General features: G+C 43.0%; 2 protein-coding genes across 3 annotated transcripts in view; one reads left to right on the forward strand and one right to left on the reverse strand.

Annotated features, from left to right (window-relative positions):
* Nucleotides 1-19,394: 19,394 nt before the first annotated feature.
* On the reverse strand, nt 19,395-41,986 carry REEP5 (receptor accessory protein 5). The gene is made up of 5 exons (XM_075272027.1): nt 41,760-41,986; nt 32,850-32,943; nt 21,639-21,777; nt 20,892-21,060; nt 19,395-19,830 (listed from the first exon to the last, which is right to left on the reverse strand). The coding sequence occupies exons 1-5, from the start codon at nt 41,875-41,877 to the stop codon at nt 19,781-19,783; spliced, it is 570 nt and encodes a 189-aa protein (XP_075128128.1). The 5' UTR covers nt 41,878-41,986; the 3' UTR covers nt 19,395-19,780.
* A 28,132-nt stretch (nt 41,987-70,118) lies between these two features.
* Nucleotides 70,119-72,089, forward strand: part of DCP2 (decapping mRNA 2) — a 16,616-nt gene continuing 14,645 nt past the window's right edge. For both annotated transcript variants that reach the window (XR_012715485.1, XM_075272036.1), the window contains exon 1: nt 70,119-70,404. Coding sequence is in view for 1 of the 2 variants with exons in the window: in XM_075272036.1 (XP_075128137.1) it covers nt 70,352-70,404 (53 nt within the window). In the remaining variant the exon portion in view is untranslated. The remainder of the gene's footprint in view (nt 70,405-72,089) is intronic.

Here is a 72,089-nt window from a genome sequence, read left to right on the forward strand (position 1 = left end):
AATGCCTCCGTAGTGACTGTCTGAGACAGCCTTCCCAAATGCCTCCGCAGTGACTGTCTGAGACAGCCTTCCCGAACACCTCCACAATTGACTGTCCACGACAGCCTTACCTAACGCCTCCAAAAATGACTGTTCAAGACAGCCTTCCCAAATGCCTCCGTAGTGACTGTCTGAGACAGCCTTCCCAAATGCCTCCGCAGTGACTGTCTGAGACAGCCTTCCCGAACAACTCCACAATTGACTTTCTGAGACAGCCTTCACAAACGCCTCCACAAATGACTGTCCAAGACAGCCTTCCCAAATGCCTCCACAGTGACTGTCTGAGACAGCCTTCCCAAATGCCTCTGCAGTGACTGTCTGAGACAGCTTCCCCAAACACCTCCACTGTGACTACTAGACACAGTTTTGTCAAACATCCATGCAAGTGACTGTCTGAGACAGCCTTCCCAAATGCCTCCGCAGTGACTGTCTGAGACAGCCTTCCCAAACAACTCCACAATGACTGTCCGAGACAGCCTTCCCAAATGCCTCTGCAGTGACTGTCTGAGACAGCCTTCCCGAACAACTCCACAATTGACTTTCTGAGACAGCCTTCACAAACGCCTCCACAAATGACTGTCCAAGACAGCCTTCCCAAATGCCTCCACAGTGACTGTCTGAGACAGCCTTCCCAAATGCCTCTGCAGTGACTGTCTGAGACAGCTTCCCCAAACACCTCCACTGTGACTACTAGACACAGTTTTGTCAAACATCCATGCAAGTGACTGTCTGAGACAGCCTTCCCAAATGCCTCCACATTGACTGTCTGAGACAGCCTTCTCGAACACCTCCACAATTGACTGTCCACGACAGCCTTACCTAACGCCTCCAAAAATGACTGTTCAAGACAGCCTTCCCAAATGCCTCCGTAGTGACTGTCTGAGACAGCCTTCCCAAATGCCTCCGTAGTGACTGTCTGAGACAGCCTTCCCAAATGCCTCCGCAGTGACTGTCTGAGACAGCCTTCCCAAATGCCTCCGCAGTGACTGTCTGAGACAGCCTTCCCGAACAACTCCACAATGACTGTCCGAGACAGCCTTCCCAAATACCTCCACAATTGACTGTCCAAGACAGCCTTCACAAACGCCTCCACAAATGACTGTCCAAGACAGCCTTCCCAAATGCCTCCGCAGTGACTGTCTGAGACAGCCTACCCAAATGCCTCTGCAGTGACTGTCTGAGACAGCTTCCCCAAACACCTCCACTGTGACTACTAGACACAGTTTTGTCAAACATCCATGCAAGTGACTGTCCAAGACAGCCTTCCCAAATGCCTCCGCAGTGACTGTCTGAGACAGCCTTCCCAAACACCTCCACAATTGACTGTCCAAGACAGCCTTCCCAAATGCCTCCGCAGTGACTGTCTGAGACAATCTTTCTAAATACCTCCATTGTGACTGTCTGACACAGTTTTCCCAAACGTCCACATAAGTAAATGTCCGAGACAGCCTGCCCAAATGCCTCTGCAGTAACTGTCCAAGATTGCCTTCCCAAAGGTCAATGCATTTGACTGTCCAAGACTGTCCTTCCCAAACACCACCACAACAACTATCCAAGAATGCCTCCCCAAATGCCTCTGCATCGAATGTCGAGACAGCCTTCCCATACGCCTCTGCAGTGACTGACCTATACTTAGGTCACTTTCTGTAGTGAATTTTCTGTATTCTTGTCTACTCTTGCATGTCTCCTGCGTCTTGCTAGTGACCTTATAGTCATCCAATCCTTGTAATTATCTGAAATATATCATTAGAGGTTATAATATTATATACAGTGACTGTACTGGTTATATTCTATAAATATATTATATACAGCCACTATACTGGTTATATTCTATAAATATATTATATACAGCTACTATGCTGGTTATATTCTATAAATATATTATATACAGCTACTATACTGGTTATATTCTGTAAATATATTATATACAGCTACTGTACTGATTATATTCTATAAATATATTATATACAGCTACTATGCTGGTTATATTCTATCAATATATTATATACAGCTACTATGCTGGTTATATTCTATAAATTTATATACAGCTACTATACTGGTTATATTCTATAAATATATTATATACAGCTACTATACTGGTTATATTCTATAAATATATTATATACAGCTACTATGCTGGTTATATTCTATAAATATATTATATACAGCTACTATACTGGTTATATTCTATAAATATATTATATACAGCTACTATGCTGGTTATATTCTATAAATATATTATATACAGCTACTATACTGATTTTGTTTGGAACCGCATCAGTCTATTATGTCACACTGTTGCATCAAAGAGTTCCGCGGTTCTCACAGAAACCCGTCCAACCACTGCTTTCATCTGAAAACCTGCCTTGAAAAAGTAAGGCTCAGTTCACATCTGTGCCCATACAAGGACTCCATTCCACTCTCCACATGAAAAATGCAGAGAGAAAATCGCTACAAGCAGCGATTTTTCTCGACATTTTACACCATTTTGGGGCAAAAACCGAACAGAAACCACGCAGACCCTATTATATTCTTTGGGGTCGGCGGGTTTCCTAAGCTAAATGCTTTTTTTATGCGGATTAGTTTTCCATTTGGGGGTCTGCTTGAAACCCAAGCGCAGATGTGAACCGAACCTAACCTAAAGATTCTGGATTCTGACTGGTTGCTATAATACAGGCACATATTTTACACCAGAATTTACACTTTTGATATTCTGTAGGAAAAGTTGAACATATATATATATATATATATATAGCCAGTAATGGAGACAAGACTCGGGGACCAGTCCTAAGATTTTTTTATAGACTTTAGAAGAAATGGCTCATCAGGACAACCACTATCCATATGCCTCATGTGAGTGACCAGTAGTCACATCTGTAGGGTTCGACTGATGGCTGTTGGGAGGAAGCAGTTGGCAAGCTGTATGTAATGTCATTCTAAGTATACTGACCAGTGGACTGTTGCTTTCTGCCCCCACTGACAGCCACTAGCCTGGGCACATGAACAGCCGGCCCCACTTTGCTACATCCCTTGACCTCTTTCATATTCTTTAGTTTACTTACCTTGCTTTCCTAAGTATATCTTAGGGTATATCAGCTACCCTCGTATGTAAATTTGGATGGATCACAGGAGCTGCAGCTAAAGGATGCACATCTCTGTGCCAACAGGACAAAACTGAAGCTAGTGCACTGTGTGTGTGGAATACAAGTTGTGGCATTATGACATCACACCATGAGCTCACAGGTGATGTTTCTTAGTAGCTGAGTTCTGATTGGTCACTATGGGCAACATTTTTCTTAGCTAAGCTCTGATTGGTCCCTGTGCAGCAAAGGATTGTCCAGACGTATAACCTGCAGATTTTCTGCTAGGCACGAATTTTTCTTCATGATGCCACCATTATTTATTCTGTATAATGTACTGGGAAGCAGGGAAAAAATTCTGAATGGGGTGGATTTGAAGAAAAAATGCATTTCTGCGACTTTCTTACAGGCTTTGGTTTTATGGCGTTCACTGTGCAACCAAAATGACATGTCCCCTGTATTCTGTGTTTCGTTACGATTCCGGGGATACCAAATTTATATGGTTTTATTTACATTTTGACCCCTTAAAAAAATCCGAAACTGTGTTAAAAATATTTCTTTGAAAAGTCGTCATATTCCGAAAGCAGTAACTTTTTTATACGTCTGTGTACGGGGATGCATAGGGCGTCTTTTTTTGCGGGACCGGGTGTACTTTTTAGTTCTACCATTTTTGTGAAATGTTATTGCTTTGATCACTTTTTATTCAAATTTTTATCAGAATCAAAACAGTGAAAAAATGGCGGTTTGGCACTTTTGACCATTTTTCCCACTACGGCGTTGACCGAACAGGAAAAATATTTGTATAGCTTTGTAGAGCGGGCGATTTCGGACGCGGGGATACCTAACATGTATGTGTTTCACAGTTTTTAACTACTTTTATATGTGTTCTAGGGAAAGGGGGGTGATTTGAATCTTTAATCCTTTTTATTTGTTTTTATATTTTTTTTACTTTTTTTTAAAACTTTTTTTTTGCATTTATTAGACCTCCTAGGGGTATTGACATGGGTGGGCGGTGTCGCGGATTGTCAGAGCGGTGGGGGTCGGCAAACATGGCTGCTCCGGAGCGTTATAGAGCGCCTCCTGGAGTATCGTTAAGGTGAGGGGCAAAGTGGTAAAGTATATGTATATGAGATTGTGTGGGGTTAGGGGCGAAGCTGTAGAGGGCAATAGGAATGTTGTGGCTTGCTATGGTCCAAAGTGTGTGAGATTGCAGAGATGGTGATGTGAGTTTGGGGTTTGTGGGGGTCCTGGGAAAAACGTATGTGCGCTATTGTGACGAAAAGTAGCCTATTGCGCAATCCAGTGTAGTGACTATGTTTGTGGAAAATTTCAGCCAAATCGGTCGAGCGGGTTTTGCGTGATTGACTAACAAACATCCGAACACACAAACATCCAAACTCACAAACTTTCACATTTATAATATTAATAGGATTCAGTAACAAATTATGTGTCAATAGAAAGCCCAAATATTACATCTATATGACTACCAAATAAACCCATGGTCTATAATTTTTGCACCATTTACACCATGTCTACATACGTGTGCAGATTATTTCTTACTACAATAGTGTTATTTTCTTTTGGTTACGGCTTCGTGGTTGACTTTTCTTATTCAGAAGCCATTTACATGTGCGGCCACCTATCCATTCTCCTCCCAGATGTGGCTGATAAATGGGGGTCCCACCTCATTTGGAAGTAGAGGGCTAGAATATACTGTATCTGATCCACATGATGCCTCTATAGGTTTTTGGATGTTAGGTATTTTAGAGGTGCATAAGACTAATACACTGGTAATAATAAAACAGACAGACATTTTATTAATATAAATAAGTGAATAATTTATTCGGAATACTTTTAATTGTCAGGCCAATTGTTTGATTAGTAACGACCAGTAATAGCACAACCCCTGGCTCACGAAGAGTCATCGGCCAGCACTCAGGAGAGGAAAAACCCCCTGTGGAGGAAACCTCTGGGGAACCATGGCTGACGGACTGCCCTTCCCTCTGGGCATTAAGGGGCTGTAGAAAGCAGACAGGAACTGTTGTACAGCAGGCAATGTCGCCTTAGCTAGAGATGACTGAGCATGAACTTGATAAGCTCAATGCATAAGATTCGTCTTTATGAGACAGCCTTCGCAAACGCCTCTGCAAGTGACTGTCCGAGACAGCCTTCCCAAATGCCTCCACAGTGACTGTCTGAGACAGCCTTCCCAAACACCTCCACAATTGACTGTCTGAGACAGCCTTCACAAACACCTCCACAATTGACTGTCTGAGACAGCCTTCCCAAACACCTCTGCAATGACTGTCTGAGACAGCCTTCACAAACACCTCTGCAATGACTGTCCAAGACAGCCTGCCCAAATGCCTCCACAGTGACTGTCCAAGACAGCCTTCCCAAACACCTCCACAATTGACTGTCCAAGACAGCCTTCCTAAATGCCTCCGCAGTGACTGTCTGAGACAGCCTTCCCGAACAACTCCACAACGACTGTCCAAGACAGCCTTCCTAAACACCTCTGCAATTGACTGTCCAAGACAGCCTGCCCAAATGCCTCCACAGTGACTGTCTGAGACAGCCTTCCCAAACACCTCCACAATTGACTGTCTGAGACAGCCTTCACAAACGCCTCCACAAATGACTGTCCGAGACAGCCTGCCCAAATGCCTCCACAGTGACTGTCCAAGACAGCCTTCCCAAACGTCAATGCATTTGACTGTCCGAGACAGTCTTTCCAAACACCTCCACTGCTAGACACAGTTTCCCCAAACATCCACGCAAGTGACTGTCCAGACAGCCTGTCAAAATTCTTCCACAATGACTGTCCGAGACAGCCTTCCCAAACACCTCTCCAATGACTGTCCAAGACAGCCTTCCCAAATGCCTCCGCAGTGACTGTCTGAGACAGCCTTCCCGAACAACTCCACAACGACTGTCCAAGACAGCCTTCCTAAACACCTCTGCAATGACTGTCCAAGACAGCCTTCCCAAATGCCTCCGCAGTGACTGTCTGAGACAGCCTTCCCAAACACCTCCACAATTGACTGTCCAAGACAGCCTTCCTAAATGCCTCCGCAGTGACTGTCTGAGACAGCCGTCCCAAACACCTCCGCAGTGACTGTCTGAGACAGCCTTCCCAAATGCCTCCACGGTGACTGTCTGAGACAGCCTTCCCAAACACCTCCACAATTGACTGTCCACGACAGCCTTCCCTATTGCCTCCAAAAATGACTGTTCAAGACAGCCTTCCCAAATGCCTCCATAGTGACTGTCTGAGACAGCCATCCCAAATGCCTCCACAGTGACTGACAGCCTTCCCAAACACCTCCACAATTGACTGTCTGAGATAGCCTTCACAAATGCCTCCACAAATGACTGTTCAAGACAGCCTTCCCAAATGCCTCCGTAGTGACTGAGACAGCCTTCCCAAATGCCTCCGCAGAGACTGTCTGAGACAGCCTTCCCAAACTCCTCTGTAATGACTGTCCAAGACAGCCTTCCCAAATGCCTCCACAGTGACTGTCTGAGACAGCCTTCCCAAACACCTCCACAATTGACTGTCTGAGACAGCCTTCACAAACGCCTCCACAATTGAATGTCCAAGACAGCCTTCCCAAATGCCTCCGCAGTGACTGTCTGAGACAGCCTTCCCAAACACCTCCACAATTGACTGTCCACGACAGCCTTACCTAACGCCTCCAAAAATGACTGTTCAAGACAGCCTTCCCAAATGCCTCCGTAGTGACTGTCTGAGACAGCCTTCCCAAATGCCTCCGTAGTGACTGTCTGAGACAGCCTTCCCAAATGCCTCCGCAGTGACTGTCTGAGACAGCCTTCCCGAACAACTCCACAATGACTGTCCGAGACAGCCTTCCCAAATACCTCTGCAATGACTGTCCGAGACAGCCTTCCCAAATGCCTCCGCATTGACTGTCTGAGACAGCCTTCCCAAACACCTCCACAATTGACTGTCTGAGACAGCCTTCACAAACGCCTCCACAAATGACTGTCCAAGACAGCCTTCCCAAATGCCTCCGCAGTGACTGTCTGAGACAGCCTTCCCAAATGCCTCCGCAGTGACTGTCTGAGATAGCCTTCTCGAACACCTCCACAATTGACTGTCCACGACAGCCTTACCTAACGCCTCCAAAAATGACTGTTCAAGACAGCCTTCCCAAATGCCTCCGCAGTGACTGTCTGAGACAGCCTTCCCAAACTCCTCTGTAATGACTGTCCAAGACAGCCTTCCCAAATGCCTCCACAGTGACTGTCTGAGACAGCCTTCCCAAATGCCTCCACAGTGACTGTCTGAGACAGCCTTCCCAAACACCTCCACAATTGACTGTCTGAGACAGCCTTCACAAACGCCTCCACAATTGACTGTCCAAGACAGCCTTCCCAAATGCCTCCGCAGTGACTGTCTGAGACAGCCTTCCCAAACACCTCCACAATTGACTGTCCACGACAGCCTTACCTAACGCCTCCAAAAATGACTGTTCAAGACAGCCTTCCCAAATGCCTCCGTAGTGACTGTCTGAGACAGCCTTCCCAAATGCCTCCGCAGTGACTGTCTGAGACAGCCTTCCCAAATGCCTCCACAGTGACTGTCTGAGACAGCCTTCCCGAACAACTCCACAATGACTGTCCGAGACAGCCTTCCCAAATACCTCCGCAATGACTGTCTGAGACAGCCTTCCCAAATGCCTCCGCAGTGACTGTCTGAGACAGCCTTCCCGAACAACTCCATAATGACTGTCCGAGACAGCCTTCCCAAATACCTCTGCATGACTGTCCAAGACAGCCTTCCCAAACACCTCCACAATTGACTGTCTGAGACAGCCTTCACAAACGCCTCCACAAATGACTGTCCAAGACAGCCTTCCCAAATGCCTCCGCAGTGACTGTCTGAGACAGCCTTCCCAAATGCCTCTGCAGTGACTGTTTGAGACAGCTTCCCCAAACACCTCCACTGTGACTACTAGACACAGTTTTGTCAAACATCCATGCAAGTGACTGTCCAAGACAGCCTTCCCAAATGCCTCCGTAGTGACTGTCTGAGACAGCCTTCCCAAATGCCTCCGTAGTGACTGTCTGAGACAGCCTTCCCAAACACCTCCACAATTGACTGTCCACGACAGCCTTCCCTAACGCCTCCAAAAATGACTGTTCAAGACAGCCTTCCCAAATGTCTCCGTAGTGACTGTCTGAGACAGCCATCCCAAATGCCTCCACAGTGACTGTCTGAGACAGCCTTCCCAAACACCTCCACAATTGACTGTCTGAGACAGCCTTCACAAACGCCTCCACAGTGACTGTCTGAGACAGCTTTCCCAAATGCCTCCGCAGTGACTGTCTGAGACAGCCTTCCCAAATGCTTCCGCAGTGACTGTCTGAGACAGCCTTCTCGAACACCTCCACAATTGACTGTCCACGACAGCCTTACCTAACGCCTCCAAAAATGACTGTTCAAGACAGCCTTCCCAAATTCCTCCGTAGTAACTGTCTGAGACAGCCTTCCCAAATGCCTCCGCAGTGACTGTCTGAGACAGCCTTCCCGAACAACTCCACAATGACTGTCCGAGACAGCCTTCCCAAATACCTCTGCAATGACTGTCCGAGACAGCCTTCCCAAATGCCTCCGCTTTGACTGTCTGAGACAGCCTTCCCAAACACCTCCACAATTGACTGTCTGAGACAGCCTTCACAAACGCTTCCACAAATGACTGTCCAAGACAGCCTTCCCAAATGCCTCCATAGTGACTGTCTGAGACAGCCTTCCCAAATGCCTCCGCAGTGACTGTCTGAGACAGCCTTCTCGAACACCTCCACAAGTGTCTGTCCACGACAGCCTTACCTAACGCCTCCAAAAATGACTGTTCAAGACAGCCTTCCCAAATGCCTCCGTAGTGACTGTCTGAGACAGCCTTCCCAAATGCCTCCGCAGTGACTGTCTGAGACAGCCTTCCCGAACAATCCACAATGACTGTCCGAGACAGCCTTCCCAAATACCTCCACAATTGACTGTCCAAGACAGCCTTCACAAACGCCTCCACAAATGACTGTCCAATACAGCCTTCCCAAATGCCTCTGCAGTGACTGTCTGAGACAGCTTCCCCAAACAACTCCACTGTGACTACTAGACACAGTTTTGTCAAACATCCATGCAAGTGAGTGTCTGAGACAGCCTTCCCGAACAACTCCACAATGACTGTCCGAGACAGCCTTCCCAAATACCTCCACAATTGACTGTCCAAGACAGCCTTCACAAACGCCTCCACAAATGACTGTCCAATACAGCCTTCCCAAATGCCTCTGCAGTGACTGTCTGAGACAGCTTCCCCAAACAACTCCACTGTGACTACTAGACACAGTTTTGTCAAACATCCATGCAAGTGACTGTCTGAGACAGCCTTCCCAAATGCCTCCGCAGTGACTGTCTGAGACAGCCTTCCCGAACAACTCCACAATGACTGTCCGAGACAGCCTTCCCAAATACCTCCGCAATGACTGTCTGAGACAGCCTTCCCAAATGCCTCCGCAGTGACTGTTTGAGACAGCTTTCCCAAATGCCTCCGCAGTGACTGTCTGAGACAGCCTTCCCGAACAACTCCACAATGACTGTCCGAGACAGCCTTCCCAAATACCTCTGCAATGACTGTCCAAGACAGCCTTCCTAAACACCTCCACAATTGACTGTCTGAGACAGCCTTCACAAACGCCTCCACAAATGACTGTCCAAGACAGCCTTCCCAAATGCCTCCGCAGTGACTGTCTGAGACAGCCTACCCAAATGCCTCTGCAGTGACTGTCTGAGACAGCTTCCCCAAACACCTCCACTGTGACTACTAGACACAGTTTTGTCAAATATCCATGCAAGTGACTGTCCAAGACAGCCTTCCCAAATGCCTCCGCAGTGACTGTCTGAGACAGCCTTCCCAAATGCCTCTGCAGTGACTGTCTGAGACAGCTTCCCCAAACACCTCCACTGTGACTACTAGACACAGTTTTGTCAAACATCCATGCAAGTGACTGTCTGAGACAGCCTTCCCAAATGCCTCCGCAGTGACTGTCTGAGACAGCCTTCCCGAACAACTCCACAATGACTGTCCGAGACAGCCTTCCCAAATACCTCCGCAATGACTGTCTGAGACAGCCTTCCCAAATGCCTCCGCAGTGACTGTCTGAGACAGCCTTCCCAAATGCCTCCACAGTGACTGTCTGAGACAGCCTTCCCAAACACCTCCGCAGTATCTGTCTGAGACAGCCTTCCCAAACACCTCCACAATTGACTGTCCAAGACAGCCTTCCCAAATGCCTCCACAGTGACTGTCTGAGACAATCTTTCTAAATACCTCCATTGTGACTGTCTGACACAGTTTTCCCAAACGTCCACACAAGTAAATGTCCGAGACAGCCTGCCCAAATGCCTTTGCAGTAACTGTCCAAGATTGCCTTCCCAAAGGTCAATGCATTTGACTGTCCAAGACTGTCCTTCCCAAACACCACCACAACAACTATCCAAGAATGCCTCCCCAAATGCCTCTGCATCGAATGTCGAGACAGCCTTCCCATACGCCTCTGCAGTGACTGACCTATACTTAGGTCACTTTCTGTAGTGAATTTTCTGTATTCTTGTCTACTCTTGCATGTCTCCTGCGTCTTGCTAGTGACCTTATAGTCATCCAATCCTTGTAATTATCTGAAATATATCATTAGAGGTTATAATATTATATACAGCTACTATACTGGTTATATTCTATAAATATATTATATACAGCCACTATACTGGTTATATTCTATAAATATATTATATACAGCTACTATACTGGTTATATTCTATAAATATATTATATACAGCTACTATACTGGTTATATTCTGTAAATATATTATATACAGCTACTGTACTGGGTATATTCTATCAATATATTATATACAGCTACTATGCTGGTTATATTCTATCAATATATTATATACAGCTACTATACTGGTTATATTATATAAATATATTATATACAGCTACTATACGGGTTATATTCTATTTTCTGCCATATTATATTCAGCTACTATACTGTTTATAATATATACAGCCACTATACTGGTTATATTCCATAAATACAGGTATATTATATACAGCTACTATACTGGTTATATTCTATAAATATATTATATACAGCTACTATACTGGTTATATGCTATAAATATATTATATACAGCTACTATACTGGTTATATTCTATAAATATATTATATACAGCTACTATACTGGTTATATTCTATAAATATATTATATACAGCTACTATGCTGGTTATATTCTATAAATATATTATATACAGCTACTATACTGGTTATATTATATAAATATATTATATACAGCTACTATGCTGGTTATATTCTATAAATATATTATATACAGCTACTAAACTGGTTATATTCTATAAATATATTATATACAGCTACTATACTGATTTTGTTTGGAACCGCATCAGTCTATTATGTCACACTGTTGCATCAAAGAGTTCCGCGGTTCTCACAGAAACCCGTCCAACCACTGCTTTCATCTGAAAACCTGCCTTGAAAAAGTAAGGCTCAGTTCACATCTGTGCCCATACAAGGACTCCATTCCACTCTCCACATGAAAAATGCAGAGAGAAAATCGCTACAAGCAGCGATTTTTCTCGACATTTTACACCATTTTGGGGCAAAAACCGAACAGAAACCACGCAGACCCTATTATATTCTTTGGGGTCGGCGGGTTTCCTAAGCTAAATGCTTTTTTTATGCGGATTAGTTTTCCATTTGGGGGTCTGCTTGAAACCCAAGCGCAGATGTGAACCGAACCTAACCTAAAGATTCTGGATTCTGACTGGTTGCTATAATACAGGCACATATTTTACACCAGAATTTACACTTTTGATATTCTGTAGGAACATTATATATATATATATATATATATATATATATATATATATAAATATACATATATCTAAAGAGCCAGTAATGGAGACAAGACTTGGGGTCCAGTTCTAAGATTTTTTTATAGACTTTAGAAGAAATGACTCATCAGGACAACCACTATCCATATGCCTCATGTGGGTGACCAGTAGTCACATCTGTAGGGTTCGACTGATGGCTGTTGGGAGGAAGCAGTTGGCAAGCTGTATGTAAGCGTTCCTGCACCTAGATTAAAGGGGACTTCCACCTCCCTAAATGTCAGTCTAATATTCTGACCAGTGGACTGTTGCTTTCTGCCCCCACTGACAGCCACTAGCCTGGGCACATGAACAGCCGGCCCCACTTTGCTACATCCCTTGACCTCTTTCATATTCTTTAGTTTACTTACCTTGCTTTCCTAAGTATATCTTAGGGTATATCAGCTACCCTCGTATGTAAATTTGGATGGATCACAGGAGCTGCAGCTAAAGGATGCACATCTCTGTGCCAACAGGACAAAACTGAAGCTAGTGCACTGTGTGTGTGGAATACAAGTTGTGGCATTATGACATCACACCATGAGCTCACAGGTGATGTTTCTTAGTAGCTGAGTTCTGATTGGTCACTGTGGGCAACATATTTTTCTTAGCTGAGCTCTGATTGGTCCCTGTGCAGCAAAGGATTGTCCAGACGTATAACCTGCAGATTTTTTGCTAGGCACATACACATTCAGATTTTTGTAGCTCTTCCCAAGTGAGGAGGAGACTGATGACCAGACGTATTTTGGGACCTGAAAGTGGTCCTGAATTTTCTTTTTTTTTTAAAAATGGCCCCATTTTATAGGTGGCTCAGTGCATGGAGGCACAGTTTATACAAGTAGGCAGGGTCAGTCTAATAGCTCCTCTATGTAAAGCAGTCCTGTGTATAGTAATTTTGCACAGTTCTGCTTATATATGGAGGGAGTGGCAGCAGTCCTATGTAAGCTAGCATGTCAGACTGAAATTGTAACTTCCACAGGACTGCTGCCTGTCACTTCATGTAAAGCAGACATTTATGTTACACAGGGCTGCCTGCTTCATATGTAAAGGCAGCATTCCTATAGAAGTAAAGTTAAAAGTAATGGGGTCAGGGTGGCCACTAAACTGTAGGTGCAGCAGCCGCCATCACACTCACAGTCCAATAATAACTCCTCAATCTAGAGACTCTCAGGATTTGGACAAACTCCAGAGGGTCCTGGGGAAGGTGTAACATTAAAAAAAAAAAAAAAAAAATGACACGCATACTCCCGCATTACAGTTACATCGATTTAATCGGAAGAATAGTGTTGTACACTGCGCTGTTTTTTTCTGTGAAATGTGACAAAGACTGACAGTAATGCCAAGTGGAGTCTTATTTTCTAAACATTTATAGCTTATCACTTCCTTGGGCGTACTCAGCGCCGCACCTCCCATGAGGCGACCTGAAGCGATTGCTTCAGGCGGCGCTATGCCAGGGCCCCAGGGAGGGCAGCATTTTTGCTTACCTAAGCCAGTCCAGGACAAGCTGTCTTGGACTGGCTTAGTACCGAGCGGTGGATTGGGGAGGCCACTGGAGCAGCGCTGCTCCAGCAGCCTCCCCTCATGCTCAGGCAGAGAGCAGGCCCTCTCTGTGCCTGCTCTCTGCCTGCGAACGGCTTTCTGTCGTTCGCCTCGGGCGGCGAAAGGGGTAGGTTCACCCCTGGGCGTACTCAATACACTTGTTTTGCTTGGGGGTAATTGGTTTATAAGGTTAGAAACCCTGGTGTATATAGGGCCAGAAACAGAAGGCTCGGTCCCCTGTATAGCATGCAGATGTTGTCACTGCCGTTCTCCTTTCATTGAAGTTAGTGGGAGCTGAACTGCAGTGATGGCACCCAGATGCTATACAAAGGACACAGCCTTCTGGCTTCCGGCCCTGTATAGTGTATAGAATGGGTGCAGCTCCATACAAATGATCAGTTCAGGGGGTGGCTGTTGGCCCCTACCAGTCAGGTATTTAGGGCTTATCCTAAATACATGTGTACAATATCAAATCTGCATCAGTATGGAATTGGTGTAGATTTCTGGTATGAGTTATAATACATCAGCTGGACCAGGTAACTCCAGGCCCAGCTAAATTCGCCCCCGCTCTGCCCACTGACTGTGCACATACTTCTGGTGGAGCTGGGAGGTGTTTCTTGTCATGCAGGGTATGCCTGCTTAGCCCATGACTAGCTGCAGCGGAGACCTGTCATCTCTTCGTCACATTTCTTGTGTCAGGAAGTAGAGAGAAGCCTGGAACGTGCAAAGCAACAGAACAACATCAATAGGGTATTGGAAAATAATGTTCATTTCATTCATTCATTCTATTCTGCCCCTTTTCTTTAAAATAATAATAATAAAAAAAAAATAGTGATAATAATAGCACACTGGACAAGGCCTTTAAGCTAAATAAATCCAGCCTATTGAATATTGGTATATGCCTTACTCTAACAATATTTTGCTCAGTCTCGGCACATGAAGTCGAGTCTATTCATATCAGTCATTAATTCTTCTCATAGCGGCTCCGGCTCTATATTATTTATAAATGCTATTAAATATTTACAAGTATCTGAAATGTTCTGAAGGTGTTTCAGGTTTGGATTTCCTGTTTACCAGCAGCAAAATTCAACTCTGTCTATTGCGAAACATTTCCAATAGTATCTCTTTGACAATACAGCTATATAAAAGGTGGTAAATGTTTTGCTTCTCGCCTATCACCCTTCCAGAAACAGAACTACAGAAGATCCTGTCAAAGCAGTGAAAACCTTACCTGAAAATATGTGGAAGAAAGACCAGACAAAAATAGCCGTGTCCTGGGAGCAGGCTGATAATGGCGTGTTCACACATGGCAGATTCATTATGGAAACTTCTGGGACTGAAAATCTATTCCTGCTATTTCAGCAACTTGTCACAAAGCCAATCCAAAGACATGCAGCAAATCTGCCACCTAACATATGCTAAGTAACCAAAAACAAACTGGGACGGGCACCGCTTGTACAGTGTAACCATAGCCCAAATACCCCATAAAATCCAAATTTTATTTAAAAAAAAAAAAAAAAAACTACGTTTATGATCAGCTTAAACAGACAAAGAAATTCACAAATAGAAAAATGCAAACAATTTTGTTGAGGGAAAAAAAAATAAAAAAAACCCAAACATTGTTAAAACCAAACTTAAAACACACCAAAGTTCATACAATAAGAAACTCATATGGTTAGTCTGTCCTCCACCCAACAAAAGCATAACAGATATAAAGGTACCTCAAGGATGACAATAGTACATAAGGCTAAGGGGAAGTTCACATGGAGGGTCCAAAAAACAGGTAGCCGAGACTGAATGCTGGTGAACTGCATCAGCATCCAGCCGCGCACTCCACTCCGGATTAGGCCCAATTAATGGGCCTAGTCAGGAGGAGGGAATGTCTTCAGGCCGAATCGCAAGGCTAAACGGCCTGAAGAATGCGCACCTCGTTTCTTTTTCTGGGAACCGGAACAAACCGGCTCCCGGAAAAATACACCTGACAGGCTCCCATTGATTTCAATGGGAGCCATCTTTTTGGTCAGGATTTTGAGGCGGATACAGCCTCAAAATCCTGACCAAAAAACCCCCGTGTGAACTTACCCTAAAAGCCACCATAACATTCATCACGTGCATCAAAGTAACAAAATGTCTTCAAAGAAGATGTCAAATTTCCCAACATCATGAGAGGACGGAGGGAAATGACCCCATGCGTTTCACCAAAGGCTTGCTCAGGGGTATGTAGTAGGGGGAAAGTCTTTGGAGATATGGGGTTCTTTCCCTCCCCATTGGGACATGTAACATTTTGTTACTTTGTGATGCACGGTGATGGATATTATGGTGGCTTTTATTTACATGTACTATTTTGTCATCATCGAGGTACCATATGGCTGTTGTCTTGAGGTGGGGTGAGGAACATACTAACCATGTATTATAGTGGCATTCAGTTTCAGTATTGCAATCGTGTCTTTTTCCCCTATAAATTTGTTCACATTTTTCTATTTATGTGAATAGATTTGTCCATTTAGGCCATGTTATCTAACCCTCCACCCCCCCCCCCCCCCACCCCCTTTTTTTATTTTTTTTAATCCATATACCAAACATTAAGTCCAAACAGGAAGTCTGTAGTGGACATTTTGCATCAAACCCAAAAAAATTTATATACAATTTAAATTATTATTAATTATTATTATACAGCCAAAATGGTCTGGTTTTCAATTCAAGGTTTAATGACATGCTGCTGATTCAAAAGCTACAGGGCAAGGCATTTTGCACTGCAAGTTTTAGTTTCCTGGATTTAATAAAATAGTCACTGGAATTCCCACCATGGCTAACATACTACACTCCCACACTGAGTCCCTGTCCTAAAGGTGGCCATGTACATTAATTGTAAAGTTAATTGAAATCTACTATTTTAACCAAAATGAACGTTTGAGTGAAATTTAAAGAGGACCTTTCATCATCTCCAAGTCCATATCTCTGCATCATTTAATACAGTGGTTCTCAACCTTTCTAATGCCGTGACCCCGCAATACAGTTCCTCATGTTGCAGTGATCCAATTCAGTTAGAAATGTACGTCCATAACGGCAAGCGTTCCAGCTGAATAGTGTTGCTGCAGACAGTAGCGCGGCTTCTGAGTGGCTAAAGCCATTAGAAATATGTATTTTCTGATGGCTTTAGGCATACCTCCCAACATTTTAAGATTAGAATGAGGGACAAAATATGCCGCATGCGCATAATTTAGCCCCACCCACTTTTATGTTGACTCCGCCCATTCTCATTCATTTTTCATGTGCTCCCACACAGTATAATCCTCCTAGTCACCCGTACATTATATGTCCGCTCGCCATCTCTCCCCCAGTTTCATATAACCTCTTCATCTGCCCCCAGTTTCATGTCCCCCCCTCCATCTCTACCCCCAGTTTCATTCCCCCATCTCTGCCCCCAGTGTCATGCCGTACCCCCCCCCTTCATCTGACCAGTTTCATGTCCCCCCATCTCTTCCCCCAGTTTCATGTCCCCATCTGTTCCCCAGTTTCATGTTCCCCCATCTCTGCCCAGAGCTTCATGTCCCTCCATCTCTGCCCCCAGTGTCATGCCGTCCCCCCTTCATCTGCCCACAGTTTCATGTCCCTCCATCTCTGCCCCTAGTGTCATGCCGTCCCCCCTTCATTATAATCCACCTTAATGTTTAAAACAAATAAAAACTCTTATACTCACCTTCCAACGCTCCCCTGTCGCTCTCTACGCAGTCTGGCTCACTCGTATTGTTGTAGACGCGATGTGACGTCAACACATCGCGGCTACACATGCAGAAGCCGCAGCACAGCGTTAAAGCAGGAGCTGGCTGTGACAGCTCCTGCTTTAATTGCCTGTGTGTTCAACTCATCGACGTCCTCCGGGCGCTGATAAGTTGAAACCGGGACATACCTCCCACCGACTGGGACGGTTGGGAGGTATGCTTTAGGCGACCCCTGTGTGTTGGTCGTTCGACCCCTGCCGGGGTCGCGACCCACAGGTTGAGAACCGCTGATTTAATAGCTGCTGCTCCACCGATTCCAGCACAGGTAGAATTTTTCCTCTACCGCCCCTCCATTCCCAAGCAGTCAGTGCATGATATACTAGTGTCTGTACTGTCAGGAGGGCGGTGTCAGGCAAGAGCAGACAAGGGGGTGTGATTCTGAGCTCTGACACTGGCTGCCTCTGATTGTAGCTCTGAATCACACTTCCTGCCTGACACCACCCGTCTGACACTACAGAACCTAAATAGCACATCAGTTAGCAAAACTACCTGCTCTTGTTGCTCAGTAATGGTGGGAGCTAGAGAGAAAATTCCAACTGTACTGAAATCAGTGGAGCAGAACCTATTAAAATATGATAAAAACCTTGAATTGGTGGCGAAATGTCCTTTTTAACAATGAATGGATATTTTGGTCATTGTCTGTTCACCAACACAAAATTTCCAATTTCTTTCCAAACAATATTTCCATGAAAGAACGTTCCCAGAAAGCAAGTGGCAGGTGTCATTGACTCCTCTATAAAGTGTATGGCCACCTTATGGTTTGTTCATACATTGCACTCCTATCTTGTGTTATTTAATTCTGAAAGTGGGCAAAATTAGTGTTAAAAAAATCAAAAACAAAAAAAAGCCACTGCAATAATGTTGTGCCATGAAGGATGAAATCATATGCTCCAGATTTACAATATGGAAAAACACCTAGCAGGGAAAAATAAAGCATGCTGTGAATTTTTAAATCTGCCACATCTCAATTATGTTGTGAATTTTTTTTAATACATATCAATGAAATCCACAGTTTATCCACCCCATAATCTCCTTATTGCACAGACAGCACTAGCACGAGTGGACTCACGTTGCAGAAAATGTTGCTTTTTTTGTAGTAGATTTCAATTTGGTTTTTGTGTGCCAAAGCCTGGAGAAGTACAAGTGGTTCTTTTTTATTCCCCATTCTTTTTGGAGACACTCTTCACTGTACTGCCCCCAGCCCCTCAAGAGAATTGTAATGTACGTAGTGCATGGTGTCTGACAAAATTCCCACTCCCGGTAGCATCTTTGCAGACCCCTAATAGAACCATGGAAGGAACTTACATGTAACAATACAAAAAAGCAGATGATATTAGGATATTTTGTAAGTTGGCTGTAAACACTGGGAAGATTTACTAAGAAATATGCACCAGAATTTGGCCATAATTTGCATCTAATTATAAGGATAAGAACCAGGCAGCTGCATTTCAACATGCCCAATCCTAATGTTATTGGGACAATAATGCCCTGTTCACATCTGCTTTTGTATTCGTTGCGGGGAGAGTCTGCATGGAGACCCCCGGAATGGAATACAAATGCAATTGCAAGCGCTGTGCTGTAAAAGCACACAAACTTCATAGACTCTAATGGGCTCCGTGTGCTTTTACACCACATCGCTAGCAATTACGTTTGTATTCCGTTCGGGGGGTCTCCATGCGGACTCTCCCTGGACAGAGTACAAAAGCAGACGTGAACAGGGCATAAGATGCGGTTAGAGATACCTGGGAGCAGCTTTCTTCCCGTCCCTATTAAGAACACATGCATGCTCAGCAGAGCTGGATTGGGAAAGACCGTTGCCAGCTTGTATACGGCTATCCTAAGTGACATCTTCCTAATAGATTCCTTAGCATGGCTCAGAGGATGGATAACTGAATAAGACTAGTACAGGTAACTTATTTGCTCAGGAAAACCTATAAATGATAAGGACTCCTCCCGTCCCTGAATGAATAAATACAACCACTAGGAGAGGGGGTTCAGTATGGCGACTGTTTATTCAGGTCCAGTAAATGCAGGACAATACAATACATGTAAAAGCCTTTCCCACACTGACTTTATAGAAGCTTTGGACACTTGATGGCTTTAAATAAAAACGCTGACCTCCTCTACAGACAACAGCAAAATAGTACAGCTACTTCAACACATTCTTGTCTTCATATCAAAAAAACAGGTTTCCAAGGCAACAATATAAATGCCCCTCAGCGCCAGCGAGGTCTGAAATGCAGAGCTTCCCAGTCTGTGGTCAGCCATGTGTTCCAGGTCCCTTGGCCCGAGGAGAAGTACAACTGATACTGTTGTCCCCTGTAACACAGAGGTGCTTAGAGGGGACCGACTCCATCCACAGGTCCAGGATTAAGTGCTCTTCTTCTCATCGCCAAGCAAATTCACGGCGGCCTTTTTGGCTAGAAAAAAAATAAAAAAAATAAAAATTTAGTCAACATTCTTAAATTTATAGAGGAAGATAATCGTCCAACCGGACTAGTAAGGGACGCAGTAGAAACAGAGATATTTGAGGTGGACATCTGCCTTGAATTCCTCTTCATTTTCCATCCCCCCCCTAGTTCCCTGTGTATGAATGGCCTAACCAGCAGGGTTCTCCAGCTGCAGAGTGCATGGCAAGATCGAGCAGGACACTTAATGCATTGTGGTTTTTTTCTCCCGTGTTTTTTTTTATTACGTCTATGCTGTTGCTTTTCTCTGCGTTTTTTTTTTTTCCCTTATAAAATCTATAGGGAAAATGTGAGCATTTCATTAGGTAAAATTGACATGAAAACGCAGTCTTTCTGCAGTGTTATTTTTTGCCCCTGCAACGTGTAGATGGGATTGGCCAGAATCTCATTCACTTTGCTGGTACCCTAAAATGCAGTTTGTTTTTTTTTCTGCTGAGTTTTTGCAACGTGTGATCTTAGCTTATAGGGGATCTTTCATCACCTCCAACAACTCCAGTTCTTATCTGTTAAGTTGGGAGTAACTATAGCTGCATATAAATAGCCCAATCCCAACTGTTTTCAATCAGTATTATCTCTGGAAATACACAGAACTGTTCACTACAGAGGCAACGGAATGAGCAGGAGCCAAAATTTGTTAAAGTATATTATAAAATGTATTAATGGCACACATATTGCCAGAAAATTATTTTCAAGTGGTTTGAAAGTTTAGTACCTAAATTTTGCACCAAAATCCATAGCAAATACATGATAATAGAAGTAAATAGGGCTTTTAGTAATAGTATAAAAATCTACAACAGATTATAGACGACCTTGTGTCGCAGTGAGCTTTTACACCTCTAGTAAAGATCCAGCCTGCTGAATGCCCAATGTACCGCACTGCAGCATGCTAGCTATACTGGATCAGGAGATGCAGCCGCCCTTACATATGCTTTATAGTTTTAACCCATTAGGACTGGCTGCCCAGATATTTGTAGGTTGCCAAATGGTAAAGTCTGTTGTTGTGAATGTAATACCTTCTTTTCCAAAAGTGTCTACAGTCTCGGATGCTTTGTCTTTAATGTCCTTCACCAGGTGATCCATCTGTTTCTCATGCTTCAGGAAGAAGGGGCGGATGATTTTCTTGTAAAGCAGCTCTGCACCATTGGATGGGCTTGGGGCCATACACCACAAGAGGAATCCACACTGTAATAAAGAGTGATATTACATACTGCAGACATGCCTGCACTCCATTACTACTCATTCTATTCAGTTCAGCTTTTTTCCTTCTGGGACACAGACCATGTCCCCATTGAAAATGCAGATTTTGCAGTGGCAAACTTCCTGCAGGTACACCCTGTGTGCACACAGTCTAATAAAGTAAACCACTGTAAAATGCAGGTAAATAATAAGACAAGTGGTATGTAAGGTGACTTGCTTACTTACTATGTGGTCACACCCAACTGCGGTTTTACAATAAGTGCACGTTGACCAGAGGATATGGGTGTGAACATAGTTTATGATCACAAAGCTCCAATTCTGATGGAGGCATAAGTCTATACACTGAAGGCACATTAGCAAAGACTTGCTAATTTGGAGGCTCTACACTCCAAATAGATCAGGTGCTTTCCTATGAGTGCACATATTTTTTTATTTTTATTTTTTTAATACGCTCTGAGCTTCTACCAAGTCGTGGGCCCACTAATACACTGGGCACATAGCTTAGGAGTCTGGTATATATAAAAGGGGAGTTGACAAAGACAACATGATCTACATTAACCCACCTTGATCATGTAGTAGAAAGGAAACCAGGACAGGAAGATATCAGAGAAAAACTCGATGATGCTGAATATGCCATACACCACCCAGTAGGTCAGCCATTGAGTGTCGTCATCCTTGTTGGGACTTTCAATTGCCTTGATTCTATAGAGGAACATATATGGTCAGTGCTGAGATTACAGGAGAATCTTCTACAGGTAAAACACATTCCTTATGGATGATACAGGCAGCTTAGAGAACCATACATGGCAGGAACAAATGTGCGGATTTCACAACACTGAAAATATTAATGGAACAGAAGTAACTTTGCTAGAATACTTGGTCAAAAGTGCTGGAAATTGATGAATGGTTGAGAATTGTAAATAGACTTATCAGTAACAGTGATTTTTTTCTCTCTCCTCTCTTCTAACCTGTGCTTGAGGGCTGGAAGTTGGGCAAATGAGAGAAATATAATTTGTAGTAATTTATGACGACGTGATCTGTATAGTAGTTTTCAATATAAAGAAGAAAATACATGTCCATGCCCTGATTAAAACCCATCTACAACTCCTATTTTTACCACTTTTATCTGACCATCTTCCATTGCAAAACCATTGGGGGTATTTGCTCTAGCTCATACAGTAGTCCCAATTGAACCTCATATTACTGCAAATGGGAATCTTGCATCTACAGTAGACTAGGCAGACTGAGAATTTAGAATTTAAGCCACTGCATACATTTTCTGCTACACGCAAGTAAACAATTGAAGAGCCCATTCACATACATTGCACTGAATATGCTGTGTATACCAGCTGTAGAAGGTTTACCAAAAATCCACAAGCTATTGCTACATGTAGGCATAGCGTTACAAGGCTCTGAACCAGAGTTTTATACATAGTTATACTGTGTGCTCCAATGACACCTCACCCACTAGCTACCAATGTCTCCTGGAGTGAGGCTCATCCTCTAGAACGGCGATATATTTACTGCTGCAATGTATTTTCTCAGCGCTTTACTCTTATCAGATTGGCCAAGGATTGGTCCCTTCCATGTCATTCTTACCAAATAGAAGCAGTTCAGAACATGAAATAAGCTGCGTGCATCCCCATCATCCAGCAGGAAATAAATATGGTAGCCTAGCTATTTGCTGCCACACAGTGAGGTAGGTTAGAATCTAATCTATATTACATAACTCATATATTATTACACTATTGTTTGTAAAAGAGGTAGAAATGTGCGATTTACCATGGAGAATGGACAGTCATACATTCTTTCAAGTTTTCATATTGCAGTCGTCCATGGAGTGGAGGATATTAATACACAATTTGCATTCTTAAACACATTTTGCATGTCTGAACCCTTGTACAATTCTCAGTACAAAGTAGGCAGACAATATATTACATGCTAGCAATTTTTGCAAAAGATGCATCCAAAAAGTTTGCCTCCCATTGATTTCAATGGGTTTTTTCAAGGCAGAATCTGTATTAAAATAGATTGTCGCTATTTCCCCCCTCTAGCTGGGAAGAAAAAAAATAAAAATAAAAAGATAAGTTAGAGAAAAAAAAACTGCTACTGGTTCCCATTGAGGCAGATTCTGTCTCAAAGTCAGCCTGCAAAAAATTCTGTGTGAACATACCCTAAAGCTGCAAGGCATTAGGCTTAGACGTCACTTTTTATGTTTAAAGACTTAGAACCCATTTTTTTTTTATTATGAGCAAATAGGAAAAAGAAAGGACACTATACTAAGGCCTGCTAGATCACACATGAATACGCGTGTGCATATTCCGTTGCGGTGCCGCGATGGGATGCCAGTGCAGTGCACGACATCCCGTTGCGGCTTTCCGCTCCGGATTAGGCCTAAATGAATAGGCCTAGTCCGGAGGATGCTGTTGCGAGGCGGACACCGTGGCCAATTCAGCCGCGGAATCTGCCTGAAGAAAGGGCAGCTCATTTCTTTTTGCTGCTAGCGGAAAAAGGAACGCTAGCGGTCTACATAGACCACCATTGTGAGGGGATGGATTATGATGTGAATTCCGCACCAAAATCCACCCCCTCTTGTCCAGTGTGAACAGGGCCTAACTAGCATCAATATCAGAGTTCATGCTAAACTATGGACAACTGACTGACCAAAGTGTTTACAGAAAACTATTGGCTGTATATTCTGACTACCTGGAGCCACCACAAGAGGGAGCTTACAAACTCGTCACATACTATTACACAATCTGCAATGAGCTCTCTTGCTCTCTCTAGTGGCAGATTTATGAATTCAGAACGGTCTTTTTAGAGGAATACAAGTAAATGAAACTTGCACATGCGTTCTCTTATTCACTTGTGGCCACAAATGAGGCCCCATTCTCAAGATAAATGAACCCCAGAGGTATGGCTAAAGCCATACATCCCAAGATGGGATACTTCCCAGATTAAATTTTTTTTTTCCCTTCTTCATTCTTAAGACGTCTGCTAGTAGACCTTGTATGAAAACAATTGCTTTCTTCCACTGGACAGATATCTAGCCTGGTCATCTGATGATTACAGAGGTACTTGGCTTGTTAGAATATAGAGCTGTGAAGACTGGGACCCCCAATGAAATGTGTAGGACTCGTCCATGAGTATTTCACTTCAATCCTCATTGTCATGATGAAGGATAAACTTAACTGAGGTTTACAGCACAAGATGTCAGGATTCTAACTTTAATGGATACATCATTATGTGATGAAAGCTGCATAATGTCAGTATAATGTACTGAGCAGATCAAACAGTAAGTAGGCTATTAGAACAAATTGTTACTACAGTCATAATGAAATATCGACAGCCAAACACTGCCCCGAGCAAACTGTTTTTACAAAAGAAAGTTGATCAGAGTTGTCAAAAATTGGTGTGGCCCTTAACCCATTAACTTCCACGATCCCCAATTGGGGATCGGTTACTTTAACCCGCCTACGGACACCATCTGTCGTTGAGGAATAGAAACAGAACATTCACGTGCTCCAGCAGGATGTTGTCCGTGATCGGAAACCTAACCTGATCACATGCATGCACTGCCTTGCACACATGAGGTCATTTTGATGGTGCAGTTCTCGTATTTCAGAACATCAGGATCACACTGCATCGAACGCGACGAAATGGGGAAGCAGAGGAAATTTGCAGTGTGCAAGAAAAATGCAAGGAAACAATGTCCAACATACAATGTCCGGCTGCAATGTCGCACATGCAATGCTTTCAAATATGGCATCAAAACTAGACAGTATGTGGCATGATACCAGTTTGAGGATTGGACTAAAATTGCAAATTTTGATAAAGTGTTTTTCTTACTATTGGGATGTAGACAGACATAAATAAAGCAAAAGTAAAAAAAAAATAATTGGCAGTTACAGGGTTAAGGCTGAGGCCTGACGTTGCAGAAAAGCAGATTTTTTTTGTTGCAGATTTCTCTGCAGTTTTTTGAGCCAAAGCCAGGAGTGAATTCAGTAGAAGGAAGAAGGACAAGAACTTCCTATATATTTCCCATTCCTTTGTAACCACTTCTAGGTATGGCTCAAAAAACGCAGAAAATACTGCAACACGAGAAAAAAAAAAAAAAAAGCTGCTCTTCCGCAACATGGGGCCTTAGCCTAAAGGGGTTTTCTAGATCCAAACTGATTTTTCAAGAGATGACCCATCCACAGATCACACTCCCGGAGGCTGCTGTGACAGTGGACAGGCAGCACAGGCAGTACTGTTCCTACTCAAGTAATAGAAGTGGCGCAGCAATGCTGTCTACTGCATGGTGGTTTTGGGGGACATACTTGAAGAGAAACAGTGCTGTACTTGCTACCTGCCCATTAATAGGTTCCAGCACCCGGACACTGCTGTGACAGATGATCTGTGTGGGGTCGGAGTATCGGACCCGCACAGATGACATACTGATGATTTATTCGACTGAGCCTGGAAAACCCCTTTAACTCCTGAAAAGGAGTGACATGCCGACATATAGAATGTGAATAAATATAGTTATAAGTGGCATAAATGACCTCTGACATCTTGGACTATTTTTAAGTTCTATTTGGGTCATAAAACAAATGTGTATGAATTTCTAACAAAATATTACAATAGGATGCAAAACTGCATGACTGTTCTTACGAATGAAAAACGATGGACAGTATTACCACAATGTAATATCACAATATGCGACCACTTTCAGAAACGGTATGGGTACTATGGGACACTGACATATCTAATGCACATCTCACACAAGGGGCTCAGTGCAGAGAGCACTGTAGAGTAGAGGAGTCAGCGGCTCATCCCCAAAGCCCATAAAGATCAGCTATTTTACGGGAAGCCAATTTACCCATCAGTATATTTTTGGCATGTGGTTGGGAACCAGAGTACACAGAGAGAACATATAATAGCAGGTTTTTCTTTTTCCCCTAGCAGCAGTGTGCATGTGGCTTTATGGTTTATACGTTAAACTTGCTCTAGTTGAAAAACTGGTTTAGGACATGCAAAATTAATATTCACCTCAGGAGAAAAGAAGAATGGACACGCCTATAAATCTCTAACACCTCCGATTATAGACATGTAGAACATCTACCCAGTCTATGGATACAACTATGGAGTGGGCACAGACTGAGTAGGATAGATTATAGGGGGGGGGGGGGGGGAGTCACGTGACTCACACACACACCCAATGTATCCAGATGACAGGGCACATTTCCTCTCTGCAGAATACTGTGTTAGTGAGAGACAAGAGCAGAAAACCCAGGCATGTTACTTCGAGCATGACTCAGAGAAAACACCCCGACAGAAGCAAATCTGTCACATTGTTGAAATGTTCCGTAATTTCTGCAGATTACAAAACATGACTAGGAGGCAACGTTTCACAATGTCACTGCCATCACTAACAGGCATTGTAACATCATTCACAGGAAGGCGCATATACTAAAGAGAACACCAGCTAAAGAACAGAGACAATATGCAGATACCCTGACCCTCATGTGTGTGTACATGGAAAATAAATAAGTGTGTGTGACTGAAATGGAATGATTGGGAGGAGTGAGGCAGATTTTTTGTAAAACTTACCCTTATGTGTATGAGATACAAAAGATAAACAAAACAAAAAACAAAAACAAAACACAAGCTAAAGTTTTATAATGTGCAGAAGGTCTGTTACGTTATGGTTATACCAGCTTATAATGGTCTGGAGAACACAAACAAATAACCCAGATTTTAGATGAAATTACAAGAAAGAAAAGAGAATAATCTGAAGTGGTAGTTTCAGGAAATGACTCAAGCCAGTATCCTGTGGTCAGAGTGTCACAGCACTCAATAAGTGCAATATTACCAGAGATGTGGAAATAGATATATCACTGCATGTAAGATTTATTTTTCACGCCTAAACAGAGAACCACCATAAAAATTAAAAAAAAAAAAAAAAAAAAAAAAAAAAAAAAGCAGCAACCACTTGCAAATTTCCTGGTGTCATCGACTACTTGATTCCTGACATTTGGCCACCTTTCTGGGTTCTATTTAGGGACTTTACAATACATGCATCTAGCACTACATTCACACTGCTAGAGTCACATGCAGGTCAATACACGCTGTCCGTGATAGAGGACCATGACTTTATTACTCCAAACGTAGTAGGCTAGTCAGGAAATGTGGTTGTCATACTGTTTCTCAGTCCAAACGCAGTAGTGAAGCAGTACTTGGACTAAACATAGATTGCTGCCACAGCCCAAGGGTTGTTCTGTCAACAGCCATCACTATCCATAACCTGTTCGGCTGAGCATACATGTATTCTCAAAGGAGAGGGGATGAAGCCCACTAGACAATTCTGGCAGTGACTTGCATCCAAGAATAAAAGTATCAGACATAATGTAAGGGGAGAATAAGGATGGCACTATGGGGCAGATGGTTGTCTGGTCTTACCGAAATTGTCAGTTTTGGTCAATGTGTACGGACATCTTTAGTGTGCATGAAATTTTACACAGGAAACGCAAACAAGAATCCAACCATTTACTCTGACATTAAGTGGAGAAAGGAAGTGGGAAGTGTAATAACAGTATATTAAGAAGTTGCAAAACTTTCTATCCAGTGTTATGTAAAAGCACATTTGCAATTAGGAGTTAATGGGCTCTATAAGAACCTAAGTATGTCAGAGGTCCCCCTATTCCCTCCTCTATGAGCCCCAATTGGGGCAATGATTCTAGAAAGTCAGCAATGTACAAAAACATGTGGGGAGATATCTTGCATATAGAAAAATCACCAGCAGTAGAGGGCACCACAATCAAGATATTTTATATAGCTCCAAAATGTTACATAGCACTTTAGAAATTATACTGTAAACCTGTGGAACAGCAGTAACATGCTTGACTGCTAATCCATTTACATATGTCCGTGTAGTGAGACGATAGAAAACCCAACTTGTCATCATCCTTGTTTTACTTCCAGTGGATAAAAGTCTTGGTCACGTCATGGACAGTCCACGATCATGTGATGATGGACACACAGGTGCACAGCTCGTTGCAGTCACATCTCAGTAATCAGAGCTCTATCTAGTAACAAGCCGTGCACTTGTGTGTCCATCACATGACCGTGGACTGTCCATTAGAGATCTAGAAAATAGTGAGCAATTGATGTAGAAAGTATATTGGAACATTTTATAATTTTTCATTAAACAAACAACAACATTTATTTGCCATTCACTGGACAACCACTATTCTGAACATATCTACTATTCTCTAATATTACATGTCCGTTTACGTAAATAAATAATAAATCACAAAACACGAAAACTAGGACTGCGGGGAACAAGAGGTATTAGACATTCCCTGGGATGAAATAAGTACCAATGTGACTAGAACTGTGGCAAAAGCAGAAGCTGATCAGACAACAGCATGACTTGTTCTAACCCTTTCCTGACTGAATAGATACCAGATCAAATGACATCCATAACAGACTTCGCATTGTGCTCTATGCAAACACGCAGCCTTAGGAACAATATATCAGACTAACATTCATTCTTCCTGAGCCTCAAGTCAGGTAACTAAAGAGGAAGATTTATATCTGTCAAAATAGGCTCAAAAAAAAAAAAAAAAAAAAAGATCCATGGTACTCAATAATATCAGTAATAATGATATTTATGGAATATTCCGTAACCTCTGTTTCACCAGATGAGGGGGTTGTTGCAACCAGGGAAAAACTGGATGTAAAAGTGGCTATACATGTATACAGGGGGTCTCCAAATCTATGAGACTTATGGAAACACCTGAGCAAGCATCCATAGTTGTAAACGGAGAAGAGGTGGGAATCCAGACTATCACACGTGATCTGGTGAGCATGCCTTAAAAAGCGTATCCAGAATAAAAATTGTATTTTAAAATTAAACCTGTCATTGGGTTTGCACGGTGTGGACAATACATGCGCTGTGCACCAGTTATTAGAAGCAAGCAGCAATAAAGCACTTCATGGCTGATGTTTTTGCTGTATAACACATGGCTATTATAGTGCTTTATGCTGCATTCATTTGAAACATGTCAGTGTCTGCACAGATTTTGGCTGCATCTTTAGGTTTAGGCCTTCAGCACAGAGAGACCTTGCAGAAGACCTTAGACCAGGGGTAGGGAACGTACGGCTCTCCAGCTGTTGCAAAACTACAACTCCCAGCATGCCTACTTGCTCTTTTCTTGGAACTCCCATGGATGTGAATGGAGCATGCTGGGAGTTGTAGTTTCACAGCAGCTGGAGAGCCGAAGGTTCCCTACCCCTGCCTTAGACTAAGGACATACTTCATGTTTTGTTGAGGAAGTTTTTCCTCGATAAAACCAGGTGTGTATAAGAATGAGAACAATGAGAATCTATAAATGGTTACAGATTGTAATTCAAATCTTCTTTTTAAATCCACTTCAGGTTATGGTTTCAAAAACTACATCAACAAAACCTAAATGTGCGCCAGTGGTGTAACTAGGAATGGCCCCGTGGCGAACTTTTCACATGCCCCCCCCCCCCTTCCTGACAGTCACCGAAGGCCTCCCCCTGCCGCATTCCTGCACACGGTATTATGCCCCATTGTGGCCCCTACACACAGTATTATGCCCCATAGTGGCCCCTACACACAGTATTATGCCCCATAGTGGCCCCTACACACAGTATTATGCCCCATAGTGGCCCCTACACACAGTATTATGCCCCATAGTGGCCCCTACACACAGTATTATGCCCCATAGTGGCCCCTACACACAGTATTATGCCCCATAGTGGCCCCTACACACAGTATTATGCCCCATAGTGGCCCCTACACACAGTATTATGCCCCGTAGTGGCCCCTGCACACGCTATTATGCCCCATAATGAACACCCATGAACAATTATTATACTCTGGGGTCTCATAAAAAAAACACTGTTAATTGCCTATCTCCGCTGCAGTCTTCGGTGGCGTCGGCCACCTGCCAGGAACGGTAAGTAAATAGGGCCCGTTACCAGCTGGGTAACGGCCTATTAAGAAAAAAAAACAAAAAACAAAAAACGCAAGGGTAGCGGCTGCCCTGCTACCCTGATAGTTACATCACAGATGTGTGCCCTTACACTCAGGCACTGTGAAAGTCAGGCTGCGGGTAGGAGCTGCCGGCCATTAGGCCTACACTCTCATAGCAAGACATGTGGCACAATATGTGCAGTCTGTGACCGGATTACCAGGATTATTAACTAGTTTGTAGTGACAAGTGTTGAAAAATTGCTTGTTGTACATGAGGAATAGAGGACACGGTTCAGGTAGACAAAAATCATGTGCCATCATACCCAAAGGAACAAATCCCAGGAACTGCATAACCCCCAAGTCACAAAAATTACACACATATTTGACAACTTAATATACAGCGATCAAAGTTTCATTGCTGTATCTACTACTGCGAGTTTTCTTTCTGATATGCTGTTTATATACATACATGGTGAAAATTTACAGATACTTTTGCACTGATGTCTTAACTTACAACAATACTGTAACTTGGTTGTGCACTTTTTTTCATGTGTCCTTCTCAAAATTTACTTATAGTGACATATTATGCCATAATTGTATTACTGGTGGGTTCATCTACTGCGTTTTCATACTGGTCACCTATCAATAGGATCAGCAAAGTTTAGTGTGTGCCAGAGTATACATTGGCGACTCCACTGCAGAAACTGCCAAAAATCAGTGAAGAGAAAAGTCCTACAAGGATGACTTCTCGCTCTGCCGGTCTGAGTGTGAAAACATCAGACAATCGACAGACACCTAACAGACCCCATTATAGTCAATGGGGTCAGCTGGTGTCCAAGTGTAACCACTGTTTTAGCAGTTGGGATTTCAGTCTTTTGGGTCTCCTGAAGAACCCATATGATGGAGAGCCCACCACAGATGTGAACCTAGCCTAAGTCATCAGTATGCGGTCTGTGAAGGGTTTAGGTTCAGACCACCAAAGATCAGCTGTTCTGGCAGCACGTGGATGCCGAACGTTAACGCAGTGAATGAGAAGTATTCAAGTAATAGGAGCAGCAACAGTCCCATACACTGCATAGCGGTGGTCCTTGGGTGAAGTCTGTACCGCTCAATTAATTGAACAGCAGCACCCTGTGCGTGCTTTCCATACACTGCAGCAGCTTCTAGCATGTACATTCTGCTGAAACTGCTGACCTGTGCAGGATTCTGGTGTAGGAACACTATAGATCACATACTGATGGGGATAGGTCATCAGTGTGAAAAATCCATTTGGGGCTGAAAAACTCTTTAGGCTAGGGCCACACCGCAAAAAAAATACATGCAGCGGAAATGCTGCAATTTCTAAAATCTTCACAATTTTGGAAATCGCAGCACGTCAGTTATACCTACAGAAATGCCAGTAGTTTTCCTATAGGTATACTTGAAGCAGAAAGTCTGCAGAGGAAACCCCTGCAGACCTTAAAGGGATTCTATCGTTAAATTGCTATTTTTTTTTTTTTATCACCAACCCGTAGGAATAGCTTTAAGAAAGGCTATTCTTCTCCTACCTTTAGATGACTTCTCCGCGCCACGATTCGGTAGAAATCCCAGTTTTCCTCAGTATGCAAATGAGTTCTCTCGCAGCACTGGGGGCGGTCCCCAGCACTCAAACAGCACTAGGGGCGTTCCCAATGCTTCGAGAGAAATCTCCAGCGCCGCCTCCATCTTTGTCTGGAACGGCCTCTCTCTGCGTCTTCTTCCAGCGCTGGCTTCAAACTTCTACGTATGCGCAGTCAGCTCTGATGTCGGGCCTTGGGCAGAGCTGACTGCGCATGCCCGTGGTCATTTTTTTTTGTGGCCACGAGCGTAAGCCAGAAGGAAAAGTAGGAAGAATCACCACTACCGCTTTAGGCCTAACCTTACCCGGACATCCATAATATATATATATTTTTTTTTTTTAAATGTAGATTGTGAGCCCCACATAGAGCTCACAATGTACATTTTTCCCTATCAGTATGTCTTTTTTTGGAATATGGGATGGAAATCCATGCAAACACGGGGAGAACATACAAACTCCTTGCAGATGTTTTTTTGCCCATGGCAGGATTTGAACACCAGGACTCCAGCGCTGCAAGGCTGCAGTGCTAACCACTGAGCCACCGTATGGCCCCCAATATATTTATTATGGGTTAGTATAATATGTAATAGGACAATGACAACTGCTATGGGGCTCTTCTATACCTCTACATGCATCCAGTTTCACACAGCAGCATATAGTCTCAGACTATAAAACATTTGTAACATAGGCTGTTAAATGCCTTATTACAGAACTTTTCTCCCACGACACCGGATACAGCAGACATGTTTACCGATAGTCCTATATCCCATACATACACAACAACATCCATAGTCTCAAACGACCTCTAGGAATTACACAACCTAAGAATCAAGTTCCGTCTGTTTCCCAATCTCCTGACCTGTCTTGCTCCGAACTCCTAATGCTATATGATATGTCTAGACATTACAGGATGGCAGAAAAAGCTGACACACTGTAAACAGCTAAGTAAGTACCACTACCTGAACTGTAATGCGTGTAAAAGTCATATGTATAAATAAAAATGTGTGAAGAAATAAAATGGTATGAATGACAATGAAAAGAAAGGCATTTTTTTCTTATATAAAATATTACTGGGATATGTAAGTGGACAAAATGGAATTTTTCAGCTTTGTCATGGAAGTGGTGAATAAATTAGATATAAAATTTCACGGCACGACAACATAGAAAGAGGATTTTATAGACACTTACGAGATATATGCCGGGTAGCCAAATCCAATCACGTTGCAAAGCAGAGATGCCCCATAACCGAACACCAAGTAAACTGCTAAGATGCCAATGACCGCTGTGCAGGAAATAAGAAAACAAGTAACCCATTAGGTATTAGCAGACATACAGTGATGTGCACAAAGTATAAGCAGAACAAAGACCTTCTATTCCTTATTGAGGGAGGGGAAAAAAAAAAAATCCCGTAATTTCCTCAAGTTTTCTTACACGACCTGTCTGTGCCAAAGACACGTGTGAGCTCTATGGAAACACAATCTGGAAAGTTTAGCCACAGTGTAGACAGACATATGGCTACCACCAAATAGCAGGCCTTGCATACAAATGTTTCTTATTAAGACAAGGACACAACCTACATGCAATGAATTTCTCTGTGTACTGCAGATGAGTGTGCAATGCTCAATAAGTCTACAGACATACGGAAGATTTACTGTCCTGCTGCTTACCTGCTCCAAGGAACCGAATCATCTTCCAGAGAGTTTGGCTGCAACTTCCTACAGTGCACGTCAACGAAACTCCTGCCAAGTCTGCCTCCTTCTCTCCCCTCCTACACATGCAAATGACATGTGTTCCCATACCCGCAGCAGCTTCAGCTGTTGCTGTGCGATTACTACATGGACCACTCTCAGTTTACACCAACCACAGCTTTTTACCTCAGGAATGAACAGTCTATATACAGTATAAAAGCATGACTACACAGCACCTTTATGTTTTACCTCTATCAAAACAAAAACAGAATATAGCATTATTGTGGACTGGGTCCCGGCAGTCTACACACAGTAACAAGGAGTTTGTGAACTATTCCATGGAGAAAACTGTCAGAGTGCTTAAAAATTCCCTCCTATGTGTCTTAATGGCAGACTGAGTTGTACAACAGCATACATACTCTCAAATGACCCCTAGGAGTTGTAATATGGCCACAAACATGAGCTCTTAATCAGAATGGGCCAGGTCATTGGCTTTTACAGGATTATAGCCCCAGAGGATGATGGGCTTCCTCATAATAATAAAAAGTACTCTTGGCAATCTGCAAAAATAGTTCTTGTGATGAGGTAACATTTTAAAGGGGTTATCCATGATTAGAAAACATGTCTGCTTTCTCTTCTTAGGAAGTAACATGTTCTTTAGTCACATGGTCAGACTACAGCTCACTGGTTAATAGCTGCTCTCACCTCTATGAAAGTATAGGGTCTATCAGCTTTCCACACATTACGACTCTACAACCTAGCTCCCATATTCTTTACACCTAGCGATAAGCGGGGACAGCCCATTGTTCCTCTCCATGTGGAAAACCTGCATCACCACCGAGTGCCTCACTCCCCTCCCCAATATCTATCTCTAATTACACCACAACCCAATTTATCAAGGAGGGAAGGCCCACCTGAGCATCCGCCAGTGGGTTATCATGATGGTTAGGGAAATTTGGTGGATCACTCCACTCTTGTTTTCCTAGGCATGTGCCAAATTCTAATTCCTCTGCCCCCATCTGCTCCACTTTCGATCATCGTAAAGTTATACTGTTGGTATGTTGTGCTCCATGAAGGAGGAGGACTGGGATGGCAAGCTCTGTCACAGGCTCGTTGTCAAGACAAAACCCTACAAACAAATCTCAGCTTACTACTTGCAGCTCCGTATACAGACTGATGAAGAGTTACAGGATTTAGGACTGGGGTGATAGACTCCTATCATGATCTGGAATTCACCTGATGTAATCCTCCCATGTCAGGGCATGGAGATACCAGCAATCTCATACTAGGTACAATTCTTAAAAATTGCTCATAATAGGTTATAACTTCCTCTCGTGAATTTTCGATATGGAAATTTACCAAACCTGACTTGTTTCAGGTATAGGGAAGAGATAGTCACCTTGTACCCCTGCTGAGTGTCCCAATTATTTGGAAGAGGGTCCTAGTCTTCACCCACACATACTACATAGTGAATGAATCACTTTAATCACTGGTTGGGCCTCATTGGCTTTAAAATAAAATGATTCATTATAAAATTATTAATATTGTATAATTAGATGTATATCTGTTCCATATTTACCATCATAGGATGTCAATTACTAGCTTTTTTTTTTTTTATTAGAGAAACTTTCCAGCTTCTGACTGAACATGGTTACGAGTTATTTATGAAAGGAGTTGGAGTCCGTTTTGTTGCCATTCGGAGCACATTATTGTTAAAAATTGCATAAAGAGACTCAAAAACATGTCAAATATATGGTGTAATTTTTGGATAGCAGGCAACGTTCCTCCCCAAGTTTTCTGTATTACTTCAGTATTGCTTAAGGGCGACAAGAAATACAAAGGAAAAAAAAAAAAAAAAAATCATTCTACACCTGCAGCACCACAACAAACATTTGACTCACTTCCCCTAGATTGTCCAGTAAGCTAGTTCTATATTCCCACCTGTCATTCATGAAATACAGCACGGAAATCACTTGTACCTTTTATCTCTTTGCCAACAATCTAATGTGTATGGGATCAGACATCTCATGTGACTGCCGGCTTTACAACAGGAAGCAGAATGGATCTTCTCATGTGCGCAAAGTAAACTCCCTGATGTCTGTGACTATATGCCATACAGTTGCAGGTCATTCATAGACTGTCATACAAAAAAAAAAAAAATCCACCATGTCTGTCCTACATAGAAGGTGATTCACAGCAACTATGACAGGAGCCCCAAACCCACCAATCCTGTGACAGTAGGGCAGGCGTGCTGACTCTCTATTCAAAGTCTATGGGACTGATGAATACAAAGCTCGGCAGGGAAATGGGGGCTCAAGACCCCTGTACTAGCGATCGGTGAGTCCCCCAGCAATGAAACAATCATCTGTGTGTAAGGAGTCATATAAGATGGTGATAAAATATGGATTGTGTGTAACATACCTTAAAGAGATGACTACATGTAAATAAGTTCTGACAAAAAAACATTATATGATTATGTGCGAAGATAATGACATTTGTCAATGTAACATAAGAAAGCGAGGAGACAGTGGTAGGGACAAAAAGTGACCAAACTGGAAAGATGTTGACAATGACAGATGTGCAACATACATTATAAAGTCTGGAAGTGTTGTTTCATAGCAGACTACAATGTAGCAATATAGCTGGAGGCACAATAGATAGAAGCCGAGCCCAGTCACTCATATATGGCTTTCTTCAAGAGTACACAGCCTGATAATTAAAAAGGTCATTACATTTTTATTGCCTATAAAATATAGTTCCACATGTCATCAGCCAAGTTCTGGCACAAATTTCTACTAAAACTCACACCGGTTTGTTCATAAACAACATGATTTATTACTTAAATTGAAAATGGTTGTGTGAAAATATATGGCAAAATACAATAGTTCTTGTGATCATTGGGGGCCTTACTGATCACCAAGTTACACTCTAGCCCAGGGGTAGGGAACGTACGGCTCTCCAGCTGTTGCAAAACTACAACTCCCAGCATGCATACTGGCTCTGCTGTTCTGGGAACTCCCATGGAAGTGAATGGAGCATGATGGGAGTTGTAGTTTCACAGCAGCTGGAGAGCCGAAGGTTCCCTACCCCTGCTCTAGCCTTTGGATTGGGGAAAGTTCTTACAACTGGAATGCCCCTTTACACGGCTAGCCCAACTTTTGAAGCTCCCACAGTGTAGGTGATCCTCTAGTGCCAAACAGTAGTTAGAAAAATCTCTGTCCTGATACAATGCAACAAACAATCAGCTGTGAGAAGACAGATCATCTTTTGAATATAAACATGAAGGTTTCCCTGTTCACACATTCAGGACCTGATGCAAATTTAGACATGAATTCCTCATATAAGGCTAGGTTCACATCTGCATCTGTATTTCTGTTTGGGAGGTCTGCTTGGATTCCCCCAATGGAAACCTAATCCACAAAAAAAAACAAAAAAAAAAACAAAAGAGGTTACCTTAGTAAACCGACAGACCCCATAGACTAGTGATGGCGAACCTCTCTGTGGGCACCCATCTGTGGCACAGATCATACTGTATGGAGGCGACTATGGAGCAAAATGTACTATGTGTGGTCCACTGTGAAGCAGATTGGACTGAGTAGGGGTCACTGTGGGGCAGATTGTACTGAGTGGAGGCCCTTCACTATTTATCTCATACAGTATCGGTTATATAGCAGACGTGATATTATAGGTCATAATAACATTACACGGTCACTATAAAACAAATCTGTGCGATGTAAATAGTGAATATTAATTGTTCAAAATTATACCAATGCAGTACAAAATAGTTTCTATAATTAAAGCTCTGTAAAGCCCCATTCACACGACTATTTTGCGGGTCCGTAATTGTCCGCACTTGTGGATCCGCACAGTATTAAGGTTAAATTGATGTGTTGGCACTTTGCAATAATTTAGTGAGTTTTGGATTGCATTTTGGGCACTCTGTCTCTAAAAGATTTGCCGTCAGTGCCATAGACTATAATGGGTCCGTGTAGTTTCTGCTTGGTTTCCACCCAAAAAAGGCAAAAAAAAAAAAAACATAGAGAAAAGCGCTGCTCACAGAGAGGGGAACAGAATCCTTAAATGTAAACGCTTATTAAACCCACATCTAGTACAATGAATGGGGTATTTTACTCTCTATTCATACACACTTGTCAATTCCACAGCACACTGACTTTAGGTCACATGGTTTAAAAATTATGCACAAAGAGTAAGCATAGTCATTCTTGTCTCAGATATTCGGCCTAATTCACATGTCCATTTTTTTTTACATCCATGTGCGGTCAGTGTTTTGATTTTATAGCCCTGTTATATCAGTGGTTCATCCATTTCTCACACATGAAAAACAGATTCATCATTAAAAAATGCAATACTTTGTAATGAGTTTGATCAGTGAACAACAGACAGAAAAAGGAAATCATCCACGGATTATAGATTTCAGCGCACTGTCGGCTTTCCCGATCTGTGCCCCGGGTAAAGAGCTATCAGTCCCGGTACCGTAGCTCTTTACAGTCAGAAGGGTGTTCCTGACAGTCAGTCAGATACGTCCTTCTCCACAGCAGCGCCTATCGCGCTGTACAGTGTGAGTGGGGAGGAACGCCCCCTCCCTCTGCTCACAGTGCTCGTCCATAGACGGGTATTATCAGGAGGGGAGGGGGCGTTCCTCCCCACTCACACTGTACAGCGCGATAGGCGCTGCTGTGGAGAAGGACGTATCTGACTGACTGTCAGGAACACCCTTCTGACTGTAAAGAGCTACAGTACCGGGACTGATAGCTCTTCACCCGGGGCACAGATCGGGAAAGCCGATAGTGCGCTGAATTCAGCGTACTGTCAGCTTTCCTCCAGTATATAGAACTGCCTGTGCCCAAATATGTGAAAGGTCCTCTTTAAGTGCATAAAAAATACAGACTGAACACGGACTTAAAAAATTGAAGTGTGAATAAGCCTATACATGAAATAGCCATATCTTATGACAATGGCGTGAATTCTCATGTAAAACTGCCAGAACGTGTGTACCAAAACTGAGTGTTAGCTACAGATCCTCCACCAAGTGCACATCAGATTTGGCCATAGGTAAATCCTGATCATATCCACTTCTGTCACATTGGATGTGAAATCTTGCTCCTAGCTAAAGGAGAAGTGTACAGATTTATGAGATGAAGGATTAAGAAACTGCGTATTGAAAAAAAATGGCAAAGGATATTTGTAGGAATAACCTATACAACACCATGTCTTTACATCCGGCAGATGTACATAGTTATATGGAACAGTTTTCGATCTAGGACTATAATGTATATGGGTGTGATGTCAATACCCATAGGTATACGAGGAGTACAAGAAGCCCATGCACTACCCCAGCGATAAGCAGCTGGCAGACGGATTCTGGGGCGTTTCAGACTGAGATGCAAATAAATAACTAATGAATTGGAGACAGGATTTCTCACATCTCTTGTCATACAGTCTTGTGACTCTTCACAGTTGAGATTTGTCACACTTCACCATACAGATGACACGCCATGCTTACATTAGTAGCACTGCTGGGTGATAATACAGCAGACAGAATTAAATTATTATTAAAATGCCGTGTCCTGAAGTTCTCCCCACCAGGATTTGTTACCCAAACCATACAATATGCCAGGGCTAGTGTCAACATTACAACATAGGATATTTGTATAATACACAGAGGACAAGATGGTCACTCTGCGGCTCACATATACTATAGGTCCCCAACACAAAGACGCTTCAGAAGAGTGCAAGACTAAGAGTAAGGTCAGATGGAGACCACCTTCTGGTTTGGACAGTCTAATACTGATGGAAAATACACATCTAAGTACACAAGTGTGAATGAGATCTAAGATGGATGAGATTGGATTTACACCCAGGTACCTAAAAGATCAAGAGCCGTCTTCTAACGCAAAATTGAAAGGGCACTTCAGCAATACCAGTCACCAGAACCACCAGGTCACAAGAAAGGTGATCACAAGGGGGCGATGATACAACATGGTCGCTTTTGGTATTAGTCTTTATGTAAGCTAGTCATCGAAAAAAAAGTTACTGTTGATGAGACTGTGCGAACTCTACTATATATCTCAGCTTGCTAAACCATTGTGAATGCCATTCTGGATTAACTGTGCATTTGGTATAAAGGGGTACTCTAACAACATTTATGGCCCTTACACTCAATAGAGAGAAACAAAGTCAGATGTTCTTACCCCCATTCAAATCCCTATTGATATGGCAGAAACCGAGCAGTTACACCTGGTCATAAGCTTCAGTATATACACAGGAATCTTCCTAAATATGGTAGGGGATAGAGAGTAGAAGTTACAAATAAATTGACAACTGGGGTTTAACAACTTGGATGAGGGGGATCCTACAAACTGTGCAGAGACATAGCCCCAGGACAAAGGGAATGATAACACCCAGTTGTCAATTTATTCATAACTATCTAGAAGGAATAAGGGCTCATTCACACATCCGCTTTTAGTGAACATGTGAACTCAGTGTTATTCATGGATAGCACATGAACCTATTGATTCCAATGGGTGAATAGAGACGTCCATTGTTTTCTCCATGGACCAACAGTCTATTGTGGTCTATTTCGGTTCAGTCTACAGACCGCAGACACCCATTAAAGTATATCAATCTACGAAAATCAAGGACAACACACGGAGGCCATCATGGACTGAGAGACATTGAAAAGTATAGAAAATTGCAAAACAAAAATACATTTTTCACATGAAAACAAATCTACCACGGACATCACACAACCTCAGTATGAGCAGGATCATGTGAGTAACACAGACATCACACATCTGCTAAAACTGGATGTGTGAATAAGGGCGCTTTCACACCTGCGCTCGTTGTCCAGTGTGTGCAATTCGGCTGGTTTCAGTCTTCTGCTCCGCAAAACTAGACAAGAGACAGAAACCCAGCGATCAGTTTTCAAACCCATTCACTTGAATGGACTTGGAAAAGGTGACCACCAGTGTGTGATTTCTGCCTGTCCGCGGGGAAACCAGTATTTTTAGCCGGACCAAAAATGGTTTCCCCACAGATAGGCAGAAGATACAATTCGCTACCGCCGAGAATACAGACACTGGAGGCGGTTACTCGCAGGGAGGAGGAGGACTTCGAGCACAGGCAACAGAGGTGGGCATGAGGAAGGCATGACGCTGGGGGGTGCACGGAACGCCCAGGGTGCATGGAGGGACTCATTAACATATCAGTTTTACCGGTAAGTCATAAAAATGGGGGGAGGGGCAAAAATCTAATGATGGAGCCCCTTTAAGACTTGCGCTCTATACGCTAGCCACTGGCTAGTATAAAATGCACCTTAATTATTCGTTGCCTTGATCTCCACCCCACCCCCCTACAACTTCCAAAAGAAGGGTAAGCAGGTGCAGAAGGAACAATGTGGCACATCGCCAATGCAAGAAAGGTCTGTTTGACAAAGATGCACCACATTTACACAGAAATGGCATTCATGGGTTTATAAATTCCCCCAGTATTCTTACCTGAATTAAATATTATGTAATTTATTTTTTCTTGCTATGTACCGTAGCAATACAATAAACCGTATATCTGTAGATAATGTTCCTATGAGTACCTCACACTATACATAACCCTGCTGCAGAAAGACATTACAATACTCAGTACCCCAGTCCTTTGTTTCACCCACATTATCGCCGTCTATTATACGCTGGATATAATGCAGAGTGAGAAGCCTCCAGCTGCTGAGGGTGGGCCCATTCATTGCCTGGTGAGAACAGTCTCTGCCATATGTTACCTACCAGCGGAGCCACCACGTGGAATACCAGCAGGTGTTGTTACATTGTTATTCTACAGTCAAATGAACGGCAACACCTGGCAGGTGGGGGGGAATCAGTCACCAGTCACAAGCAACGTCTACACCCGCCATATACCACATCTTTATGTGGGCGGAAAGGAAGGGGGGTGGATTATGGGAACTGAATAAATGTATCATCTGGGTATTTCTGTAGGAACTCAGTCTCGGGGGAAAGGTCTCAGGGGAGAGACAATGTCTTACAATACAGAAGGAATAGTCTATGCATCCAGTACAAGCCATTCCCTCTTATCTGACACCTTTGTCATAGGTCGGTGTATTGTTCTACATCTGTGGCACAATCCCTGTGGGAATGTCTGACAACTTTCCCGCACAAGTAATGAGGTTATTAAAATGACTGAATTGCGACATTTCCCTCCACCAAGACTTCCTACAGACCATTTGGGCAATACAAAGGAGGTGATAGCTGAGAGCAGAGGTGCCCCTGGCCCAGGTAGCGCCCCCATTGTGGCCCAGCACAGATAGCCCTTGTATGGGGAGCTGACACATCAGCTGATATGGTAGAGATGCCAGAGGCAGGGCAGGGCATGCTGCTCCTCTCACCCAGTGCTATGTAGCGCCTGTTCACCCCGGTCTTGGCCTCGATCTTCTCCAGCAGGTCGGTGAAGACATTCTTGTGGCTGATGAACTTCTCAAAGCCGTCCTTGAGTGCTGTAGCCATGCCGAGATGGGGCCGGAGTGTGCTCGCCGTGTGTGATGGCTGATAATGTGTGACACACGCAGCACTGCTCGGCCTGATGATGATGATGATGATGATGGGAGGGACCGGCGGGCGGAGTTTAGCGCGGATCTGACATTCTCGTCAGCATTTAGGCCAAGTGAGGGAGACACGAGCCGTCAGCTGGCTGCCCGCCCGGCCTTGGCTGCTTCTATTTCCATTCCCAGTACTGCAACCACACCCTGAGCACACTGCAGCACTGCCAGCAGTAGCAGCCTCCTGTAAGCGGAGGGGGCGCTCTAGCTGAAATAGCCTTCTCCTCTGGCACTGTACACCTGTCCACAGGGTGCCCACATTAACCAATCAGATCACAGCTTATATCTCTAACTCCTGTTCGAATGATAAAAGAAGGGATGTGATAGGTTGGTTGACACCAGATCTCTGGGGATGGGCTGTTTTCATAAAAGATGCCAGCCATTGACCTAGGTGAATAGTTCATGTTCATGGAGGACCTGGTGCCACTCCTGACATGTCTGTAAGGACTAGTTCACCCTTGAATAGGGTGTGGTGGAATTTGGTCCGGAAAAAAAAACCGCTTCAGGAATTAGGAAGCAGTTTTTGACATTGAGGCAGTTTTGGGAACAGTTTTTCCTTCCAGCACAGCGAATGGACCTTATAAAACCGTGTTGCGGTTTTTGGCAAAAAACCATGACACAGTTTTCCGCCTCCCATTCACTTGTATTGATTTCCTGAGGCGGAATCTGCCTAAAGAAAGGGCAGCTTGTTTTGCGGGAACCAACTGTTAGCGGAAAAAAGACCGCTAGCGGTCTACATAGACTTCTATTGTGACGGGGCGGATTTTGAGGAGGATTCTGTGCCAAAATCCGCCCCCTTTTGCCCCGTGTGAACGGGGCCTTATAGTAAATACTAGCATTCCTCAAGAAATATCATCTGGATCGAACATCTTTTTTTGTTGTATTGTTCCTCTGTTATTCCTCCTGGAGATTCAAGACTAAATTAAGCCTGAGTTCACACAGAGTTTTTTGGTCAGGATTTGGTCAGAATCCACCTCAAAATCCTCCAAAAATGTAATCCGCTTGTTTTTAGCTAACAGTATTTTCCAATAGCGGATAAAAGAATTGACATGTCCATTATTCAGGCGGATTCTGCCTGAAAAAATCAATGTAAGTCAATGAGAGGCGGAAAATCCGCCTTGCGATTTTTGGACGCGGAATTTGACATGTTTTTTGATGCGGAATTGACAAAAACTGCCTGAAAAACCGCAAGGCGTTTTAAGAAGATAATGCATGGCCACATTCCAAAAACACCAAACAAAATACCTCAAAAAACTTGCCAAATACACCACACAAATTTTACTAAGCAGATTTTTCCTGACCAAAATAATGACCAAAAAACTCTGTGTGAACTCAGCCTAAAGGGGTCTAGGAATTGAAGCAACCTGCCAGGAAGCCAGAGGAGGTATAAAATAAAGCATAGTGTCCACTGTCTTGGGCTGGATCGTGAAGTCCTCAGCCTTCTGTCGTGGCTTCTTATGAGACCAGTCAGATGACTCAGCGGTCACTGGAAGGGACTGCTGACAATACATGACAGGTGACTAGAGACAGGAGCATATGTTCTATTTTCCTTATTTTACACCTCCTCCGGCCTCCTGACAGGTTGCACAAATTCCTTGTCGACTCTTTTAACAACTAGGTTACCATTTCCTTTGTCAACGGAGTGTAAATTTGTAAGGACAAGAGGTATGGTAACACTCATTTGTCAATTTATTCTTGCTTAGGCACCCCCGAACAGAATATCAAACGCATTAAAAAGCAGTTAACTAACAAACCACACAGACTCCATAAACTGCAAGCACCACTTTTCTCTCTGTATGTTTCAAGCAAAAACCACTCGGACCCCATTATAGTCTCCCCGAACTCCCCGAACGGAATACAAAACGCAGATATTAACAGGGCCGGAGTCTCTACTAACAAACAGCAGGAGGGACCCCTTTGACTATAATGGAATGTATCAGATGTCTATTATTTTTAACAGATATCTCTGGGTGAAAAAGTCAGGCTTAGGCTAAGGCCCCATGTAGCGGGCTGCAACAAAAAAGCGCTGTAGGAAAAACAGCAGCAACGCATCGTGGTTTTTCCTGTAGAACTTTTAACAGAAAGTCTGTCTCAATTATACCTAGAGGGAAGCCGCTGGTGTTTCTGTAAGTATAATTAATATGCTGCTATTTCCAAAATTGCAACAGTTTTGGAAATCCCAGCATCTCTGCTTCTTGTATTTTTATTGCAAGTTGTGGATGGGATTTGTTAGATTCGTAACAATACCATCTACCTTGCAGTGACTGTAAAACCCTGTGTTTTTTTTCCGTGGCGCTTACACCACGTGGGGCCCCGGCCTTATTCATCTGGGATTTCTGCAGGACACTGCCGGAGTCATAGAACCAGATGTCATTGTACCCTTCTAAAATCCTAGGTGGATGAGCGGTTAGCAAGTTGCCTACAGCAACCAAGGATAACATGTCAAGGTTTCTTCTGTCAGTTTTCGTAAAACATGTCTAGTCAGACACATCCAGACTAGGCAATTGGTTAGTTAGATACAGTAATATCTAGAAGAATCCCTCCCTCAGCCACACATTCAGACAGTATCTGACACAACCATAAGTCAGCACCTACATGTACAATATTGGAGTATATGTAGTTCTTGGGCTGCTGTTGCTGTGAGATGCATTGAATTTTGGTTGGTGTGCCATAATAGTTTAGTATCATTGATTATTTAGATAATGTCCTTTACTGCATTTAAACAGATTTTTTCACCCCCACACCCCTCATGCCTCCCCTCAATGTTCACATATCCGTTTTGGCAAAGTTATTGACTTCTTGTGTTATACAGCCTTCCCTTTGTATTGAGGGGACCATAATGGATTTACATTGATATAAGTTGGATGTGCCTAATGAATCGATCATAGTTTGTGTTTACCCTTCATCCTACTTATGTAATGCATCTGGGACCAGCCGTCTGGGATAAATCACTGTATTCTGCCTCAGATTTTCCACTACCAACAGTGCACTGAATTCAGCGCACTGTCTGCTTTCCCGGTAATGCGTGCCACTACTGGAGATATTGGTGCTGTTATTTTTGGCAAAATGTGCTAAAATGTTGTCAAATAATTCTGGATCAAACAACGCCAACCAAAAGAAGGTATAAATGTAGACTAGACAGTCTAAAGATACAGCAGATTTATCATTCAGGTTCAGGCACTGTAATAAATCTGGCGTATGGAGCTCTATATTTGGAAAATTTAAAAAGTTACAGGTTTCAGAATAGACGACTTCAGAAATTATTTTTTTTTGCAAAGTTTTGGATTTTTTTAAGGGGTTAAATTAAAAAAACAACAAAAATAAACTAAATACATTTGGGAGCTTCATAATTGGAATACAAGATGACATGTTATTTTGGCTGTGCAGTGAATGTTGTAAAAACAAAGCCCATAAGAAATTCATACAAACACTTTGGCAGGGGTGGGAAGGGGTTAAAGGGAGTCTATCACTTTCCCCTGCATACTCAACTGTCACCTTGGCTATGTTCATATTTGTACTGGAGAGCATATTGCAGGGTCTGCCTGCACGGACGACTTTTTCCACCGCCGGTTTCAGCTCCAAAAGGATGGACACCCAAAGGACTCCATTGTAATTAGTCCAACAACCGACGGTCCAGAACAGTGGAGAGGCAATGATATGGTCTCTAGATTTTAAGGACATGTTGATCCAGGGTTTTATACTGACTGCCAGATTTGGAGTCGGGAAGGAATTTTTTCCCCTGAAATAGGGCAATTGGCATGAGCCTCATGGGGTTTTTTGCCTTCCCCTGGATCAACACTGTAGGGGATTGTAGGGTTATAGGTTGGACTTGATGGACTCATGTCTTTATCCAACCTCATCTACTATGTAACTATGTAACTACTATATAGTGTGAACTTAGCGTAACTTCTGTTATGTAAGTCACTTTTGTAGATTTGGAAGAAAACAACTTTGAAGTCTTTTTCAAATGATACAGATGGTGCACAAATAGAACACACTCTGAAAGTCCAAGGTCCAAAATATGGGTAGCTGCGACTGGATGCCGGTGTAGTGTACTGGCATCTAGTCGAGCACTGTGCTCCAGATTAGGCCCAAATGAATGGGCCTAGTTGGGAGGAGGGAGTGTCTACAGGCGGATTCGTAGACTCCGCCTGAAGAATGAGTATGTCCGTTCTTTTATGCGGGAGCCGGAATAAACCGCTCCCGGAAAAAAGAACTGACCAGCTCCCATTGATTTCAATGGGAGCCGTCTTTTCTTTTTGGTCAGGATTTTGAGGCTGATACGTCCTCAAAATCCTGACCAAAATATCCTGTGTGAACTTAGCCTTACTGACCAAACAGACAAGTTGCCATTGTGTGACTGAATGTGGCAAAGGAATTTATCAGCGTTTTTAAAATGTATTTGTTTAAAGCAGATACAGAAATACAAATATTTTTCTAATCTGTTTTTTTTTTTTTGATTGTAGCTATGTTTTCTATTTACTGTATATGCCTGAGCTTCTCCTCTGTCCCATTAACAATATTTAGTAATATGATATATGGTATTGTCATGGCTATAGGAAGCATTGAGGTTTTGCTCTTTGCAGGGAGAGGGAGTAGATAAGCTTTGGCATCATATATTGTCAGTAGTGGATGGAATGATATATCATGATGGGTGTTATCTGTAGAGACATTATCTTCTATGGTAATCAGGTCTGCCTTTTCTGTGATGTAAATGAGGTCACTGTTGCAATGAAAATCCCTACAGAATTAGTAAGTGTAATGGTAGGTTCACATCTACGCTCGGGGATTCCGTTCCCCATTCCACTTTAAAGCTGCGAAGAGAAAAGTCCTGCAAGCAGGACTCTTCTCTCCAAATTTTTTTGGGTAAACCGGGCAGAACCTTGACAGACCCCATTATAGTCTATGGGGCCTGCGGGTAACTGCTTTTTGAGTGGAGTGAATTTCCATTTTTCAGGTCACCGAAAGGACCTGAAGAACAGAAACCCAAGCGCAGGTGTGACCCTAGAGTAAAATTGCTATTAGGCTTCAGTGGTCAGAGTAAAAATAGCAGGATATTATAATTTTTTTTTTTCATGAAACAATTTTAATTAAAACAACAGAGCATGAGAAGTCCAGTTTTACAGTGGTATTAGCATGTACAGCTGATGGCACCAAGCTGAGACCAATGATTATTTTCTTTTACAGCAAGTATATCCCAAATTCTATATTTTAACTGGAAAAGTCGGGGGTCGTCTTATACACCGGAAAATATGGTAATGACATTGAAAATTCAAAACAAAATAAACAAAAATTCTTAAAAGTATTTTTTATACCTGGTTTCAAAAATATGCCATTTTTGGCAACACATGCCCTATATATGGTTAATAGTGTGAATACAAGAAGTGTTACCCTTCGTTCACATCTGCGTTGGTATTCCGTTCGGGGGAGTCCGCATGGGGACCCCCTGAACGGAATACCAAACGCAATTGCAAGTGCTGTGCATTAAAAACACACAGACCCCATAGACAATGATTGGGTCCGTGCGCTTGCCGCGCACTGCCCGCATGAGTCACGTGGACAGAAAAGTAGATTGTGAACTGCTTTCCTCTCCGCGTGTTCTGTGCAGAGATCTGGCAGCAAGCACACGGACCCCATTACAGTCTATGGGGATCCGTGTGCTTTTATTGCACAGCGCTTGCAATTGTGTTTGGTATTCCATTCAGGGGGGGTCCCCATGCGGACTCCCCTGGACGGAATACCAACGCAGATGTGAACCCACCCTTACAGCTATGCATGTGTCCACTGCATATCTGATTTTACTCAGCAATCCAGATCAGGATAATCCTTGGTTATAAGAATACTTTGAAGTCATATTGTTTTATCAGCCACCCTGCCATGTGCAAATGCTGGCTTCTGCCCAATGTCAATATCCAAATGTGTGTCCCTTTGTTCACAAGTTACATAGATGTCACTTCTAGTGCTACCTGTATCATGACTTGGCTGCTGATCCTTTCCATTCAAATGTTTAACATAGGACATCCTGCAGTAGTTTATTTGGTGAGTTATTATTTGAGTTATTATTTCAATTTTTTTCTACCTCTTTGAAGGGAAATTCCAGGGAAAATTTGGAGCTTCCAACTAGAGTTATAGACCATGACAGCAGTAGAGTAAGCCACTAGTGGTTCTGCGTGGGCTTCACCAACCTATAGAGCACCGTGTGGCCCATATTACTGAAAGCGCTTCTGTTCACTATCTGAACTAATGTTTTAACACATATAGTGAATGGAACTACTAGCAGCAATACCAGACTTATAGGTTACTTAATGCAACTATCCGCAGTCCAAAGGTGCAGCAGCACACCCACCTTACAGTCAGACCATACCACTGCTAGTAGTAGCAGAGCCTAGGGGTTGTAAGCCGATAGATGGTCACATAATGGAGGGGGTGTACATCTCACCCAGACTTCTCAGGTGGGTGAAATGAGAAACTCCAGAAAGAATGGTTCTTAGAAGATAACTTTTGTCTGCTGGTCGTTATTTCAAGTTCTGTCTATTGGGCTGGATTTTTTAGGAATGGCAGGTAGGTTGGCAGTGGGACCTGTCATTCCCACCCCCTCCAGTCCACACTTTCTGGTGGTTCCTGCAGCATCTCAGCTGCTGTGAGTTCTCTTCATCAGTGAGGAAATAAGAGGTTGCTCCAGCAGCAGACCTTGGTCAGAGCTTGGCTGGAGAGCCAGCAGGAAGGTTGCACTATTGGAGCTGTGTCCTGTAAGTTTCAACTTGTTATTGATTCTGCTATTCTAGGTGAGGTAACCTATTCTATGTTTAGAGTTTAGCCAGGCAGGTATTTATTTTCGTATTGTTTTCTTTTGTTGCTGCACTGTTTTTGGAGTGAAAATAAAACTCTACTATTTTCTTTTGGACTAATAATCTGGACTTTTGTGTCTATGCCACCTCACCTAGCAACCCCAGACCCTGACAGGGTACATTGACATGGAGGAAAGTGGCACTGAATTTGGTGTGGAATCTGTGTCAGATTCAGCGCTGAAAAAAGCCTCCAATTGACTTCAATGGGTTCCTTTTTCTGCAGAAAAAAGGAACCCATTGAAGTCAATTTGAGGCTTTTTTTTCCATGCTGAATCTGATGCGGATTTCACACCAAATTCAGTGCCACTTTTCTCCGTGTGAATGCACCCTAGCACTGCACTGCTCTCACTACTTTCCTCCTGTTCACCTGTGGGTGCCAATAGGGGAGCTGACAGAGGATGCTGTTTCTTTTGTTCAATGCTTCAAATAATATTATTTATCAATTACCTTCATATTCATCTAATGTACAATAGTTCCAATAGGCACTTTAAGCAACTCAGTTAAAAGAAGTTAGCAGGCCACATTAGGCAGGCACTCCTGTGGTCCGTGGTCACAAACAGCAGTAAATCCCTAGGCTTACAGATTTACATTACTTCTTCAGGATGAGCTTTCTGTGTTAGGAACAGTTTTGGCCATGGATTCTCTTGCAGTCTCATGTAGGCTACAGCCATATTTGCAGGTCAAGATGGCAGGGTAGCAGATGACCACCCCACAAGATCTCAGAATCTATAGCTTTGGCAAGGCTTGCCATTTGGACTAAACAAGATGTTATAAACCAAGTAGATTGGTGCTGCGGTGGTGTAGTCAGTCTTTCTTGCAACTTGTCACAAAGGTTTACAGAACTATGTAGTTTTGTTAGAGACCTCTTGTTATCATTATACAGGTTTGGGGGATTTTTGTGCTCCTGTTCTGTGTGGACAAATACTTTTTCTACTTTTTCGTATTGTTGTATTTGTTATATCTATTCTAATTGCATAAATAAAGAATTAGAATAAAACGAATTAAAAACAAAAAAAATCTGCAAATAAAAGTATCATTGATAATAATAATAATAAGAATTGACTGAATGATAGAAATGCTTTAACTTATCTTGTTCATGTTGTTGAAATTGTAATTGTACTTTATATCCTGCATTTTCTATTAGACTGGCATTTTGTATACCAATCTTAATAAAGGCCCAACAGATGCAAGGCATGCCTGATAGCTCAAGAAATAAATCAACGACATGCTGTATGCTAGAAAAGAAATGTACTACAGCCATGAACTGGCAAAGATTTCCTGTATAAGGCTAAGAACCCACAAAGCGAGGTTTCCTCTATAGACTTTCTGCTTCTATTATAGTTATAGGGAAACCACTGGCGTTTCTACAGGTATACTTGAGATGCTGCGATTTCCAAAACTGTGATGGTTTTGGAAATCACTTCATGTCCCCTGCGCATATTTTTTTGCAATGTGTGGATGGGATTTCACCGTGACCAAACCACACCACATTGGGCCCCACACTAACTCATGGCAGCATACTGCTTCATCCCACTCCACCCACTAATCTAGATATAGTCTCTATGTAATATATAGTAAAGTAAAAGAACTCTTTGCATTGATTGTGACATCTTACTGATGGAGTTGTATTAGTAGGTCACATCTCTTTTATATCAACAGCCACGAGTACCATATCATATCCAGTGTCACAGAGATCAAACTCTCATGTTCAGTCTGTCTCTTCTCTGTCACATATACAGTATCTTCTCTTTGTCAACTGGATGATGTGTCACAAGTGAACAGCTAAGACTTCTAGTATAAATGTCAATTCATAGTTGAATGTTCAATCCCCGATGACAAGATGATGTATGGAGGAAGTCGCACTTTGCAAGGGGGGCTTTATTTTTTATTTGTGGCAAGATCCTTGGTAGTAACTTGTGAACTCTGTGGTAACAGAAATATCTAGTTACTTATAAATTTTTGTTGTGCAAGACCTTGATAAACTTATTCATTGGTTAGTTCTTTCCTATCACATTACTAAAACTAAGCCAGCCAGATAAAGTGATTCAAAGGGGAAATGAAACTGTAATATTCACATTCCTCCTCCTGAATATTGATATACATTGTAGCAAAGGACAACAGTTTGTAGTGTGGAAACAAATAAAGGTTGTCTGTCCATTCCTGAATTACAATTATACCAGGCATAGTGCCATGTACATTATTAAGCACAGGCAGTCATACTTGTGCTTGATCACTTGATACCCATGATGCTTACTTGTGGTCTTTATGTAAATGAGGTGCTCAGAACGCCAGGTCCTGCTCCAATCCCACCCTGCTGCCCTCGCGCTGAACACAAGCTCTTATTATCCCCTGCATTCAGTACAAGGGGAGCTGGGCAAGAAGACTCAGTAATAGATGCTGCTTGGGCAGAGAATCCATGCTCTGAGCACCTCATTATTCTAGGTATCATGAGGCATCAAATGAACATAATTGTGCTTAACCCCTTCCTGCACTGTGCCGTGCTATAATGTTACACTGAACATACAGGTACTGCATAGCGCCTTACTAGTACAGTAATGTAATGCCATGGGCACAGGAGCTGTATCTGCAGAATAGCTTCTGGCTCTCAGCTCTATTATACACAGTTCAGGGCCAGGACCAGCCACCGGAGTCACAGCCACCGGAGCCACAGCCACAAGATACCGTGACTCCAGCCCTATTGATCAAGACATCCAGGGAGTCTGGGGGCAATATCACCCACCTCCCTATTACCCCTCAGATCCCCCTGCAATAAGATTGTGGGTTCCAAGGTGTTGCTGTGGCAGCCAGGAGGCTGAGTTACGGCAAATAGGGACTACTGTATGAGGTTCTGCAATACTTGGTATTGCAATACATTGCACATGATATCTGAGATCCCAGCTTCAAGTCCCCTTGTGGGCAGGGGCACAACTCTAATGATGCAAAGTGAGGCAGATGGAGGGGCGCTGGTCTGCGTGTGTCCCATCAGGTCGCATCGCTCTGTTGGTAAATGTACCTGATGTGACGCACGCAGCCTAGGCTGCCCTCCTACTTCTTGATTTCCCTGGGCCCACTGGCTCTGTGGGGCCCACCCCAGGGCTGCCATTAATATATGCTTTACTTTTAACTAGATCGATAACTGCAAGAAAATGATCTAGTTAAAACTCAAACTGTAATTCTGTCTTGTAAACCGCAAACCACTTCAGGCCTTCAGTTTACAAGACACCATGAAGACACACTCAAGACATCTGGGAGACACTGGAGCACCTTCTCCGGCCTCATATTGAAAAAGTCGTTATCCTGGACAACCCCTTTAAGTTGGCATTTGGGCTTATTAAAGGGGCTTTCCTGATCATTTTTATTAATGATGTATCCTTAGGACAAATTGTCAATAAGAGATCAGTGCCACCCTCTCTAATCAGCTGTATGAAGGGGCTACGGCGTCTGTGTATATCACACAGTGTGTTTATTGTTGACCGTGTAATGTAGTTACAGTCTTGACGCATAGACATGTATAGAATGAGGCTCTAGTTACACGACATGGCTACTATGACATGAATAACACTATGTAAATAACTAAGAAGTCACAGCGTTTACAAAGGGGCCATGGTTCATTCACAGCTATTCATTTCCCTGGGTGCTTGCTGTCTGTTTCTATTTTGGCCCTTTACCTGACCTTTTATCTCCTTGTAGATTCTGTCTCCATGCTTCTCTCTGTTACGACTCCTGCTTACCTCCTAGACTCCTCTCCAGTGATCCTGACTCTGTACTGCACTGACCTCACATTATCAACTGGATTGTTGACCTTTCTTTTTCCTGACCCTCCTTGTTGCTAACTTTGGCTGACGGAATCTGCCAAGTCCATCCCCACCACTAGGGGCTCTGGTGAATAAGTTCGGATGCCAGACTTGGCCCTGTGGAGGGGTGCTGTGTGCTCGGGGCTGTTGTTTTACCATTCTGCTCCACTGTACCTGATTTTGGAGCTAACCTAGCCAGTCTGAAGTTTAGAACTGTGTTTGCTCGTAACAGTTACACGGTCCCACAAGCAGCAAAGAAGTCTTTTGAAGGCTATCAAAACAATTGTCACTGTCACAGTGCTGTTAGTGACATAGCCAGTTTTTAGGCCATGTCGGTCTAAACCAATTGTTATATGGGTCATCTCCTAACTGGTTAGCAATGTTCTGCAGGACATCATTTTTGTTATCATTGTATACTTCAGACTTGCCAATCTAATATGTTATTCATCAACGCATATGAAATAGACCCCAAGTCATTCAATCTTACCTCAGCTACAATTGGGGTTGCTAGACCTTTGGGAATAATGATTGTGGACCCACCAGAATATCCTCTGGTACTTTGGTGGGTCGTTCTGACCTTAGTTCAGTAAAATTAAATGTTAACATTTAAGAATATCAGACACTAAGCGTACAATCCTAAAATCCCACATTCTCATTAGGTTGCTATAGCAATTCTCTTTGTTCGTCTTAATTAAGGGTGGTAAAGCATTGTTTTCATTGGTACAATTAAAGTCCATAATTATGTGAATGTGTTATTAAATCACTACTGAAACATATATTCATTTTGCTTTGAAATCTTTGTTGGTTTGCCTATAGATATTCCTTTCCCTGTTTAACAGAGGTCAAATTACACGCACACACACACACATATACTGTACATATACACACATGCGCACATACACACAGATACATATACATATACACACGCACACACACAGATACATATACACACATGCGCGTGCACACACACACACTGACAGTATAAACAAGTTGCTTAAACTTGGAAAAGTTGCAGGTATATTATATAATAATTGTATAGATTGTTTTTTTTTTTGTTCTAGTGATCTCTTTTTTTCGTTGCTTGTCTGTATTTTTATTGTTTCCCCTACAAAACAGTAGGCAGATTCCAGTTCACACAAATGGATGAGCCACCAGCAGTTATTTTTAGATTAGTGTAAGGATATGGATTTTTGACTGACTAAAGTAGTAGTACCTTAAGTGGCCATTCCTACAACCAAGTCCCATCTGGAAAAATGGTCTGTGTATGGGCCCTATTTCTCAGACTGAACTTGGCCATGTGTCTAGGACTCACTGCATCATTATGCATTATGTTTCTCAGGCATGGATAAGGTCCAATCTTATCTGAACTGCACTGTAGTACTTTGCTAGTTTAGGCCTTACTCACACAGACTATAAATAATACCACAAAAAAAGAAAAAAAAAAAAAGTTCCGCCTCTAGAAGTGCGTGTAGTGCGAAATGGCCTATTGCTTTTGTGCTCTGTACCTGGCTATGCCTGTTTAACTGTTGCACGAACAAAGAGTTTGGAGTCTGGATAAGAGTGCCGCTGCTGTTGTTCTTTTGCATGGAAGACTTATACACACAGACGTATGATGTCCATGTTAATCACAGGCTACATATGAAATCACTGATTTTAATGGATACATGCAGACAGTCATTTAAGAGAAAAGTGACAAGCTCTATTTTGGCCTTTTTTGCATACCACAGATGCCCAATAAAGACTAAGGTTCTATGAAAAACACAGACAGTACGCAGATGCCGACCACTTTTCACAGACATAGAAAAATACAGCAAAAAAAAAAAAAAAAGAAAATTGATCCTTTTTTCACAGGTGTGAAAAACAAATGGACAGCACAAAACCCCAAAATATTGCCATGCATTTGTCTGTCTTTATTAAAGGGGCTCTATCATTGGGAAAAGTCATTTTTAACTAATCACATCCTTGCATAGCCTTTAGAAAGGCTTTTCCACACCTACCTTTTGTATGTAAATCGCCTCAGTAGTTTTTGAATAAGTCCGTTTTTATTCATATGCTAATTAGCCTTTTCAGTGCACTGTGGAAGTGTCAGTGATCACAGTCTGCTATTCTCTATGTGTGTGACATCAGAGAGGCTGCTGTGCTGATGACTCGTCTCACTGCTCTCACACACATAGAGAATAGCAGAGGGTGCTCACAGACACTTCTGGAGTGCACACTGGAGGCTCATTAGCATATGAATAAAAACAGACTTATTCAAAAACCACTGAGGCAATTTATATACAAAAGGTAGGTGTGGAATAGACTTTCTAAAGGCTATACAAGTATCTGGGTTTGGACACATTCCAGCAAGGGGCATACAAACAATGATCATTATTTAACAGGTTTGGTCATCTAAATAAGTGACAAATTGGTACATTAGGAGCGAGGCCTGTTTGGGAGGGCTTACATTCTATAAGAGAAGTACAAATAAGATAGTAAGTAAGGATAAAGGCTTCTCATATGCTCTTCTAGTGGCAGCAGGGTAAAGAAGAGGCTGTAATCTATTCTAAAGATGTGGGTTTTCATTGTACATGACTTTTATCCTTTCCTTTGGGATAAAAGATATATTTAGTACGAAATGAAGTGAGGATCAGGACAATGCGGCGCTGGCTTTATTTCTAATTGCCTTAAACCTTGCCAGTTAAGTGAAGCTAATGCAGGATGAAGGAATGCACCTGTTTGGTGGCAAATGGCATCTGTAAATTCAATTGTGTTCTAATATTAAAAAACCTTAAAGGGTAAACACTAAGTAAATATAAGTCATTTTTGCAGGGTTCTAAAGATTCTCTCTAACTATAATACCTGAATACAGTAACTGTTTAAGGTCTGAAACCAGCCATGATTTTCTTATTGTGACCCGGTTATAAGGCAGATACACTATACGCACGAAAAGATAACCGGCTGCAATACGCATGACTGCTGAGGCCAATCTGTGGCTTCACCGGAACTCCGGAAGACACCCGGGAAAAGCCGACGGAGCAGAAGAAGGGGGAGGCGCGGGAGGACAATTGGAGCTTCAGGGACAGGAGAGTATGCTTTTTTTTTTTTTAAACTGCCTCCAGCTGATTTAAATGTTAAGAGAGTTGTCCATTTTTGTCTGGAAAACTCCTTTAACTTACAATAGTCATCCCAGAGCCAATGAATTCAGTAACTTGATGACCACTGCATATTTATGTATAGTGTTGTATTTTCTTGCATTGTTATTTATTATAAATTTTATTGAAAGGGATTTTCCAAACCAAATTTATTGATGAAATGTCATCAATGTCAGATCAATGGAGTCCAACATCCACTGATTAATTGTATCCACCGTGTATCAATATACTGTAGATTAGCTTTGAGTCAAGTAAATAGAAGTTGATCTGCAGTAAGTTGGTCTCACCACGAAACATAGAAAGGAGCTTTGTGCGTCTGACTCTATTTTACTTGTATTGGTGTGGAGAAAGCTGATCAGCGGAGGTCTTGTGTCATTAAAGGGGTATTCCCACGTCGCATACTCACCACTCTTCGCTGCTGTAAATTCTTCTTTCTTCCTGCTTTGTTGCGTCATTGGTGGGCGAGGTTACATATGCAAAGCCAGCGGCGAGATGCCGCTGGCCCTGCGTGCGCACTCATAGATGGTGAGACCAGTCAGTTCTCCAGCCTTCACAATGCAATACAGACCCGGCATCCGCTGTAATAGAGAGGCGGATGCCGGGGAGCGTTAGACGCCGACACGGGTGCCTGCGACATCGCTACGCTCCTGCCTGCATGAAGCCAGCAGCGGCAGAAGCGATGCTGCTATTCCGCTCCTCCGCCCCCCCCCCCTCCGGGATAGCAGCATCGCTTCTGCCGCTGCTGGCTTCATGCAGGGCAGGAGCGTAGCGATGTCGCAGGCACCCGTGTCGGAGTCTAACACTTCCCGGCATCCACCTCTCTATTACAGCGGATGCCGGGTCTGTATTGGCGGCCCCTTCCCCCAAAGTATAAACTACCCCCCAGGCTCACTCTGGTGCACTTAGCCCCTTCTCCCTCCCCCCTGAGAGCAGCAGTTACATCACTTGACTTTTGACCAGATAAGTCAAGGGCTGTGTCAACAAAGAAATGAATAAAGTAAGATAGTGGACAAACAAAGCAGTTTTGCTGAAGCAATGTATTTAGGAAAAGTCTTACATCCACATTAACAATCAGTATAGATAGGATCCTTGTGATGGGACAACCCCTTTAACCCCTTCCCGCCGATGGCATTTTTTGAATTTCGTTTTTTGTTTTTGACTCCCCTCCTTCTAAACCCCATAACTTTTTTATTTCTCCGCTCCCAGAGCCATATGAGGTCTTAGTTTTTGCGGGACAAATTTTTCTTCATGATGCCACCATTAATTATTCTATATAATGTACTGGAAAGCAGGAAAAAAAATCAGAATGGGGTGGATTTGAAGAAAAAATGCATTTCTGCGACTTTCTTACGGGCTTTGGTTTTACGGCGTTCACTGTGCAGCCACAATGACCTGTCCCGTATATTCTGTGTTTCGGTACGGTTCCAGGGATACCAAATTTATATGGTTTTATTTACATTTTTACCCCTTAAAAAAATTCCAAAACTGTGTTAAAATTGTTTTTTTCTAAAAGTCGCCATATTCCGACGGCCGTAACTTTTTTATACGTAAGTGTACGGGGATGCATAGGGCGTCTTTTTTTGCAGGGCCGGGTGTACTTTTTAGTTCTACCATTTTCGGGAAATGTTATTGCTTTGATCACTTTTTATTCAAATTTTTATAAGAATCAAAACAGTGAAAAAACGGTGGTTTGGCACTTTTGACTATTTTTCCCGCTACGGCGTTTACCGAACAGGAAAAATATTTTTATAGATTTGTAGAGCGGGCGATTTCGGATGCGGGGATACCTAACATGTATATGTTTCACAGTTTTTAACTACTTTTATATGTGTTCTAGGGAAAGGGGGGTGATTTGAACTTTTAATCCTACTAATATTATAAGTGTGAAAGTTTGTGTGTTTGGATGTTTGTGAGTTTGGATGTTTGTTCCTCAATCATGCTAAAACGCCTGGACGGATTTGCGTGCAATTTTCCACAAACATAGTTTTCACTTAGGATTGAGTTACAGGCTACTTTTGGTGCCACTAAACAACATGGCTTCCTAGCAGGAGACTCACAAAAGCAGGACTCCTAGCCCCAGCTATAGACTCACACACACTGCCTGGCATTTCCTGCCTCAACCTGCCTGCACACTCCTTACTGTCACCTCAGGAGTAGCCCTCACTCTACTCACTCACATTTACATATAGCTTTCCACTATATAACACATCACATTGTCTGTATCACTACATACACAATACAACACATCACATTGTCTGTATCACTACATACACAATACAACACATCACATTGTCTGTATCACTACATACACAATACAACACATCACATTGTCTGTATCACTACATACACAATACAACACATCACATTGTCTGTATCACTACATACACAATACAACACCACATTGTCTGTATCACTACATACACAATACAACACATCACATTGTCTGTATCACTACATACACAATACAACACATCACATTGTCTGTATCACTACATACACAATACAACACATCACATTGTCTGTATCACTACATACACAATACAACACATCACATTGTCTGTATCACTACATACACAATATAACACATCAAATCACATTTGCTAGCCCACCAAACTTTTTAAAGCACTTTTACAGTTTCACACGTCTGTGTCCGCCGAATTCTCAAATCACCGCAGACGAAGTCGCGGGTAAAAGCTAGTACTTTTTATATTTTTTAATATTTCTTTTTACTTTTTTTTAATTTTTTTTTTGCATTTATTAGACCCCCTAGGGGTGTTGAACCCCAGGGGGTCTGATCACTAATGCAATGCATTGCAATGCTAATGCATTGCAATGCATTGCAAAAAATCATCCTCTCTTTTGCAGGCTGCATAAACCAGCCTGCAAAAGAGACAATTTGCAGACAAGCCTGGGAGCCTTGTACAGGCTCCCGGCTGTCATGGCAACATGACGTCGGTCCTGGAGCATGCTCCATGAGCTGGTGATCCCGGGCAAAATGGCGGCGCCCATGCGCCGCCGGGAAAATGGCGCCTCCGGCGCCTTTGACCGCGGCGCCGGAGGGGTTAATGCCCCTTAAAGCAGTAGACACCCGGCGGTTACAGACCCGACATGCGCTGTACCATTACGGCGCAAGTCGGGAAGGGGTTAATATATTTGGACTAGAAAACTCCTTTATTATTTAAACCCAATTAAGGGACCTTTAAATTTTTTAACCACAATAATATGTCATATGTGTATATTGATATATACATTAGGGTAGATTTACTAATATTTCAACCTGACCCTAGCTTCATGGGTCTGGATTTTGCACAGAGTTTTGGAGATCAGAGGCAAAGGGGAAAAATACATAAGTCATCTTGAATTTCCAAGGTTAGGCTAGAGAGTCTACCACACTTGGATTTTCTGTTGGGTTCAGAGACACAAATGTTAATATTTTTCTGCTCCTGTGAGAGGCAAAAAGGTCTATCTCTGGATTGCCCCATTTGCCTCTTAGGCTGAGTTCACACGGGGTATTTTGGTGAGGATTTTGAGACGGAATCCGCCTCAAAATTCTGACCAAAAAAACAACTCCCATTGCAATCAAGGGGAGCAGGTCAGTTCTTTTTGAAGAATGAGCATGTCACTTCTTTTTTTTCTGGGAGCCATTTGTTCTGGCTCCCGGAAAAAAGAAGTGACATGCTCATTCTTCAGGCACTCCCTCCCAAATAGGATCATTCATTTGGTCCTAATCCGGATCGGAGTGCTGCGACTGGATGCCAGTGTACTGCACATGAATCCAGTTGTGGCTACCTGTATTTTGGACCGGAACCTGAGGCAGCCTCTGCATCATATTCCGGTCCAAAATACCCCGTGTGAACCCGGCCTTTGGGATTGAAATACCTCCTGATTTGGAGACGATTCTCATAGGTCTAGCTGATTGCAGCTAGAGATAAATCACTACTCAATTGACCTTTCAGATGAATGGCTGTGATGGAGCTCACATTGGCGTCTGCCCTGCAGAAATTTTGAGACTTGTTCACCCTTTGTGTCTTAAGAATGTCATAGTTATAGAGTTATCTGATTATACTTTCAGATTACAACCGTGCAGTAGATGTGATTTTTGAATTGTCTCCAAAATGGCTCTCAGCTCCTTGAGGATAGATGTCTTACTATCTTGAGGCCATTGACCTTGGAAGAACCTGACCTCGATGAGAGTTCTCCAGCCCAATGTTCTGGCATCTATAGTTAAAGAGATGGCAGGATTTGCACACCATAATGCTGTCCACCAATTCAGAGACTGTCTTACTGATGGAAGAAGTGATATTTTCTTGCCCAGAAAGAGTTGATATTTTTTCCAGGGTTTTAAGATTTGAGTCTTATGGCAGTGCAGCTATGTAAGGACAGGTTTCTAATGAAAAATGTAAAACTAAGAGTTTGTTTTCATAAGGAATGTGACTTTTTTCCACTTGTACTGTGGGTAAAACCTGGAAAATGGAAGATTTGTTGGAGTGGGAGGAAAAAGAGAAGGTTTCACTCCATCCAGCAGAACAGTCCAAGGTTTGGGTTGCTTAATAAACCTCTTTAGTTGTCAGTTGAGAAGACTACTGAAGAGTCCTGAATAAACATGTTCAGTGCTCAGACATCTCTCAAGCCTGGGGAAGGAGAGAGTACACATCTGTCTGATGAGACATTGCTGACAATTCCTTGAGAAATTTACTTGAGAAATGAGCCGAGAGTTTCGAAACGTTGTAATCTGTCATCATTATTAGTTAGCCATTAAAAAGGTATCAACTACTGAAGACTATCAAGTTTTTTTGTTTTTTTTTGTATATTTCCTACCCACTGGCTAACACGGTACGAAACAACCATTTTCCTTATGAAAATTCCTAGACAGTTGCAAGAATAATAGCTTGCTGTTCACATTGTGACTGTGTTTGACTGGCCTGAGATAAGCTCAATCTAGTCGAAGTAGTCTGGGACTGTTTTCTATTTAGTTAGTGCCAGGACAAGGCTAGGACTTTATGTTTTTTTTTTTTTTTTTTATGTGCAACCTGTGGAATAAACTGGTTGAAGACAGTATAAGCCAAAAAACCCTCTGTGTTGTGCTGAAATTGATGTGCCATTCCATCTAAACCAAGAAAAACAGCGATCCTGATAGCTATTCCCCATAAAATCTCAGTCTATAGAGGATGAGAATAGAACTGGATCCAATATACTTCTGGAATGCAGGCTGTCATTAAACCCAAAATGTACATGTTTTCCAATATTGAACAAGATGGTTTATTTTAGAAGCAGGAAATCTCCCTCCTGATGGTCATCTTTTTGTCCTAGCAAAGAAAGGAGGTCTGGACTTTTTAATTTAGACACACTACTTGGACGTGCTGCACCAAGTGTTCCACCGAAAATCTGTATGTTGGAGAGACTGGTCAGAAACTTAGAATGCGGATGAACTCACATCGTCATACAATTAGAGAACAAAGAATGGACCTTCCCGTGTCAAAACATTTCTGAAATGAAGATCATAATATCACCAATGACATGAAAATTTTGGTTTTAAGAGGAAATTTCAAATCTAAGAAAGACAGGAGGATTTATGTGTACAAGTTCATGACACTGTTTCAAACACTCCAGGAGGGGTTAAATCTGTCACATGGCTTTATGCCCCCATACAGAAATCACTGATCTGAAGCAGCCATAAAAGACCACTGTTTGAACTGTGGATAAGAACCTTGGGAACTGACAATTGTTTACTTTTCTGTACCAATTACATTCCACCCTCCCACCTAAAATTGTATTCCTATGTGCCCCTTTGTACATAAATATGCATCCTTCAGAAATTGTTTTTAAATATACCTGAGGAAGAAGCCAAGAGCTTTGAAAGCTTGTAATCTGCCATCATTATTAGTTAGCTATTAAAAAAGGTATCAACTACTGAAGACTTCCATGTTTTTTTTTTATACTTCATCTCCCTGGGTGATACTGTTGTCCTATCTGGATTTTTCCACTCAGCCACCATTTTTCCACTTCATATATTTATGGATGGGAAACACCCTATGTTTTTTGTGGAGCTAGCCCAACGGACATTTCATCTAGGATAGACAAAGGATTATCTGTTTCCTCAATGTTCATAGTACTTCTAAGAGCTTTAAGCAGAGCTGAGTTAACACATTGGTGGGGTGCAAATGTTTCATAAATGGGCCACTTACACATAACTGACATGCACAAATTATAATCCTATCATACAATATAATGTCCCTACAGTGGCATCACACATTATTCCTAGTGGCCCCTCAGACATTATATTATAATGTCCCACTCTTGCTGCTTTCACAATATAAAGTCCCTCTCCTGGTGTTCTGTATTATGTATCCCTCCTGGTTGCCCCTAGAATTTAATGTCCCCTTCCTGGTTGACCTCACAGTTTGATGTCCCCCTCCACATTGCCCTCATAGTTTCATGTCATCTTCCAGGTTGCCCTCATAGTATATATCAAAGAAAAAAACCTAATACTCACCTTTCCCTGTTCTTCTCAGTCTCTACTCCCAGAGGCTTCAGGGAGCAACAGGCGCAATGTAGGTAACGTCACTATATTATGCCTACTGCCCCCAAGACACAGTGAGCAAGAGGCAGGGGACATTGTGTTCATATCATCTGTGCCCATTAGACACAAGTGAGTTGGAGTCTAAACATACCAGAGCGTCCCAGACTCACTGCCTGGAACAGTAGAGAGAATTCTAAATTGTGGACTGTCCAGGGAGATTGTAGCGTTTCTGCTGCCTGAGGCGAAAATTGCAATGTCCTCCCTATCTCGTTAATTAGAAAGTCAGGATTGATTGCCACTGAGCATGTGCACCACTCAGCACTGAAGTCACCTACTTGAGAAAGTTACTAAGCCCCTAGTGCATGCACAGTGATTGAAAGAAGCCAGGGACATACACACCTGTCCCCAGCAACCGTGTTCCCCACATGACCACTACAGTCTCAGCAGTCCCTGAAGTTCCTTTTAACATCTCTATGTTCATTTTCCTATTACGGTCAAGGGTCAATCCCTCTCCACTGTTAGTACCTGGGTGTGCTCCTCAATAATAAGCTAGACTGGGCCGATCACATGGATGCGCTGCACAGAAGGGGCCACAGCAGGCTCTAACTGCTCAGGAGGATGAGGGACTTTGGAGTCCAGGGGGCACTTCTTAGGGCCTTTTTCAACTCTGTAGTGGCATCCGCCATCTTCTTTGGAGTGGTCTGCTGGGGGAGTAGCATACCAGTCAGGGACAGAAATAGACTTGACAGACTGATTAGAAGGGCCACCTCTGGCCTGGGAGCCCGCTGACCCAATACAGGTGGTGGGTGATAGAAGGATACTGCCCATGGTGAGTTCCATGCTGGAGAATAACTCGCATCCCATGCATGAGACTGTGAGAGCACTGGGCAGTACTGTCAGTGACTGACTGCTTCACCCTAAATGTGAGGAGGAACATCGAGCTAAGCGTAGATCACTCCATACAGAGAATTGAAAGATTCATAAATTGTGATATCCCTTCTGCTATTTTTTACCTTTATCTTTTTATCTGTACCTACTGTCACTTTAATGCCTTAAAATCATAACATCATCAATGACATGAAAATCTTGATCTTAAAAGCGAACTTTAAATCAAGGAAACAGCGACTGATTTATGAGTACAAGGCCATGACCCTATTCCAGACGCTGGACAATGGAATGAACATGTCACGTGGGTTTATGTCTTTTTATACAAATCATTAAGACAGCCATTAAGATAAGAACCTGGGATCTGGCAATTGATTGTTTGTTTTTATAAGTATATAGTAATAAGCCTCTTCCCCCCTCCCTCCTGTAATCCTACCCCTGTGTCCAGTTATAAATATGCAGCCTCTAGAAGGTGTTTTTAGTTATATCTGAAGAAGGAGCTCAGAGGAAGCTTCGAAACGTCATATTCTGTCATCATTATGAGTTAGCCATTAAAAAAGGTATCACCTACTGAAGATATGCAAAGTTTTTTTGTTTTTTATATTTTATAACCACTGGCTAACACGGTACGAGAACAAACATTTTCCTTTTACCAATAGGCATTAAAGTGACAGTTTAATGCCTATAACGTGGAACTTTGGTATTTGTATTATTATTGTATTATCTATGCTGCTGTAACACACCGAATTTCTTAATGGGGATTGATGGTGTATTTATTATGTCAGGTCAGCTTTTCTGACTTAATTTAAAAGTAGACATGACTTACATGCAGCAAAATACACAAATTGCATCAAAATTTTTCACTTAAAATTTTGGACCAAAGTTTGCCAACTAATAGTTTATACCACATACACAGTCTAAAGATGCACCAAATCAACCTGCATCACTGTTTCCCTATTTATATCTTGGGAAACAGATTTGCATATTTTTAGCATCATCCACTGTGATCGATGTGGTGAAATTTCAGACTGCCTACTTGTAATTGTGCTGGCATTATTGTCACCTACAACCACTAGAGGGCAGATCTGCATGTGGCTCCTATTAATGTCATTATATATTTCGCTGCTTCCCTGCGCTCAAGAATTTGTAGGGGGAGACTGCTAAAGATCTGTAACACAGGTCATTTTCTGCTGTGGGTTTTCTGTGCAGTGCACTATACTTTACTGTGCTGCTACTGTAATAATTGCTGTGCAATTTCCAATCTGCAGTGTATACTCCATTAGTGAACATACCCAAAGAGAAGCCAGCAACCTCATTGCCCTTCGGTCTACTTTATACTTGGGGTCTATGGACGGGGACAGGGTCTTTTGTTGGATCCCCATGTGGACCCAAATGACGGAGATCCGAATGCTAGTTTCAACCTAGAGTAAGGTTTCTGTGTTTGTCCCTCCTTCAAATAAAATAATATATCATATTATACAATAAACTAACTTGAATGTAAACTGGTTTTCCCACCATTTCTCTTTTTTTTTTTTTTTACTTTAAAAATACAGAACTTACCAGTTGTTGTCTGATAACTTGATTATATTATGCTCGAGATATTTCCTCTACCCTTAGCAACACAAGTGCTCATTCTCAGGAGATTAGCACATCCCACACATACAATAGCTATTTCCTGAGCTGGTACAGACAATCCCTGAGAGGGGGACAGTAGTGAAACAGACACAGTAGTCATATCAGGATTTACATGTGTCATGTATTCAAAGCTAAGGGTAAGCCTCTGCCTATGATATAGAATAAAAAGGCATGGAACATTGCTGATTCATTTGGTAATGGAAAAAGGGCCAACGTGGGGAATATGGGGTAAAAGGAAGTCTGGTAAAGGTTTCATGGCTACTGAGCTAATAACAGTGGCAAGTAGGGACTCTTTAACGGGATTGTGTCATCCCTTGTTTGCCTATGTTTAATCAATTTTTCCATGTAATTATCTATAGGAACAGATTGCAGGTTCTAATGGTTGCATACTTACATAGAAAGATGGCCGAACCTCTCAAGATTTATTTTGTTTGGGTGGTTCAGTCCCAAGATTCATTTTGGGTTGAGCAAGTTTGGTACGAACCGGATTAAATTGTATAAAACACATGAGAGGCCAATAACAATACATACTATGTGGGAAACCACTGTAAGATAACCTCAAAAAAACACCCACAAAAACAACATATGAAAAATATATACCGTAAATTTATTGAAATGAATGCATGAACAAACACACAAAAAACAAAAAAATTGCTCTCAAGGTAAGTGGAATGCCTTGTAAGGTCCTAGTAATACCAGAAATGCCATAAAGCATGATAGAAAGGGGTAGTGCGTACATAATAAATAGTAAACAGAGCCAAGTGTTCCTAAAGCAACCAAAACATCATTCAAATATGCATGTGGACAAAATCCTACTAGTAGTAAATAGAATGAAAATGGTTACAATAGACACAAATGGGAAACCCTACAAAAAGGAACAAAAGACACAAGGAACACATGGATATATCATGAAGAAGGAACGCATATGCTTGCTAGCACATTGATGTTAGGAGATAAACTGTTATAAGACTTAGGACGGGTTCACACTTGTGCCAGATCTGAGCTTTGTGGGTTTCCATCTTCTGCCGATGGGAGACGGAAACCGGGCAGACAGTGTCCACTCGTGAGCGTTTTGTGCTCTCCACGGGGAAACCATTTTTTTTTTTTACTTGACACAAAGTCTTGCATGTACGACTTTGTGTCCAGTAAAAAAAAAAAATGGTTTTGCCATCCCCTTCTTTAAAGCATACACTGCTAAACCCCCCCACCCCCACCCACAGAACTATATATAAATATTAATTGGCAATGATTTCTAAAATAAAACCAAGTGGTGGAGACCAAGTCGGGCCAGACACTATTAATAACTCAGGTGTACTTGATTGTACATGAGGTGTCCATCCAACGCAGATTTGTTTAAAGTCACTGGTCAAAAAAGTTTTGGAAGCCTGACTTTTTAGTCTGGCAATTTCAGCTAAAAAGAATAGATATCTGATAGACCCAGTTATAGTCAATCGGTTCTCTCTAAGCTCCGACAGACCAGAACAGACAACTGGTGCTAATGTGAACCTATTGTAACAGTAGCACGCAGAACTCCAGTCTAAATAAATGACCCCAATGAGTCAGTTTCTTGCTGTACTTTTTAAGTTCACAAGGACCAACTGTTACAAATTTGCTGTGTGAACAAACCCTAAGGGTAAGTTCACACGTCAGTTTTTTGGACTGGAATTTGACGCAGAGGCTGCCTCAGATTCTAGTCCAAAAAACGGTTAACAGTGCACCGGCATCTAGTTGTGGCATTCTGCTTTGGATTAGGCCCAAATGAATGGGCCTAGTCAGGAGGGAGGTATCGCGAGGCGGACATCCATGGCTGAATTAGCTGAGGAATCTGTCTGAAGAAAGGGCAGGTCACTTCTTTTCAATAGGAGGCGGTTTTTTGAGCTGGATTCTGACGCGGACTCCGCGTCAAAATCCAGCTCAAAAAACTCACGTGTGAATTTACCCTAATAAGAACAATAAGATGTCACGAACTCCTTGAATGTATCCTACTAATATTATAAAGGTGAAAGTATGTGTGTTTGGATGTTTGTTCTTCAATCACGTCCAAACCGCTGAACGGAATGGTGTGAGATTTCACACATACCTAGATGGCCACCGGGAAGGATCGATAGGCTACTTGGTATACCGCTCCAGCCCCCGAAATCCCGAAAGTTACCGGTGAAAGTCTGCTCCGGCTCCGCTGCTTGACCTCAGATGACGTCAGCCCGGCTCTTTCAGGTGGCCTCCGATAGGTTCGCGTCACATGCAGGGCGATGGACACTGTGCGCTACAGAGGGGGCGGAGCTATAGATGCACAAGCCGGCCGCCGAGCGACAGGAAGAAGATGGCGTCGCATATATGGAGGACAGAACAGGCAGCCATCGGTGGAGCCCACCGCCCAGCCTGGAGAAGTAAGTCCTCCAGGGCCCTGGGGGTGGGAAACTGAAGGAGTGACTGGGACACACTTCCCCAAGTCGCCGTCTTCCCCTATCACGGCATGCATGGCCTGCAGACCCTATGCACACCATCACACTAGGCGCACGGAGGGTGGGGGAGAGGAGGCCGAGACTTAGGGGTGGGGAGTCCAAGGTCGCTGGGGTGGTGGGTTTACTGTAAAGGAGGTCGCAGCAAAGGGGGGTTATAAAGGGGCTGGGGTCGCGGGGGGGGAAGGCTTCCTGTAAAGTGAGACAGGGTATGGAGGGGTGGAGAGGGGATCGGGGTCGCGGGGGGCCAGGTTGTGCAAGGGGTGCAAAGGGGGCCGGAGTCGCAGGAGAGGAAAGAGGGCTGGGGTTGTAGAGGAAGGGTGGTGGAAAGGGAGTCTGGGGTTGCTTGGGTGGTGGAAAGGGGGCTGGGGTTGCTGGAAAGGGGGTCGGGGGAGAGGGGTTGGAAAAGGGATGCAATGGGGGGGGAGTCAGGGCCCATGCTGCTTGTGGGTCGCACAAAGCGGGAACTGCTAGTATTAATATATACAATAACATATATCATGTAACAAAATTTGCCATCTTTAAAGAGGACTTTCAGCTCCTGGGGCACATGTGACGTAATACACCGCTATGCACACCATCACACTAGGCGCACGGAGGGTGGGGGAGAGGAGGCCGAGACTTAGGGGTGGGGAGTCCAAGGTCGCTGGGGTGGTGGGTTTACTGTAAAGGAGGTCGCAGCAAAGGGGGGTTATAAAGGGGCTGGGGTCGCGGGGGGGGAAGGCTTCCTGTAAAGTGAGACAGGGTATGGAGGGGTGGAGAGGGGATCGGGGTCGCGGGGGGCCAGGTTGTGCAAGGGGTGCAAAGGGGGCCGGAGTCGCAGGAGAGGAAAGAGGGCTGGGGTTGTAGAGGAAGGGTGGTGGAAAGGGAGTCTGGGGTTGCTTGGGTGGTGGAAAGGGGGCTGGGGTTGCTGGAAAGGGGGTCGGGGGAGAGGGGTTGGAAAAGGGATGCAATGGGGGGGGGGGAGTCAGGGCCCATGCTGCTTGTGGGTCGCACAAAGCGGGAACTGCTAGTATTAATATATACAATAACATATATCATGTAACAAAATTTGCCATCTTTAAAGAGGACTTTCAGCTCCTGGGGCACATGTGACGTAATACACCGCTAAAAAGCTGACAGTGCGCTGAATTCAGCACACTATCGACTTTCATGTTCTTTGCTCCCGATGCCGTAGCTCTTCACAATCAGAAGGGCGTTTCTAACAGTTAGTCAGGAACGTCCTTCCACACAGTAGTGTCTATTGCGCTGTACTGTGAGACGGGGCGTTCCTTAACTGCTGATGACACTGAGTACAGCGCAATAGATGCTACTGTGAGGAAGGGCGTTCCTGACAGACGGTTGGGCACATGTGGTTTTATATACCTCTAGAAAGCCGACAGTGTGCTGAATTCAGTTCACTTTCGGCTTTCCAGTTATGTGCCCAGGGGGAAGAGATACCAGTGCAATTACCGATAGCTCTTCACCGTCAGAAGGGCGTTCCTGACAGCCTAGCTGTCCGTAGCGCTATACTGTCAGAGCGGGCGTTCCTTACCACCCAGCCATGATGCTCAGCAGTGAGGATTGCCATTCCCCCAGTACTAGTCTAGGGAAGAGTACTGTCAGGAGGGGGAGATAGTTTGTCAGGAATGCCCTTCTGATGGTGAAAAGCTGATGGTAATTGCACTGGTATCTCTTCCCCTAGGGGACATAACGGGAAAGCTGGCAGTGTGCTGAATTCAGCGCACTGTGAGCTTTCTAGCGGTATATAAAACCACATGTTCCCGAGGGCATGAAAGGTCCTCTTTAAATATGTACTCAGTGGCCTCCACAATCTCTGGGTCTCCGCTGCATGAAACAGCAGAGACCTGGAGGCAATTCTTGCAATAAGTGCCCGATCACAGGAATTATACCCCCGGCACCTCAGTAAAAAGCTTCTAGGCTTGTCTAGCATTATCGAGTATTACAGGCTGCTGTAGGCAGTCTATAATATATGTGCCACAATTTTGCAATCCATTAACATTGCAATCCATTATATTAGTGATCAGACCCCCTGAGGTTGAAGATGCTTGGAGTGTTTATTAAAAACAGAAACATTTAAAAAAAATAAATAGATAAAAAAGGAAAAATTTTATACAAACTGTTTATTTTGTTTGTTTTTTTTTTTTGCTGTTTTGACTAAAAATTTGAATAAAAAGCAATCAAAACTATAAACTTTCTGCAAAGTGATCTAACTAAAAAGTACATGGAAATATAAAAAAACCTACTGGTTACAAAGTTGTGAATTTTTTTAAGGGTTAAAATGTAAAAAAAAAAAACCCAAAACTATATAAATTTGATATCCTTGGAATCATACCGACCCATAGAATACAAGTAATCTGTCACTTTGGCTGCCCAGTGAACACCATAAGAACAAAGCCAATTAGAAAATCGCGCAAATAGTTTTTTTTCTACAATTTTCCACCTTTCTGAATTCTCCTTCAGTTTCCCAGGACATCGTACATTATAATAACAGATACCACTACAAAATACAATGTGTCCCGCAAACATTAAGCCCCCATATAGCCCTGTCAACACAAAAATAAACAAAGTTATGGCCTTTGGAAAGTGGGGAGTCAAAACTGAAAGCTTATGGCAGTTCTGGGTTAATACAGTCACACTGTTCCTGCCCCCACTGACTGTAGATATAACGGCCCCTCCTGTACTGTACACCTGAAATCACCCAGCCAATCTAATTTATAGTACAAAGCGAACATTCTATGGTAACGCCTCCTAGGCTCGTCGTCCAATCAGTTTAGGCTTTGTTGCTAAGGGCAGCAATGGCATTTACTAAACGCTGCACGTCGATTGGTCCGACACTTCCCTTTCCGTCATTACGATTGGGAGGAGGAGATGCTGCATGTCCGCCGGCTGCATGTGATTGGTGGAGCGCCTTCCCGCTGACTGGTGACGTTGTGCGCTGCCTGTCCGCCGTGCGCCTGGCGGCGGAGGTGACGCAGGGTGCCTGATGCCGGAGGAGCGGCGCTGTTGTTATTATTGTTTCGTTTCGTCCTGCGGCCCCGCCCCTCGGCTCCCCCTCCTCACACACTCCTGGATCGCTCTGTCTCCGGGATGTGCCAGTGTCCAACATGGAAAACAAGCGAGTGGAGGTTCCCGATGGAGTCCTGGACGACCTGTGCAGGTAACGCCGCACTTTATCAGTTCAGTCACTTCTCGGATCCCTGGTTGTGGTACTATAAGCCCCAGCATACACTGACAACTTACTGGGACTTGTAATAGGAACTGCATTATGTCTTTGGAGTCCTATAAATTCAGCTGTTGATTCTGAGCTGGATTGTTTGCAGGTCTGTGACTCTCTGTGATACTTAGAAGAAGTGTTTGATGTAACATAATGGTGCTGAGCTGTAATACATTGCTGACAGGTCATAGCTACTGAGGGGGCAAAATCTGGGCTCAGTTTAGGGACTGTAAGCCCTGCCCACTTCCACTTTGGCTCCGCCCATACCCATTCATGTCCCTTTCTGCCCCCCCAACACAGTGCCTATAGTTATGTTGCAGTTTAATGTCTACATTTTGTGTCCACAGAGTTCCAGGTTTAGGAGGCGTTTTATGGCAATTTTTTTATGAACCTTTTCCTGTAATCTTCTATGTACAGCACAGAATCTGCACACAGATGCCATCTTTCACTCATACACTTCCTTGGCTGTGTTTGGTCCACAATACAGGCAAAAATAATGAAAATTTCTAGTGGTTCATGAAAGAAATGGACGTCTGCACCACAAGAATCAGGGCAACCATTGGCTTATCTCCCAGGGCTAAGGGTCCATTCACACAGAAGAAAATGGTGAGGAATTTGGTGTGGAATTTCAGCACTGAAAAAAAGCCTCCCATTGACTTCAATGGGTTCTTTTTTGCTAGCAGGAGAAGGAAGTCAATGGGAGACCTTTTTTCAGTGCTGAAATTCCACACCAACTTCCTCACCATTTTCCTCCATGTGAATGGACCCTATGCCCTAAACTGTATATGTCACACTGCCACTTGTAACTAATGATAGGGAATGACAGAAACCCAGCAAGGTTGTATTCCTGACTGATCAGTTCACATTCACTATTTTTAGTTATGATGTAATAGTAAAACATAGTGCGCTTATGTCACCTAGATTTGGGACACTAAGCCATGTTCCTCTAACCTTCCATCGTCCTGTATAATGTAGAATAACATAGAGGTGAATACAGAAATGTACAAATAAAATACACTTACAAAACGTGTGTATATTTGATCAGAAAACTACAGAGAACACTATAGACCTCTATGACCGGCTCAGGCCAATGTTCTCAGCATAGAAGTCATTGAAGGGGTTGCCCTGCTCAACTCTTTATGGAGCTTCCATAGACTTCTTTCGCTGTTGTGGCGAGAGTAGACCTCCTGAATTAGCAGATAAGGGAATCTCATGGTCTCCCTACTGTCCGATAGTTGAAGGCCTCACCTGTCCAGTATTTATGGAATATCCACAAAGCGGCCATCAAAGTTTATAGAATAGAATTCCATGTTTTGACACAATCCTGTCATGTTTGGAAACTGTATTTTTCCTTGCTTTTGTACTTTTTTTTTTTTTTTTCCCCCCTCTGCCTAGCCCCTCCCAATAATGAATTAAAGGGATAGGTCATCTATATTTGATTGGTGGGTGCTTGATACCTGAGCCCCCCCATAGGTCAGCTGCTCAATGTGCCCCTCAGATTCCACTTTACAGGACAGTGACTACGTTACCTCATCATGTGCTCTGTGTATAGCTCTGTGCTATTCAGGTGAATGGGGATGAACTGCAATAACCAAGCACAACCTCTGCACCATGTATGCTTGGTATTC

The sequence above is a fragment of the Leptodactylus fuscus genome, chromosome 1 (assembly GCF_031893055.1).
Source record: "Leptodactylus fuscus isolate aLepFus1 chromosome 1, aLepFus1.hap2, whole genome shotgun sequence".
NCBI classification, from domain to species: domain Eukaryota; kingdom Metazoa; phylum Chordata; class Amphibia; order Anura; family Leptodactylidae; genus Leptodactylus; species Leptodactylus fuscus.

Coding starts and splice junctions, on each gene's coding strand:
- REEP5 (XM_075272027.1), bottom strand. CDS start 41,877: ATGGCTACAGCACTCAAGGACGGCTTTGAGAAGTTCATCAGCCACAAG. Junction 32,944..41,759: donor CAGGCGCTACATAGCACTGG/GTGAGAGGAGCA, acceptor TTTCCTGCACAG/CGGTCATTGGCATCTTAGCA. Junction 19,831..20,891: donor AGACACTTTTGGAAAAGAAG/GTATTACATTCA, acceptor TTTTTTTTCTAG/CCAAAAAGGCCGCCGTGAAT.